The sequence below is a fragment of the Cetorhinus maximus genome, chromosome 5 (genome assembly GCF_964194155.1).
Source record: "Cetorhinus maximus chromosome 5, sCetMax3.hap1.1, whole genome shotgun sequence".
Classification (NCBI taxonomy): domain Eukaryota; kingdom Metazoa; phylum Chordata; class Chondrichthyes; order Lamniformes; family Cetorhinidae; genus Cetorhinus; species Cetorhinus maximus.
In genome coordinates this window covers 42204987-42277075 of record NC_135883.1, presented here as the reverse complement: position 1 = coordinate 42277075, position 72089 = coordinate 42204987, and positions in this window count along the sequence as shown.

Below are 72089 nucleotides of genomic sequence, written 5' to 3'. Positions count from 1 at the left end.
GAAAGTCAGAGCAGGGTTCAAAATGTCCAAGTCATACCAATTAGTGACTAGAAGGTTGAATGAAGTTGAGCATAATGCTCATTATCAGTTTTTTAGACACTTTTCTGACTCTCAATGTAGCAGTGAGTCAATTTATATTCAAAAGCTTTTCTCAAATAGCCATTTCACCTCATTATACCAATGCTGGAAATATAAAGCAGGGTTCTCTTCCAGCTTTTGGAAATGACAAAAAGGGAACTCACCTCAGGAACATCCTGTGCAGCATGCAAAGAACTTGACAGCCAATGAAGTGCTTTTGAACTGCAGTCACAGATTTTGAAATGGATTAGTTTAATGTATTAAATCACTTACGAGAAAAGCTGGATGAGAAAAGACCAAGGTCCATCCACCATCCTGGTAGAAAAATGATACAATTAAAAGGGAGTTAGTGACTAATCACAGTGAGTAACCTTTATCAATGAGTCCATAACAGACCCAGACATGAGGCAAGGGAACTCGCCCCCCCAAAATTAGTGGAGAGATTTGGAAACCAGAGGTCCAATTAATGCAGCTGTTCCTACCAAACACACCACATTACTACATGTCATGTCTCCAAATACTCATATTGTGTTATTCTCAAAAAGAAATCTATCTATCAGCACATAGCTTAATAAATTATTAGACAAAACACTGTGGGGGTACTTACCACCTAACCCATCCATCAGGAACCAGTTAGTTGCCCACTTTATGCCCGCCCTGATTTTATGCCCCACTGAAGTCAATGCCAAGGGCATAGGACACTGTGATTCACCTGTGACATTGATCTGAATCAGGAAATCTATAAATATCTACAGCAAAAAAGGATGAAAGAAATACCAACAGTCCTAACATAAACCATCAAGGCAGAAGTGAGAGGGATTGGGGGTGGAGAGGGGGAGCGGAGGTGCTGGGTAGAAGAAAGAGAAAACAGGAAGGGTCAGAAAGAGGAGAGCGGATGGTAATGTTTTGAGTGGTGAAAAACAACCAGAGTGTGAAAGGGATTTTTTTTCTCTAATAAATACTGGGTGCTTTGGAACAACTGAAGGACTAAGACTGAAGTTATACCACCACTTTTACATCAGCATGGAGTGATTCTGGGTGGATATCAATGCAAAATTGGAAATATAACTCCCAACACCGTGGCATACACTTGGTCTGAAAGGTATCGAACATCTCCCCCTTCTTGTAGACCATCTCCCATCGATCCTGATTTCATATAGAAAGAGTGTAATGAAGAGAAAAAGAACACTGAGATTCTGCAGATTGTAAGAGACACCTTGAATGGTGCTAAAATGCTTTATAATGGAGAGCAGATTGGAATAGAAAGGGTTCAGGGGTCGGATACACTTATTGATTTAAGTAAGTTACGTGATGGCTAGATCCAATATATGACTATATTAACTTCCTCAACTTCATGCTTAGTTAACGGAAAATTATAATTCATTTATCATTATCAACAAGACAACATATCGATAAAGCTCACCAAACATTTACAACTAGAAGATAAAAATGACCCAGGAGACCACCAAAGAGACTTTCCATTCCTTGCTACCTTTTCCTAAAAAGGGAGAATAGCATTAAAGTTAGAAGTGGGCCATTCAGGGGTGATGTCAGGAAGCACTTCTTCACACAAAGGCTGGTGGAAACCTGGAACTGTCTCCTCCAAAGAGCTGTTGAGGCTGAGGGTCAGTTGAAAATTTCAAAACCGAGGTTGATAGATTTTTAATATTAAGGGCAAAACACTGCAGATGCTGGAAATCTGAAATATAAACAGGAAGGGCTGGAAATACTCAGCAAGCCAGGCAGCATCGGTGGAGAGAGAAACAGAGACAACGGTCCAAACTGATAACCTTTTGTCAGAACTGGGAGAAGTCAGAGATTCAACACATTTTAAGAAAGTGCAGGGGCGAGGGGAGGGGAGACGGGAGGATGGAACAAAAGGATAGGGCAGAAGGTGGAACAGATTAAAAGATAAAAGGGGTGATGGTACAAGGCGAAAGGAGATGGCAATGGTACAAGTGGAGGAGGTATAAATGGCAACAGCAGAATCATTACCAGTAACTGTCATCTGAAAAAAATGGGATTGGTGATTATTACCTGAAATTGTTGAACTCAATGATGAGCCCAGAAGGCTGTAAAGTGACTAATCAAAAGAAGAGGCATTGTTCCTCAAGCTTCCATTGAGTTGCATTGGAGCAATGATGGAGACAAAGGAGAGAGAGGTCAGAGTGGCAGAGGGGCAGAGAATTAGAATGACAAGTGACTAGAAGCTCAGGGGCATGCTTACGGGCAGAACAGAGGGGTGCTTTCAGCAGAATATTTGTTAGGGAAGGGAAGCAGGTAGATGGAGTAATGATCTAATTGAATATCAGAGCAGGGCTGAGCAGCTGAAGGGCCTCCTCTGGCTCTTATTGACCCTCTCCTCCTTTCCAATGATTTATCGTTGGGCTACAGTTCCGTGGAAGCTGGAAACCCTCCACCAACCCAAGGACTGATCTTATTCTCAGCCCAACAGTCACACGTGTGAACTGCCAACAGGAGTCGCTGGGTAATTTCAACTTGCTCAGTTCACCCTTTTCCTAATTGATAATGCTGAGGCACATCTGGCACAGTTCTAACATGGCGCAGACTGAGCTTTGAGCTTGGGGAGATCCTCGTCTGTGTGACTCGGATTCACATTGCATGAACATGCTGAGTGGCAAGAAGGACTTTTCCTGAACATCCTTTTCAGCAGATAAACCTTTCAAGTACAAAATTTGATACGGTGGTCCCATAAATGATCTAGTCAGGACTGATTTGGTGAAGTGAACCTGTAGACCACATTATGGCATTCAGTCATATTTAGAGTGCAGTTATAACTGACTGCATTTCCTTTCTCCCTCACTCTCTTCTTTCTTTTCATTTGCTCCTTCTCCCCTAAAAGCATGTCGAAAATGAGGAAGAAAGGTGAAGGAAAGGCTTGCATTTTTATAGCATGATTCACAATGTCAAGACTCCCCAAGTGTGCTTTACTGACAATGAAGTACTTTTGAAACCTGATCACTGTTGTACTGTAGGAAATGTAGAGCTAACAGCTCTCCACCTAAGTGACACGTCCAGTATGAAGGCCAGAAAATGAGGGAGTGCTCCTGTGAAGTACTGTGGGATCTTTTATTACATTGAAAGTTCTACATAAATGCAAGCTTTTGTTGGTCACGCAATGAATAAATTCTGTCTTCATCTACATGAAGGAAAAATGGTACGTTCTTATAAACCTTTCACAATCTCAAAGTATTCATCTTAGGCCAAAGAAGTGCAGTTATTGCTGCAATGTAGCAAACATGGCAGCCAATTTGCACACAACAAGCCCCAACAATCTGTTTCAGAGTTGAATATTGGCTGGGACAAGGGGAGAACTCTCATTCTCTTCTTCATCAAGCACCTTTACATTCACTTCAGAGGCAGACAAAGTCTTGGTTTAACATCTCATCTGAAAGGTAGCTCCTCTGACAGTACTACACCGGGAGTATCGACCCGAATTATGTGCTCAAGTCACTGGAGTGGGACTTGAATCCAAAACCTTTGGATGCAGAGCTGCAAGCGTTACAACTGAGCCACAGCTCACACTGGTGTGCTGGGTCACAGTAAAACTCTCAACCTTTCCTTTGCCACTGGGACTCAGTACTGATATTTGTTCTGTCCACTCTGAAAGGCCCCTGAATTGGCCACTGGTTTACAACCATTAAAGGGAGCCTGTGGATGATAAATTGGCTTTCATCTTTAAATCCTTGCTCAAAGATTCCACTGACAAAAAAATGAAAGAGAATTGTAAATCAATCAAATCACCACCAGATTGATAGATTTAGTGGGGGAAGAAAAGCATGGAAAGAAATTTTTGACCTTTTAACTTTTGTGCATGATAATATGTCAAGCATATGTTATTGATGAACTGTGTACCTTCAAGAGATTCTATGTAAACAATTATTATAATAAAGCTAATGGAAAATACTGCAGATGCTGGAAATGTAAACAGAACATTTGAAAACACACAGCAGGTCTGAAGGCATCTGTGGAGAGAGAAACAGGGTCATATGAGTGGAATTTAATAGTCCCCCCCACAGTGGTGCTGAATTTGGAGGTGAGGGGCATTTAATTGGGCGAGAGGGTGTGGGAAGGCTCATCGATGGATGTACTTGAAGCATTAAATGGGCGACTAATGGCCACTTAAGTGGCTTAGTCCACCACCACTAGGATTTACCCAGCCCACTAGGATTTACCCAGCAGTGGCAGGCAGGGTAGTCGTTCCTTGGAGAGCCTGAGAAACAAACACTTGAGGGCTTCCAGGGGGCACAGCCCTCATTCAAAGGCACTCAGTGTCTGGTTGACATTGGGAAGGGCAGGCCAGCATTTAGTGCCCATCCCTAATTGCCCTTGTTCAGAGGGCATTTAAGAGTCAACCACATTGCTGTGGGTCTGGAGTCACATGTAGGTCAGACCAGGCAAGGACAGCAGATTTCCTTCCCTAAAGGGCATCAGTGAACCAGATGGGTTTTTACAACAATTGACAATGGTCATCATTAGACTTTTAATTCCAGATTTTTATCGAATTCAAATTTCACCATTTGCCATGGTGGGTTTTGAACCCAGGTCCTCAGAGCAATACCCTGGGTCTCTGGATAACTAGTCCAGTGACAATACCACTATGCTACTGCCTCCCCACTACCACTCTGGCATGCCATCCTCACCCTCCAGCCAGTGGGTGATACCATGTCATCAGCATTAAATCCCACCCGATGTTTGAGGTTGATAAGTCTTTGTCAGGACTCAGTTTTTTATGACATTTTGGGATGCCCTGAGGTTGGGAAATGGGCCATAGGACTGCAAGTTCTTTCTTTTTCTTCACTGACACTGCCCAAACTGCGAAATGTTTTCCAGCATTTATTGTTTATTATGCACCAAAGTCTTGTTTTATGTTGTAGCAAGTTAATTTCTATTATTCTTTTTACGTTGCTGTCACATGAAGTCCTTGCTCACTTGTTAGAAATGGTACATGCTGATTCTTTGTCCTGCCAGTTGCACATGGTCCTTCGAGATGGAAAACCAAAAGAAATTTCTGGATTTTCACAACCATCCCTCAAGAGGGAGATGCTGAAGCCCGGTTCAACTGGATGTAGATACAGGGAGCAGAACACCAGCAGCTACTGTAATAGGGGGGTGGTATGGGGGGAGGCAGTGGGTGGTGCTTGCAGGAAACATTTTTGGGTGAGAGGCAATTTTACTTCATAGAAAAATGCTGAAGGGATGGACTTTTTTTTATTCATTCACAGGATGTGGGATTCACTGGCTGGGCCAGCATTTATTGCCCATTCCTAATTGCCCTTGAGAAGGTGTTGATGAGCTGCCTTCTTGAACCGCTGCAGTCCATGTGGTGTAGGTACACCCATAGTCCCGTAAGGAAGAAAGTTCCAGGATTTTGACCCAGTGACAGTGAAGGAACGGTGATATATTTCCAAGTCTGGATGGTGAGTGGCTTGGAGAGGAACTTGCAGGTGAAGGTGTTCCATGTGTCTGCTGCCCTTGTCCTTCTAGATGGTAGTAGTCGTGGGTTTGGAAGGTGCTGTTGAAGGAGCCTTGGTGAATTCCTGCAGTGCATCTTCTAGATGGTACACACTGCTGTTACTGTTCATCGGTGGTGGAGGGAGTGAATGTTTGTGGATGTGGTGCCAATCAAGCAGGCTGTTTTGTCCTGGACGATGTCATGCTTCTTGAGTGTTGTGGGAGCTGCACTCATCAAGGCAAGTGGGGAGTATTCCATCACATTCCTAACTTGTACCTTGTAGATGGTGTGCAGACTTTGGGGAGTCAGGAGGTGAGTTACTCATGGCATGATTCCTAGCCTCTAACTTGCTCTTTAGCCACAGTATTTATATGGCTAGTCCAGTTCAGTTTCTGGTCAATGGTAACCCCCAGGATGTTGATAGTGGGGGATTCAGTGGTGATAATGCCATTGAACATCAAGGTGGCAGTGGTTAGATTCTCTCTTGTCGGAGATGGTCATCACCTGGCACTTGTGTGGGCGAATGTTACCTGTCACTTGTCAGCCCAAGCCTGGATATTGTCCAGGTCTTGTTGAATTGGAACATGGACTGCTTCAGTATCTGAGGAGTTGAGAATGGTGCCAGACACTGTGCAATCATCAGCGACCATCCCCACTTCTGACCTTATGATGGAAGGAAAGTCATTAAGCAGCTGGAGATGGTTGGGCTGAGGACACTACCCTGAGGAACTCCTGCAGTGATGTCCTGGAGCTGAGATGACTGACCTCCAACAACCACAACCATCTTCCTTTGTGCTAGGTATGACTATAACCAGTGCAGAGTTTTCCCCCTGATTCCCATTGATTCCAGTTTTGCTAGGGCTCCTTGATGCCACACTCGGTCAAATGCGGCCTTGATGTCAAGGACAATCTCTCTCATCTCACCTTGGGAGTTCTGCTCTTTTCACAGAATCACAGAATCACAGTGCAAAAGAGGCCTTTCGGCCCATTGAGTCTGCACCGGCACAAGAAACACCTGATCTACCTACCTAATCCCATTTACCAGCACTTGGCCCATAGCTTTGAATGTTATGACATGCCAAGTGCCCATTCAGTTACTTTTTAAAGGATGTGAGGCAACCTGCCTCCACTACCCTCCCAGGCAGCGCATTCCAGACCGTCACCACCCTCTGGGTAAAAATGTTTTTCCTCACATTGAAGGGTTCTCAAAATTCCCACATTTTTCATATCATCAACAAGGATATGACTTTTGGACTTTTACCTGAAACCAGACAACGAGAGGAGACAGAATACGCATTCTTCCCTTTAAAACAATCAACACGAAACTAAAGCCCATCAAAATCTTGCATAAATAATTGCTACTAACTATGGGGGCAGGAAGACCTCAATCAATGCAATTATGCGAACCCATCAATACTCCACACATACAATGGCTTTCAGTTCAAGACTAGTTACGGGGGCAGGAAGACAATGATAAACATCATGCGAGCCCATTAAAAACAATGAGACAACAATCACCTGGGGAAGCCCACCAAAATCAAACAAAGAACTAACCTTGATTTGGATTGAGATAAGAAATTCGAAAAAAAACTGTATAACTGGGCCAGGAAATCTGAGTGTGAGCAGTTTTGAAAGCTGATACAAGGCAGTAAGCAGTTGGGAGCGGTTTTGCAGAGTTTAAACAGGGAGCTGAGCCAAGCGGAGGAAGGAGATCTGGAGGTTTGCAGGCCCGCAGGCAACATCACGGCGAGGGGCATGGGGTGACAGGCTCAACCGAAGACAACAAGGCCGCAACCGCAGCCCTCCACGAAGATCGACCACCCACAACCGTGTCCTCCACCCAACTGAAGAACCTTTGCAGATTCCACAGACCAGGACCACGTGGGGACGGCAGGCCCCAGAGGACACAAAGAGCATACCCCAAAACTGCAACCGGCTTACCTGGCTGGATTTCGAACTGTCAAGGAACCCTGGTTGGTGAGCATGATCTCTGACCTCTCCTAGTTCAATTTAGTTAGGTTTTGGGGGTGGGTCAAGGGTGAGGGGATTAGTGGCGTGATTTTCCCTCGTTATGCCGTGTGTTACCCATTCTTAACTAAGTGTACTTTGTAAGTCTGTATAATATCAGTGTAATCCTAATGTTATAAGTTCATTTGTGACTTCAGTAAACTCAGTTTTTTTCTTGCACCAAAACCAGTTGTCTGCTGCACTTTGTCACAACCCCCAAATAAGTCCAAGGTCTAGAACCCAGGGAATGGGAGAGATTTGAACCACTCAGAAGTCAGAGGTGAAGCTGACACACACACCACCCCCTACATAATGGTGACCGCGGCAGGACCTTGGCAAAAGGGATGCGATGCAGTGGACACTGATTTGGAAGAGAGAACTGTAATGGAAGAGAGGATTTCAAATTATGTATTCAGTAAGGTGAATATGGGAAAAAATGGGTCACTAATCTGTTAAAGGCTGGTCGACTGGTAGATGTTGCAGCTAAATGGACAGAAGGGAAAGATCATAAAAAATCCATAGAATAGTCAGTCTGGCTGATGTGCTTCAAGAAACAGATCCAGCTTTTGGACAGGCTCGTTGAAGCACAGGCAGCTGAGATTCGGCAGTCAGCCCTGGAAGTCTAAACAAAGGCCCTAGCAGGGGAAATGTTACTGTTAGCATTGCAGGCTCTGAACCAGGAAAGGGTGCAGTTAGTGAGGGAGCATAAGACCCAGCAGGAATATTTACAGTGTCAGGTCACTGAGGCCAAGAACAATGAGCTGGGGTTGCGGGAAAAGAATGCCCGCCTAGCAAGACAAGTAAGAGAGCAGGAGGAGAAAGTAAAAGGCTTACAGGCAGACTATAAGATAGTGAGCGCAAAGGGTTTGCGGATGCAGGCCATGGCCCCTGCCAGAAGCATATAGAGAGTCTGAACCTTTCTCTAAGGACGGCAAAAGGCATGGTGTGCCTCATAAACCCTAGTGCAGCCCAGGTCAACTTCACAGGGAACCTGGGGAGGACGGTTCAGGCACCACAGGTAGTGCCAAGGGACTACCCGGGTTAGGAGCAGGAGGGCCCATGACCACCACCCGTAGCACTAAGCTTTAGTGAAATCTGGCAGGGGTGGGGGTGGGGGGTGGAATTAGGGGCAGAAGCTGAGGAGGAAAACCCCCAGCAAGAGAGGCTGGGGCTGGGGCCGATGTGCCCGGCCCGGCAGCAAAGTTTCGGCCCGCCTGCTGATAATGGGGATGAGGAACCCCCCCAAAACCAGTTTGTGGTTCCCCAAGGCACCCAACAGCTTAAGGCCATGGTAAGCCATTTAACTAAACTTACAGCAAATGGGGATCCCTCGGTCCACTTCAGGGAAGTGGAACAAGCTACAAGCATCAACGAGTGCAATGATGCTGAACAGGCCAAAATGCTGCTATTCTCCCTGGAGAGTAAGCTCTTCCAGTCCCTCTCTGACCAATGTAAGATGGGACAGTGTGGTTATGGGGAGCTCATGGAGGAAGTTCTTGTGGCCATGGGGATGAATGAGGGAAGTCCTTTCTCCCAGGTGGAAAAAACAGTGCAGCTCGTAGGAGAAGCCCCGTAGGCTTTTGCTGACAGGTTGTGGCCGGTGTGTAGGAGCGCATGCAGTGGGACGCCTAACCAGGCTAACCTGGACCAGGATCAGCGGGCCCACTGGCTCTGTTGCCTGGTGGAAAACAGCTTGCCACAGGTCAGGGCCGCGGCAGGAATGTGGTTTGACCCAAATAATCCCCTGACTACCGAACTCACAGTGATCAGACAATTGACCATAGCTTACCGTAATGGTAAAGGAACCGATGCACACCCACCTAAAGGGATAGGGCATGAAATGAAACCTGGCCTGGGTTGGAAGGAGTGGCATCAGGAAGGGAATAACCCTTCCAGCACAAAGCTCAACTGTTATGGGTGTGGGAAGAATGGACACTGGAGGAAGGAGAGTAAGAATCCTTGGAAAGATAACAATGGGAAGAATTCCTCAACCCCAGCCCAAAAGGCAGAGACAGGAATCCCTCCCGCTACGGTCGAATTATTTTTGGACGCCATGAGAACCCTATTGACTGGCCCAGGGAATGTAGCAGCCACCACCGGCGCGCTGACCCCATCAGCCCCATCTAACCCACAACCCTGACTAGAGCCAGCAGCAATGGGGGAGGAAGGGGAGGTTTTCATCCATAAGGTGAAAGCCCATTCCTCCGCAGAACCCCGGAGTGAGGGCAACCAGCAGGCCAACGTGCTGGCTAAGGAGGGTGCCCGCACAGGCATTTTCTGGGACCCATATGGGTCCCGTCCTATAGCAGCAGTCACGGGTAGGAATGGGAACCAATGTAAGTTGCTTAAATCCGAGAGAAGGGAACAGGCAGTTGGGGCAAAGTCTGAGGATAAAAATCCTCAGCCTGCAGCAGGAGCAAACTCACAGACTGCACAAGCAGGTGCAGTGGCTTGTTTTAAGGGAAGGGCCATCCCACCCACCGTTTGGGACACTCCCCTGCTCATCTGGGACTCAGACAAGGTGGGACCTGAGGGCAGAGAGTTACCTGCCCCTGACACAGGTTTAGAAGAGGTACAGCCTGAGGATAGAAATCCCCAGCCAGCGGCAGTGGAGATTCCACAGACCGTACAAGAGGGGACAGTGGCTCAGGTTGAAGACCCACCAGCCAGAAAACCCCCACCAGCCAGAGTCCCTAGAAGGTCCCCACGAACGCCACGGCCAAAGAAACCGTGGTCACTGGCTCCCCAGTCTAAAAGGGCAGCCCGTCAAGTCAGGGATCGATCTGAGGACAGAGGTCCCTAGCCAGCAGCTGAGGGACCAAAGGTACAGGACAGGGCGGCCACACCGAAGGGAGTAGTGTGCTGTAGCCCGAACAGGGATTAACCTGGCCACCCGGGGACGGGCGGCGGATGTACATAGCTTCTGTTATTTAATTTTGAGATTGTTAAGTTTGGGTGTTTTAGTTAAATTTTAAATAAGGTGGTTGGCAGTTTAAGTATTATTGTTTAAGAGTGTTTGTATTGAGTCAAGGTCGCAAGATTCGACTATGCTTTACCCAAGCCAGCGAATCTGTTCAGGATCTGGCTATATGCTCTTATGTCTCCCTATAGAAAGGATTTCGATAGGATGGGGGGCAAACTCCTACTCACCCTGATAGGAATGGCCGCTGGGAGGCGAGGTGACGTGGAGGACTCCCATATTTTTGGGTGCTCAGGGGAGAGAGCACCGGTTGTGACTGCGAGGGGCAGCAAAGGTAACGTGGAGGAGATCACTACCTATTCCCATGTGGGAAGATGGCCAGGGTGGCTGGGATCTAACTCCACCCGATACTCCAGCCAGACCGGATTCACCTACGGGGAGGCCTCCCTCCCCTGCCCCAGCATACAGGTTGTGGCCACACAGGTCGGGGTCACTGAGGGGAAATGCGTGTGCCTGACCTGCAGAGGACAGATTCCCCTGGGAAGGTGGTGGTGGCTCAGGAAGCTGAGCAGAGACATGGGGGACGGTACAGCTGACTGGGAGTGACTGGGGAACGACACCCATCGGACCATTACCAGGAACCATGGGGGGGGTGAACGTGTGCTGGGACAAGTGGTGGAAATCAGAACAGGGAATCTATGCCTGCATGTGGGGATCGCGGAAGACCTGCCCCACGGGCGTATCCATTATCTTTTCCGCAGCCTGGCTGGACAAGGGGAAAGGGGTGGAATGGGATTCCCACCTACACACTTGCATAACCCCATCCTCTCCAGCCTCAGTTAAGGCCACTGAACTCGTGGCACGTGCCCAAAAGCCCCTGCCCACGGCCCCGACAGTAAGGACACATATGGAGAAGTGCCCTGACACCACCAAGGGACCATGGAATGGGCTGGTACTAGTGCCGACCGAAAAGGTGCTATACCAGGGGGTACACTACACGGTAGCTTCCGTGATTCTAAACCTCACAGAGGTACACTTACCTGAGTGGTGCCCCAAGGAGACAGAACAGCTATACCAGGCCCTGTTAAGAGAAATGTTCAGGAAATTCTACGAGTTTGATTTTGCCAATGTAGACAAAACAGAACTGTACGCTACCCACACTGAGTACTTTAGCAATGCGGGGAGACAAAGAAGGGGAACCTGGGATGATGTTTTCGCAGCATATAATACAGGATCCTCTGTGATAAACAGTCTGGATGACACAGAATTGCAGACACAAATAAACTGTTCAAAAACACAATTACGAAAAATCTTAACAGAGGAGAACACAGTGATAGCCTCAGAGCTACATGAGGACCAGGCCATGACGGTCCATTTAAAGGAGATTATTGCTGAGTTGGAAAGGCACGCCAAAACAGTAAATGCACTCATTCGAGAGGATAAGAATGCATCAGACCAGGCTGCACAGAATGAGGTGTGCGTGCTGTAGGGGGCATGGTTGCTGGGCGAGGGCTGCAGCAACCCAGAGGATGTAAAGCAAGGTTTAGTCCCCTCCTGGATCAGCAACAAGCACCTCGCAGCCCTCCACCCATTTGAGAATTCACTAAGCCAGTGTTAGTTCCAAATAGCCTCTGAAGCCTACCCTGTCCCAGTAGATTGTGGGCGCTCCATCATGGGTATAGTAGAGAGGATGCCGGTCATGGGTGGAACAGCCCGACCTGCACCGGTATATAGGGTGGAGAACATTGGAGTCATTCAAGGGGGTGCACACGTCCGTTTCGCAGTGGTCCCACCTTACGTCATAAAGTGGGAGCACATGATGACAGGTACAGACCTCTCTGGGTGCCGGAGCTGGGGTGCACACGTAGTACTGTGTCCCCAGCACTTGAACGCCTATTCCAGACCACAGTGCGGGTTTAAAACTGCTGGTGCATGGCCTATAAACTGTACCATGGAGGTAATGGCACAAGGCCATGCTCCCCCACAGGTAGCATATATAGGGGGTGGGACATATTGTGTCACCACAAGTGCGCCCCATTACCAGCTTGGACAGCACTTCCGGTGTCCGGTAAGTGACAGCAGTTCTTGTTTTAAACCCGAGGCAGAAGTTCAAGTGGCCCAGGAACGGATTGTCCCCATTCCTGAACCCTGCACTGTTCACCTCACTGTTAGGGAAAACATTACCAACCTGCAGAGCTCTGTCACACATTTCGGTTACGAAATTCCCCCTCTACCAGAACATCTTACTAAACTATTAAAAGCTGTAGAGTTATCACAAAAGTATTTCTATACTTTGGAACAGAAAACACATGAGATAGAGGGAGAGATTCAAGGTATCACAGTCCCACCCTAGTGGGACATTTTGGAAAACATAGAGGTCCCTTCATGGGTCTGAATGGCTTCCCACATCCTGGTGGTTTGCCAACTGGGAATAGTGTTGTACCTGTTGTGCTCTCAGTACAAGGGAAAAGGCAAAATCCTGGAGTGCCAAAACGAAAGGATCTGGAAGAAGCATTATGTTAAGGTGGAGAGAAATACACCTGTTTGAACCTTTTTTTTTGTGTTCCTGAATAAAGATGGTTGTTTTTTTTGTGTTCGGTTATTTTTAAGAAAGACTTTTACGTGTGGTTTTCTTTTAATAAGGATGTATGTGCACCAAGTGGGGTGTTGGACCCCCTAAATGTTTGGATGTATGTAAATAACTGTATTTTGCCTATGCATGCTTACGTACACCACATTTTAAAGAATGGGGAATGTATGTGTCATGAAATCTTAGATAGGTAATTACAGGGGAAGATTGACTATGGCGGGTCGGGAATTTTGTTTTTTTTTCCAGTATGATACTTGAAGCAAGGTTTAAGTATCACGGGGGAGCTGAAGGGTTCTCAAAATTCCCACATTTTTCATATCATCAACAAGGATATGACTTTTGGACTTTTACCTGAAACCAGACAATGAGAGGAGACAGAACACGCATTCTTCCCTTTAAAACAATCAACACGAAACTAAAGCCCATCAAAATCTTGCATAAATAATCGCTACTAACTACGGGGGCAGGAAGACCACGATCAATGCAATTATGCAAACCCATCAATACTCCACACATACAATGGCTTTCAGTTCAAGACTAGTTACGGGGCAGGAAGACAATGATAAACATCATGTGAGCCCATTAAAAACAACGAGACTACAATCACCTGGGGAAGTCCGCCAAAATCAAACAAAGAACTAACATTGATTTGGATATGAAATTCGAAAAAAACAGTATAACTGGGCCAGGAGATCTGAAGTGAGCAGTTTTTGGGCAGTGAGGGGACACAGAAGGGTGAGCAGTTTTGAAAGCTGATACAAGGCAGTGAGCAGTTGGAAGCGGTTGGAGCAGTTTTAAGCAGGGAGCTGAGCCAAGCAGAGGAAGGCGATCTGGAGGTTTGCAGGCCCGCAGGCAACATCACGGCGAGGGGCACGGGGTGGCAGGCTCAACCGAAGACAACAAGGCCGCAACCACAGCCCTCCACGAAGATCGACCACCCACAACCGCATCCTCCACCCAACTGAAGAACCTTTGCAGATTCCACAGACCAGGACCACGTGGGGACGGCAGGCCCCAGAGGACACAAAGAGCGTACCCCAAAACTGCAGCCGGCTTACCTGGCTGGATTTTGAATTGTCAAGGAACCCTGGTTGGTGAGCATGATCCCTGACCTCTCCTAGTTCAGTTTAGTTAGGTTTTGGGGGTGGGACAAGGGTAAGGGGATTAGTAGCGTGATTTTCCCTCATTATGCCGTGTGTTCCCCATTCTTAACTAAGTGTACTTTGTAAGTCTGTATAATATCAGTGTAATCCTAATGTTATAAGTTCATTTGTGACTTCAATAAACTCAGTTTTTTTTCTTGCACCAAAACCAGTTGTCTGCTGCACTTTGTCACAACCCCCAAATAAGTCCAAGGTCTAGAACCCAGGGAATGGGAGTGATTCGAACCACTGAGAAGGCAGAGGTGAAGGTGACACACACACCACCACCCTTTACATAATCCTCCCTAAACCTCCTACCCCTCACCTTGAACTTATGTCCCCTCGTGACTGACCCTTCAACTTAGGGGAACACGTGCTCCCCATCCACCCTGTCCATGCCCCTCATAATCTTGCACACCTCGATCAGGTCGCCCCTCAGTATTCTCTGCTCCAACGTATACAATCCAAGTCTATCCAACCTCTCTTCATAACTTAAGTGTTTTATCCCAGGCAACATCCCAGAGGTGAATCTCCTCTGCACCCCCTCTAGTGCAATCACATCCTTCCTACAATGTGGTGACCAGAACTGCACACAGTACTCCAGCTGTGGCCTCACCAAGGTTCTATACAACTCCAACATGACCTCCCTACTTTTGCAATCTATGCCTCGATTGATAAAGGCAAGTGTCCCATATGCCTTTTTCACCACCCCACTAACATGCCCCTCCACCTTCAGAGATCTATGGACACACACGCCAAGGTCCCTTTGTTCCTCAGAAATTCCTAGTGTCATGCCGTTTATTGAATACTTCCTTGTCAAATTACTCCTTCCAAAGTATATCACCTCACACTTTTCAGGGTTAAATTCCATCTGCCACTTATCTGCCCATTTGACCATCCCGTTAATATCTTCCTGTAGCCCAAGACACTCAACCTCACTGTTAACCACCCAGCCAATCTTTATGTCATCCGCAAACTTACTAATCCTCCCCCCCACATAGTCATCTATGTAGTTTATATAAATGACGAATAATAGGGGACCCAGCACAGATCCCTCTGGTACACCACTGGACACTGACTTTCACTAAAGTATCCTTCTGTCATCACCCTCTGTCTCCTACAACTAAGCCAATTTTGAATCCATCTCATCAAAATACCCTGTATCCCATGTGCATTTGCCTTCTTTATAAGTCTCCCATGTGGGACCTTGTCAAAGGCTTTGCTGAAATCCATATAAACTACATCAACTGCACTACCCTCAGCTACACACCTCCTCAAAAAATTCAATCAAATTTGTTAGGCATGACAAAGCCATGCTGACTATCCCTGATCAAACCTTGCCTCTCCAAGTGGAGATAGATTCTCTCTTCAGAGTTTTCTCCAATAGTTTCCCTACCACTGACGTGAGACTCACTGGCCTGTAGTTCCCTGGCTTCTCTCTACACCCTTCTTAAATAGCGGAACCACATTAGCTGTTCTCCAGTCCTCTGGCACCTCCTCCGTGGTCAGAGAGGAATTAAAAATTTGGGTCAGAGCCCCTGCAATCTCCTCCCTTGCCTCCCTCAGCAGTCTGGGACACAAATCATCTGGACCTGGAGATTTATCCACTTTTAAGCCTGCCAACACCTCCAATACCTTGTCACTCCCTATATCAATTTGCTCAAGAACCTCGCAGTCGCTCTCCCCGAGTTCAATACCTTCATCCTCATTCTCTTGGTTTTGTCTATGTTTGAACCAAGGCTGTAATGAGGTCAGGAGCTGAGTGGCCCTGGTGGAACCCAAACTGAGCGTCAGTGAGCAGGTTACTGCTTAGCAAGTGCCACTTGATAGCACTGTTGCTGACCCCTTCCATCGCTTTACTGATGATCGAGAGTAGACTGATGGGGCAGTAATTGGCTGGGTTGGATTTGTCCTGCTTTTTGTGGACAGGGCATACCTGGGCAGTTTTCCACATAACCAGGTAGATGGCAGTGCTGTAGCTGTACTGGAACAGCTTGGCTAGGGATGAGGCAATTTCAGCAGCACAGGGCCCCTAGCCTTTGCACTATCCAGTGCCTTCAGCCATTTCTTGATATCATGTGGAGTGAATTCAATTGGCTGAAGACTGGCATCTGTCATGCTGTAGGAAGATGGATCATCCACTCCACACTTCTGGCTGAATATTGTAGCAAATGTTTTTATCTTTTGCACTGATGTGCTGGGCTCCTCCATCATTGAGGATGGGGATATTTGTGGAGCCTCCTCCTCCAGTGAGTTGTTTAATTGTCCAACACCATTCATGACTGGATGTGGCAGGACTGCAGAGTTTAGATCTGATCTGTTGATGTGGAATCGCTTATCCCTGTCTATCACTTGCTGCTTGTGCTGTTTGGCATGCAAGCAGTCCTGTGTTATAGCTTCATCAGTTGACACCTCATTTTTAGGTATGCCTGGTGCTGCTGCTGGCATGCCCTCCTGCACTCTTCATTGAGCCAGGGTTGATCCCCTGGCTTGGTGGTAATGATAAAGTGGGGGATATGCCGGGCCATGAGATCACAGATTGTGTTCGAATACAATTCTGCTGCTGCTGATGGCCCACAGTGTCTCATGGATACCCAGTCTTGAGTTGGTAGATCTGATCGAAATCTATCCCATTTAGCACGATGGTAGTGCCGCACAACACGATGGAGGATATCCTCAGTGTGAAGGTGGGACTTCATCTCCACGATGACTGTGTTATGATAATAGAGGGGGATAATAGTGGGGAGGTGGTGATCATGGACAGATGCAGCTGCGGCAGCAGGTTGGTTAGGATGAAGTCGAGTATTTTTTTCTCTCATGTTGGTTCCTTTACCACCTGTCGCAGTCCACTACCCTTTGTGTGAAGGTGTGCTTCCTTACATCACCCCTAAACGGCTCTAATTTTAAAATGATGCCCCCTTGTTTTGGATTCTCCCATCAGAGGAAATAGGCTCTCTCCATCTACCCTGTAAACTCCTTAAAAACTGTTCAATCACCCTTAATCTTCTACACTCAAGTCTATATAATCTGCATTTATAATCTACCCTTTTAACTCCAGTATCACTCTATTTTTGTTCTTTCATGGTGGGGTGGGGGGGGCATCACTAACAAAGCCAGCATTTGTTGCCCACCCCTAATTGCCCTTGAATTGAACTGAGGACAGTTAAGAGTCAACCACATTGCTGTGTGTCTAGAATCACATGTAGGCCAGACCGGGTAAGGATGGCAGATTTCCTTCCCTAAAGAGCATTAGATTGATGGAGTCTTTATAACAATCAATGATAGTTTCATGTTCACCATTTTTCTCTATTCCAGATGTATTCATTGAGTTTAAATTCTACCAGCTGCCATAGCTGGATTTGAATCCGTGCCTCCAGAGCATGTGTGGGCTTCCGGATTAATAGTTGAGTGACATTATCATGATGCCACTATCTCCCCACTATTACCCCCCTCTATTATCACAACATAGGCATTCATCATACCATATGAAAAACACTGCATATTTTAGGCAGACTGTGTCACATCACTTCCCTCTCTTATTCTGCCACTTGGATCCTCTCCCGTTTCATTGGATAAACAGGCTCTTTGAATGAGCTCCCATGCAGTGAAATAGCTCGACTAAAGTAGATTTTTAGTTGGACGCTTGATCCTTCAGTCTTCGCTCCCATTCCCATGGACCCTGCAATTAAAAAAATTCTGTTAATAGCATGCAGAATTCCGAGGTGCAGAGGGATCTAGGTGTTCTAGTACATGAGTCACAAAAAGTTAATGTGCAGGTACAGCATATAATCAAGAAGGCTAATGGAATGCTAGTCTTTATTATGAGAGGAATTGAACATAAAAGTATGAATGTTATGCTTCAGTTATACAGGTCATTAGTGAGACCACATCACGAATACTGTATGCAGTTTTGGTCTCCTTATTTGAGGAAGGATGTAAATGCATTGGAGGCAGTTCAGAGAAGGTTTATTAGATTGATACCTGGAATGAATGGATTGCCTTATGAGGATATATTGGACAGACTGGGTTTGTTTCCACTGGAGTTTAGAAGAGTGGGGGGTGACTTGATTGAAGTATATAAGAGCCTGAATGGTCTTGACAAGGTGGATGTGGAAAGGATGTTTCCTCTTGTGGGCGAGTCCAAGTCTAGGGGGCACTGTTTTAAAGTTAGGGGTCGCACTTATAGGACAGAAATGAGGAAAATTTTTTTGTCTCAGAGGGTTGTGCGACTTTGGAACTCTCTGCCTCAGAAGGCAGTGGAGGCGGGGTCACTGAATATTGTTAAGGCGAAGGTAAATAAATTCTTGCTAGGCAAGGGAATCAAAGGTTATCGGGGTAGATGGGAATGTTGAACTCGAAACACAAACATGGTCTTATTGAATGGCGCAGCAGGCTGGAGGGACCGAATGGCCTACTTCTGCTCTTATTTCGTATGTTCGTATGTGTGTTTGTATGTCAGCCAATGAGATGCACTGTTAACCAATGAGAAACATTGTGTCAGCCAATGGGATGCACTGTTAGCCAATGAGAAACATTGTGCCAGCCAATGGGATGCACTGTTAGTCAATGAGAAACATTGTGTCAGCCAATGGGATGCACTGTTAGCCAATGAGAAACATTGTGCCAGCCAATGGGATGCACTGTTAGCCAATGAGAAACATTGTGTCAGCCAATGGGCTGCACTGTTAGCCAATGAGAAACATTGGGCAGGATTCTGCCAAATCCATCCAGTTCCAGAAATTACCCAAAAATGCATGTGGGCAACATGTGCTGGTGGCACGTGGGGCATCATCTCGGCTAATTAAATAGCTGCTGCCAGGGTTGCCGCCAGGGTTGCCTTCCCGTTCAGGACAGCTGCCCACCCCCACCCCCACTAGAGCTGGCGGTCCAATCAGAGGGCTGGTAACTCTGGAGACACAGCAGCGCCCCCAGAAGGTTGGCGAAGAAAATGTAAAGAAGAACATAAATTACTAATGAGGGAAAACCCCTCCCAGGAAATGGCTGGGGCCATGTGTGCTACCTTCTCTGCCCAGGGCCCCCTCTTTTATAAAAAGGTAATCCACCCCTTGGGTTGCCATTGGGTGCTCACCTCCATTCAGTTGGCAGTCTCCTCACCCGACAGGGGTTCGATCCGCCATTGGCAAAATGCCGACAGCTTGGTAAAATGACCCTTAATAGTGTCTTTGCATAGTTAAACTGATGTCCTGCCACGGCTCCCGTGATTTTACTGCTCCCTCACCTGTTGAATTCTCCCCATTGTGTCAGCCAATCAGAAGCACTGTGTCACTCAATGAGATGTACTCTTCCTCTTCTTTTTAGGTAGTCACTTGGGAGCCAGGAGGACTTACTTCCACTCCGGTTTGATGGGTTCTGAGCTGGCTGATAAGTCCAATGTGCGATCTGCAGACTCTGCCACGTGCAGGGCAGGTGGCGATGGCAGGGTTGGGTAGATGGGCTGTTTGGCGCTTTGTGCACTCCCCCTGACACCTCGGCTTCGCCTCTGCACATTCCTGTCTAAGTCCCTCCGTGTGTTTGGTGCCTTCCCAAAGGAGCACTCTCCACTTTGGTTGGTCACAAGCCAGGGTCTCCTATGAGCCGGCAGGTGTCTTTGACCTTTTCAGGGATGCTTTGAGGACATCCCTAAAGCGTTTCCACCATCTTCCTTGGAGTCTCCTGCCACGACTGAGTTCTGAGTGGGGCAATTGCTTCAGGTGTTTGATGTCGGGCATATGAACGACATGTCCCACCCAGTGGAGCTGGTGTTGAGCGATTATCGCCTTGATGCTGGACGGGTTGGTTTGGGAGATGGCGCTGCTGTTGGACCACCTTTCTTGCCACCAGATTTGGAAGATCTTGCGAAGGCACCACAGGTGGTATTTCTCCAGTGCTTTGAGGTGCCTGCTGTCTGTTGTCCAAGTCTCTGAAGCATATAGGTGTGTGGAGATCATTGCTGCCCAGTAAACCATGACCTCAGTCTCAGGTTTGAGAATCCTGGTCCTCAAATACTCCTTTTCTCGGTCAACAGAAAGCTGAGCTGGCACATTGGAGGTGATGATGAATTTTCTCATCTATGTCTGTCTTTATTGAGAGTATGCTCCCAAGATACGGAAAATAGTTCACATTTTCCAGCATCTCGCCTTTGATCTTAATCAATGGGGGAGGTGTTTTGCTGTGGGAGCTGATTGGAAGAGGACCTTAGTTTTCTGGGTGTTTAGTGACAGGCCCATTTCCTCAAATGCTTCGGAGAAGGAGTCGACAATGACCTAGAGCTCAGTTTTTGAGTGAGCTCACACACAGGTGCCACCTGCATACTGAAGCTCAATGACTGAGATTGGAGTGGTTTGGATTTTGGATTGAAGACTCCATTGGTTGAACAGTTTCCTGCCAATTCTGTAGACCATCTCCACACCTGTGGGCAAATTGCTGGAGGTGAGATGCAGTATCCTAGCAAGGAAAATGGAGAAGAGAGTTGGTGCGATGACACAGCATTGTTTGACCCCAGTCTTCACTGAGATAGGACCTGAGGTGGTTCCGTTGGTGAGGATCATACTTTCATGTGATCGGGGAGTAGGCAAAGGATAGTGAAAAATTTCTGAGGGCAGCCAAATTTGAGGAGGATGCTCCATAAGCCTTCATGGTTGACAGAGTCAAAATCTTTTGTGAAGTTGAAAAAGGCCATGTACAGGAACTAATGCTGTTTCTTGCACTTTTCTTGAGTTTGCTGTACAGCAAACATCATGTCTATGGTGTGAAAACATTGTGTCAGCCAATGCAATGTTCTTTCACCAATGAGAAGCACTGTGTCAGCCAATACAATGTCATGCCAGCCAATGAGAAGCACTGTGTCAGCCAATACAATGTTGTGCTGGCCAATGAGAAGCACTGTGTCAGCCAATGATTTGGTAGTGGGGTGGGACTTATGGTAGGACTCAGGATAGTAGCAATCAGAGTCTATTTAAACAACGCACAAAAGCAAACAGCCTCTACAGACTACTGCTATAGAACGCATGACTAGGACAAAAGCAACATCTCTAATAAAAGCAGGATTATTTCTCCAGCAAATTACAGTGAGTGGAGGATAGTGACATAATACAAATTCTGTGTGTTAAAACCAATCTCAGTCCCCAAAAGCAATGCAGTCTCCAGGCATGATTGACAGGGGAAATGACCCAATCATTGTCATTCTGGTAGCGAATAGCAGTGTCACTACATGCACTCATGGTTTCCCCCCACCCCCCACCACCTGCCCCATCCAAGTTGCACCATTGAAGTCAGGATTGGAGAAATTACACACGTCGGCCTGTGTCCCAGTACAAGCAAGAATGGCCCCTAAGCAACAGAATGAGGGAGCTGTGAATCTTGATGAGAGAATGTGAAAATCAACAAATTTCATATCTAGAATGGTCTCACTATTTTCACAGCTATCACAGTCATAGTTTCCAATATAGTTGAACTGCCTTTTCCCTTGCAACTACCAACTATAGCATCCACCACCTACAGTGAACAAATTGCTTAAACACCTACATGCCCTCTGCGAATGGGAGGGACTGTATTTTCAATTATTTGGAAGATACCTTTCATTGTTATTGGATCCTGAGCATTAACTTTGAGCATTAATATCTTGAGAGGTTCATCAGCTATTTTCTTCCTGGTGACAGTAGAAAATGTATTTTCCATTTATTCAGCAATCCTAGCATACAATGTCCCTAAGAATTCAGTGTAGGTCAGTGCCCCTTGCGTCCCAGTTCCTCCTACTCTCACGCCAAGTGCTGAACCCACCACATTTCGAGGGATCGGTGGAAGGGCATCTCATATCTATGGGCCCAGTGAGTGCTACCAACACTACAGGTGCATCTTAAATGGCCCCCATATGTTTGGGAGCACTGGTACTAAGATCCACTCATCTCTAATAGAGGTACCAACCAACTGCTCAGCCCCCTGTTTTAAGATGTATAAGTTTAAAGCTTCAACAAAAGTCCTGCTCTCTTTGTGGGTCCAGAGGTTTGGTCCATGGCATGGAAAACAAGTTCTCACCATCCCCTTCCCCCAGAAAATCCTCCACTCCACAACCTCTGAAGGCTGCCATGGCCTACCTCAAAGGATGGACCAACCTCAGTCCTACAATGGCTGGGACAAAACAAAACTTCTCATGTAGAGGCAGAGGAGCGAGAAGCTGGGGGCCACAGGTGAGGGGCTGATCAGGTATTAAGCTTTACCCCGTATCTTGTCCAAAGTGCATGAGAGGTGCAGGTAGAACCTTCCCAGATATTACATTAAATGTATAGCACAGAAACAGACTACTTGGCTTGACTGTCCCATGCCAGTGTTAATGCTTCACACAAGCCTCCTCCCACCTTATTTCTGCTAATCCGGTCAGCATAACTTTCTATTCCTTTCTCCCTCATGTGCTTATGTAGCCTCTCCTTAAATGCATTAATGATATTCACTTCAACTATTCTTTGTGATAGCGCATTTTAAATTCTGACTACTGTCAGGGTAAGGAGATAAGAATCTAAGAAGTAAGAGCAGGAGTACACCATACAACCCCTTGAGCCTGCTTCGTCATTCAATACAATCATGGCTGATCTTCTGCCTCAATTCGATTTTCCCACCCCTTCCACATATCCTTTGATTCCCTGAGAGATCAAAAATTTATCAATCCCTGCCGTGAATATATTCAACAGCAGAGCATCCATAACCCTCTGGGGTAGTGAATTCCAAAGATTCACAATCCTCTGAGTGAAGAGATTTCTCCTCATCTCAGTCCTAAATAATCAATGCCTTATCCTGAGATGAGCCCCTGTGTTCTAGATTCCCCAGCCAGGTGAAATAACCCTCTCAGTGTCCATTGAGTAAGTTAAAAGAGCCTGGAATGAAAGCAGAGGGAGCTACCTACAAGTTTCATGCATTATTAATTGCCGAGAAAGTATATTTTGCTGGAAGAAGAGTTACTCAAATTGTGAAATATCATTTTTTTTAACCAAGTTTCCTGTTTTTTGCAGAAAGCTAACTAACTGCAGAGTACAAAACAAACTGATGGATGAATCCATTCATAATTAAAATCAAGCCATTAATTATTCATTCTCATTCATTAACTTATTTCTGCTGACAGGAAGAATTTAAAAGTGCAGTAATTTAAATAGTAACACAACACATTGGGTGATATTTATTCCGAACTTAGTGAATTTAATCCTTACTGAAAAGGTTAATTAAAAAGAAATTGCTCTATTAATTCCCGAAAAAGCCCATTCTTTTCTCAAAGACGGATTGTCATAAATAAGTAAGAACTTGCGGAAGCATCTTGTTCAGCTCTGTCACCCTGTCATGACAAAACCTCCTTAGAAACCATCCTACACCCCTGGATTCTGTTTGAAGCTTGATGGAATATGATTGCACATTGCAACTCATATGGGTTTGCTAATAAATAAATGGGTTTAAGCGACTCCTTCATGGTGGAAAATTTAAGACTCAACTTGAAATGACAAAGTGATAAATTCACTTGTACGCACTGACCTTTTCAAAGTTACTCTACTTTGAGCTTACTCTGTGTTTTTTGATGAGTTGTGATTGTTTCTGTTGGATATTATGTGACTATACAGACTACTGACTCATTGTCACTAGGTTTCAGACATTCTCTCCATCATTATGACAAATGATTCCAGTGTCTGGTGCTGCTTTATGTCAAGAATGTTCTTTATTCCATGCTCCTCTCCCCCCAGCCCCATATGCTTATAGCTATGCCCTTCTCCCCTGAAGGCTGTGACTCTTAATAGAATACCATCACTTTAGTTGGTATTCTAAAATGCTGATTGTCCACCAGCACCTCAGGTAATTGATCATTGTTCCTATACGGTCCTTAACAATGAATGCTACTGGGCTATCCCACCATGGTGAGTTCCACAGCCAAACTGGGTCTAGTGCTGACCCACATATCCAGCACTAGATGCCAAGTGCGACTATGGTCAGTTTTCCCTTGTCCTGTTCAAAGGTGATGAGGCCAATTGTAACGCTCCTGCTACAATCCAACACAGAGAAAGAACTGAAACTGGGCCCCCTACTTCTGGAAGACCCAGCTTCTCTTGTTCAGTGGTGGGAAATCCTACTGCATTAGTCTCTGCAATTTGATCAATGCATTACGGGTGTTAAGATTCAACTGTCAGTCAACCCTCTTCCCTCTGTGGCTCCCAATGTCAGAAGCAGACAAAGAGGGCAGAATTTTGTGTTTTGGGTCATGATCACAATGTCAAAGTCAAACAGGGGTCTTGACCCACAGAGAGGTTTATTGCTTGAGCTGACCAATTGGTGGTCCATTTGAATACAGCTGGTCAGCTTTCGAAGCTGGAGTGTTTTCCACCACTGATAGAATGGCAACCTGCCAGGTAAGGGAGATAGAGGGTGCCTCCACCTTCAGGTGCCCTCTCAGCTACTTTAACAAACTTGAAACAAAAAATGGCTACAACTGCAGTGGTGGAGGAGAAAGCCCTCCACAGGACAACCTGCGGCAGCAGCTGTGGCCAGGAAGGCAGCAGGGCCCTCAAAGGCAACATGGAACACCGCCTCATTGCTCCCCCTCCACCCTACCCCACACCGGTCTGCTGCTGGGAAGCCTTCCCCAGGCAGTTTGCTGTTTGCTGTTTGCCTGTTATCTGACAACGCTGGGCGGTGGGGCAACTTACGGCGATTGGCTAATTCCAGTCAGCCTCTGATCCATGGCCTTAATTGGACTTTGAATTAAATTACCTGCTGCTTGCGGGCAGGTTGCCATTTCAACCCTCACCCCCTCGACAAAGGATCTCCAGCTCACTGGCTCGGGAGCGGCTTCGTGCTGGCAAGCCAGCGCACTAGCTGGTGGCTTAAAATCACTCCCGTTCCACTCAGCCGCACTCTCATATCGAGGCGGAAATCCTGCCCAGAGAGTGCCTTTCAGTTTCTCTGTCATCCACACCCTCAAAAGCACTGTTGAAAAGCATGCTCCTTTAGACATCATATTTTACTGAGATCAAAGGTACATGTCACAGATAAGACCTCATGACATTTCTGTCTCTGAGTCTTTTGAAAACAGCTGAGTTACATAAACGCTTGTAGCTGTTTACCTCAAGGCTCTCTCAAACAAGTCTTCCTGCCGGAACTGTTAGATGTGGCATCTTTTGAATGAAATGTTAATCTGTGGCACTGTCAGGTCTCTCAGGTGGTAGTAAGAGATTCAAAAACATTGCGATGCTGAGCAGGGACTTCTCCTTGTGTCTTGGCCAGCATTTATACCTTAAAAAATATCATTAAAATAGATGATTTGATTGCTTATATGACTGCTGTTTGTGGGAGCTTGCTGTGCACAAATTGAATACTGCATTTCTTACATCACAACAGTGACTGTGCTTCAAAAAATGCTTTATTGCCTGTGGAGTGATTTGGGATGTTCTGAGATCACGAATGGCACATTTTTAAAAGCCTGTCCTTCTCTTTTTCCTGTGCCCAATTTAGACCTGAAGTCCTAATTCCTAACTCTTAGCTTCCCCGAGCTGGAAGTTGCGATGCCCATGCGCAAACTGGTGCCTCTAGCTCTCGAGCTGCTTCACACCAACCATCCTGGGGCCTGCTTAAGAAAAGGCCAAAACACGTGGAAAACTTTCAGTAAAGCCGGAAAAGAGCAGGCTTGCACCTTCTGGCTCCTGCAGCAACTGCAGACCACAACCTTCTCAGTTTTGTTGGGTTTCCTACCCCCCCACCGACCCATCCCGTCCACCTTCCAACCCCCTTGCCAGTGTTGCCAGCTCTGGTTAGAAATATTCCTGGAGGTGCCATCACACAGTCTATGTCCTCCAACTGCCTGGCCCCCACATTCCTGCCATTGGTGGCCCAACATGTCCGGCTTCCTGGCATCCCGCCTTCCTGCACCAACTGGAAAGAGAAAGGATGTGATCGGATGATCCTTGACTGTCAATCTAACAGTCCTTTTGTCCCCATCGCTGACATTTTATCACCAATAAACAGAAGTATTCAAAAAATATGAAAAAAAGCACACCTATTTTTACTGCTTCTATGATTTTTCTCCTGGGATTCAATTCCTGGTGATTCCAGGCTAATCCTAGAGAGTTGGCAACCAGGCCTCATGGCTGGACTCACCCACAGCTTTACCACAGGGTCTCGGTGTGGGCCTAAATAGGCAAGGCCCCAAAAGGTGAGCTGTGTTGGTGGCCCCACTTGTGCTGGTAATCTGTTTTGCATAATGGCTGTACTTTTCAGACGGGTACGTACCCCCTGCCTTTCCTCTTTTCTTTTGTCATCCTTAGTTTGTGAATACGACCCCTTGCGCTTACATTCTGTACCTGCTGGTGCAGGAGGGAGGGCTTCAGATACCTGGAGCACTGGGACTAAAGGGATCTGTTCAAACCAGATAGAAAATGTCTGAATAGGGCTGTGGTCAATGTCCTCACAAGGAGGTCAACTAGTGCTGTTGGGGAGGTTTGTGATGGCGATGGTGGGGGTTCATCAGTACATAGCAGCAAAGGTGAGAAAAAGGCTGCATAGCCAACCAGGAGGGAGAAGCAGCAACAATCACTGAGGCCAGGGTTTTCTGGTCCCGCCCGTGGTGGGAATCATCACTGGCAGGACAGAAAATTTGAAGGATCAGCCAAAGGTCCATCTCTGGTCACGCAGTGGGCGGGACAGGAAAATCCCAGCCTGGGTCAAATTCCTGGAACTCCCTCCCTAATAGCGCTGTGTGTGCACCTACCCCACATGGACTGCAGCGGTTCAAGAAGGCAGCTCATCACCACTTTCCCAAGGGCAATTAGGGATGGGCAATAAATACTGCCCTAGCCAGCGATGCCCACATCCCATAAATGAATAAAAAAAATCAAAGAATAATGGAGAAAGAGCAGGAATTAGACAGATAAAAATAACAACGCCAATGGATGGACATTAATTTCAGGAGTGTTACAATGAAGTTGATGAGCTACAGGCTCAAGGTGACACATGTGGAAGATATGAAAATTAGAAGCATTGTGAACTGTGAGGAACATAGCGTAGAACTTCAAAAGGTCAGAGACAAGTTGGGGGGATGGGCGGACAAGTAGCATTGAGATTCAATGTGGAAAAATGTGAAATGTTTCATTTTGGCAGGAAGAACATGAAGAGACAATATAAAATAAACGGTACAATTCTAAAGCGGATGCAGGAGGGATCTGGGTGCATATGTGCGTAACTCATTGAAGGTGGCAGGACAGGTGGAGAGAGCAGTTAATAAAACATACAGTATCCTGGGCTTTATTAATAGGGGCATAGAGTGCAAGAGCAAGGAGGTTATTTTGAATTTGTATAAATCACTAGTTTGGCCTCAACTGGGGTATTGCATCCAGTTCAGGAAGGATGTGAAGGCATTAAGAGACAGTGCCGAATAGTTTCACAAGAATGGTTTCAGCATTGAGGAACTTTGGTTAGGTAGATCGATTGGAAAAACTGGGACTGTTTTCCTTGGGGAAGGGAAGGTTGAGAGGAGGTCTAATAGAGGCATTCAAAATCATGAGGCAGCGGGATAGAGTAAATAGGGAAAAAGTATCCTCATTGATGGAAGGATCAAGAATGAGAGGGCACAGGTTTATTGGCAAAAGAAGCAATGGAGACATGAAGAGAAACTTTTTTGTGCAGCAAGTGGTTAAGATTTGAAATACACTGCCTGAGAGTGTGGTGGACGAAGGCTCAATTCAGGCATTCAAGAGAGAATTAGATGATTATCAGAAAAGGAAAAGTGTGCAGGACTATAGAGGGAAAGAAGACAGGGAATGGCATGGCTCATTGCTCACTCAACGAGCTGTTGCAGACATGACGGGCTGAATGGTTTCCTTCTGTGCTATAACAATTCCGTGATTCTGTGACTCGTGGTGTTTTATATTTTTAGTGGCCATCACACAGACCTGCCAGGAAGGCATGAAGCTTTATTCCTAAAATGTGTACAGGAGAACATCTTTACTCAGCATGGTGGTAATTTTCCCAGGATACTTTAAATGCAAGAGAGTCTCTGAAGTGGTTAAAATGTGACCTTATATTGCAACGTCTGTTTAGTCCACGTTCAGTGCAAGACGCCATCTTGTTAAATGAACTGAAGTTTTGCTAGGAATGGTTGCCTGGAGGATCATTAAGGAGCTGATTGACAATTGAATTCACTCCTAGTACTCATTAACAAGGCTACATAGTAATTTGGTGAGTAACACTTCATTTAACTTATTTCGCTTGGTAAACGAGGATGCATCCCATCAGGACTGGGTAACTTTTTTACTATGAGGGCAGCCAGTCTTTTAAGTGCCTCCACTTTATCTCTTTTTATCCTATCCAATGTTGGTACTGCCTCCTCCTTTACTGATGCATTAAAAGCATCCAGTTCTGTAGTGAATCCAGATATTAAGTGCTCATTACTTACCTCAGCCATGCCCTCTGCCTCCACACAAAGACCTTTTTATTCCACAATCAGCTCCAACCTTCCTTTGATCATTCTTTGACTATCATGTGCCTATCAAAGGCAGTTAGGGTCCCTTTTATGTGAGCTGCAAATCTATTCTCATACTCTCTCTTTGTCCCTCTAATTCCCATTTTTAGATCTCCTCTGTACCTTCTATTTCTAGCTTGGTCCTCTACTGTATTATGAACCTTACAGTTGGCAGAAGCTTCTGACTCCCGCCACATTTAACCTCCATATTTTTTGTTATTCAAGGAGCTCTAGCTTTGAATTCGCTTCCTTTTCCCTACATGGAACTGGGTCTATTCTGTATCGGAACCATTTCCTCTTTGAAGAACTCCCATTGCTCAATTACTCAATTCTGATGAACTGTTGACTCCAATCCACCTGGGCCAGATTCCTTTTCAACTCCCAGAAGTCACCTCCCCTCCACTGGAGGATTTTTATGCCTGATTGTCCCTTGTCCTTATCCAGGGCTATTCTAAACCTGATGACATTACGATTACTGTTGCTCAACTTGAAACATGCATCACTTGCCCCATTTCATTGCCCAGAATTAGATCCAGCACTGCTTCCTTCCTCACTGGACTGGAAATGCTCTCATCAAGAATGTTCTCTTGTACACATTTCAGAAATTCGATCCCCTGGCACTGTTACTATCACAGTCTATATCAAGATAATAAGTTGAGAATGATCTTGTAATTTACAGGGTTCCAGCAGGAATATAAACGTCTGAAAAGGATAGTATCCCATGCTGTCCCCTCTTTGATGATGACCTATGACTGATGTATGGAGTTTGAACTAAACCATGAGGACCATGAAAAGTTAGAAAATCTACCTTGACTCCTTGTCAAGCATGTTTTTTGTTAACAAATAGTGTTATTGTACTTCTCCAAGTTTCAGTTTTAGTAATTCCCACTGTCTTCCTGGGAAGATGTGAGAGTTAGTACAATTCTTAGAAACAAGCACAGCTGCTGCAGCCATGATGGGCTGAATGGCCCCCTTCTGCACTGTAGCATTTCTGTGATTTCTATGATTCTGAGAAGCGCAGATACTATCCTCTGACTATATGTGAATCCTGATGCTGGAAATCTTTAGTAGCTAAAGAGCAAATGTGATCTTGGTACTAGCACAAAATCGTGCATTCTGTAGCAGGGCTTTAATTTTGTTTTTCTTCATAACTCTTTTCTCTGTTATGTGCCTCTTCTCCTTCCACCATGGCAGGTGTTCATTCTCTTTCTGCCTTGCGAGTATAATTTACACTGAAGAGGACATTGATGAAATCACACTTCGAGTACTGTGCACAGCTGAGGACACAGAAGCATTGGAGAAGGTGCAAAAGAATTTACAAGGATGATACCAGAACTGAGAGATTATAACTATCAGGAAAGGTTGATCAGGCTAGGACTTTCATCCTCTAGAAAAAAAGAAGTATAAGAGATCGTTAAAATTATGAAAGGGTTTGAGAGGGTTTGTGTCGATAAGATGTTTCCAGTTGTGGACTGCTGCTAGTACCTAGTATCCAGACAGGAGGGATAAATTTCCCTGGACACCGACTCTCACTTCCTCTGAGGTTGCTTCATGAGGGCCTCCTATGTTAGCTGTACATTAGTTGCATTGAACTGTATGCAGGTGGTGGGAATTAACTGAGAAGTCGCTTGTGCCCTTATAAATGGACTCAGGGTCAAAGTAGACACAGACTGAAGCTACGGTTGTTGGGTTAGGACGTGGATGCTTGTAATGTGTAACTCTGAAAATAAATAAAAAGGCACAAATGAAACTCGAGATGGAGCATGATAAGGCAACTCTTTGTAGAAAGTCAGTGGATCTGCAGTAGCCAAGTCAGGACATTATTGTATCCCCTTAACAAAACTTGATGTTTCTTGTAAGAATTTGAGACAAGTATTAATGGCATCATGTGATGAGGATCAGAGTGGAAAAACATTCAATTGTCTTAAAGTTACCTGGGCAGTTTGCTCATCCTACTTGTCAAAATCCTGCTAAAAGATGCAGGTGTGTTTGATGGCGAGTATACGAGGCTAATAGAAAAGATTAGTGAGAAGTATGAAATCTATATTAAGTAACGTAGGATGCCTCCCCCACATCCTATTGCAAGCCTTCCATTGGCATGTGACTTTAACAAAGTAGTTGCCATGGATCTCAAGGTGTGGGACAAAGACAGATATACTTTCATTCTACATTTTGTAGATATGACAACCAGAATTAATCTTTCTACATTAATACTTAGTAAGGACAAAAGGGCTAAATAAGGCACCTTGTACCTTAAATGCTGATGCGCCTTGTGTGTAGATCTTGAGGAGCAGAATATGGTAGATTAAGGTCTGGATAGTGGTAATGTGAGTGAACATGACATATGTGACAGAGCTATCACATCCAAAAGCCAATTACCCAGAGTGGGAACTTGGCAAATCTGTACCTGGATGGGTCTAGTGAATGGAGGGATGCTGCAATTCTGGGACATACACGAAAAGCTACTGGAAGTTTAAATATTGGTTGAATGTTCAGGATGATGACCAAGAAATGGGGACCATGAACTGACAGAACGGGGTGCAAGAATGAAGAATAAGAAATTGTGAGTCCGGAAGTGACTCTTGTGTCAGAAAACAGCCACAAACTGGGGAAAGATCTTCGATGGCACAAGGGGGGAATGTTGCAGTAGGAGTCCAGACAGCATAAAAGTACAAGTAAAGGCCATAGCTTGTATAGATTAGACAATGAAATAAAGGCCACAGAGCAGCCTAGGAGCAGAATAGAGGCGGAGATTATCGTGATCATGAAGTTTTTGTGACTGCTAATAAATTTGAGGAACTAATAAGCGAGGCAAAGCAAAATGGCATTAGGTGTTTGGAGAGAGCTTGGTGTTTATTCTGAGGTACCAGATAAGGGCCATCCAGCTTTGTCACATGGATGGATTTGTACTGAAAGAAATCATATTGCAGCAAGCCAACATCTAGGAGTTTTGAAGAGCAGCTGGATGATACAGGTGTTAGCGTGGAATCTCCCATAGCTGCAAAAGTAATCTTGAAAGTAATTTTAGCTCCGTGTGCCAGGTATTCAACGAAGTGTAGATCAATCAACATAAAGGTCACATTTCTGCAGGATTGTACTTTTCAGGGAGAAATATTTCTGAAACCACCCCCAAAGAGGTAGCAGAGCTAGAAGGGAAACTATGGAAATTATATAAATGCTTCAATGGCTTGCTTCCGGAGTGTGATATTTTTCGGTGAGATCTGTTTTGCTGAAAATAGGTTGTGTTCATTTAAAAGCATATCCCACTATGTTTTGTTGGTGTCATGAAGGGAAACTTCCTGGAATCTTCATGATGCATGTGATTAATTCCTTATGGGATGGTATGGTAGAATTTGAGAAATATTATTAATAAGATTGGGGTAGAATTTAAATGTGGGAGTAAGGCCTGTGGGGGTTTTCAATATGTTGTTTTATATTAAGAAGGCCTGGAATAGCTTTAAATCAACAATCTATCTAGAGTGTTCTCAACCCGATTAATTCTACCAGGTCATCACTAAAAGATAATATTCTCTCTAAAGAAGAAACAGAGCAACTATGAAACTTGATTGCTCAGTGGAAATGGCTGTACACTGAGACTTGACCGGGTGCTGGTTTTGATATGTTGGTGTTAAGCACGATGATGAAACGTCCTAAAATTAATGGACACATAAAACACTAAAAAAATTAACAGAAAAATAAAATACTGCAGATGCTGGAAATCTGAAATAAAGACAGGAAACTCAGAAAGTGCTAGAAATATTCAGCAGGTCTGGCAACACCTGTGGGGAGAGAAACAGAGTTAATCTCTTGGGTCGATATTATGATCGAACGTTGGAGACCTGGAACGTTAACTGTTTCTTTCTCCATAGATGTTCTTTTTAAAATTTTTTCACAGGATGTGTGTGTCACTGGCCAGGCCAGCATTTGGTGCCCACCCCTAATTGCCCTTGAGAAGCTGGTGATGAGCCGCCTTTTTCAATTGTTGCAGTTCATATGGTATCGGTACACCCACAGTGTTGTTAGGTACACCCAAGGTGCTGTTAGATACACACACAGTGCTGTTAGGAAGGCAGTTCCAGATTTTGATCAAAGACATTGAAGGAACAGCGATATATTTCCAAGTCAGGATTATGTGTGACTTGGAGGGGAACTTCCAGGTGGTGGTGTTCCCATCTATCTGCTGCCCTTGCCCTTCTAGGTGGTGGAAGTTGAGGGTTAGAAGGTGCTGTCAAAGCAGCTTCGGTGAATTGCTGCAGTGCATCTTGTAGATGGTGCACACTACTGCTACTGTGCGTTGGTGGTGGGAGTGAATGTTTAACTTGGTGAATGGAGTGGTGATCAAGCGGGCTGCTTTGTCCTGGATGGTGTCGAGCTTGTTGAGTGTTGTGGGAGCTGCACCCATCCAGGAAAATGGAGAGTGTTCCAATACACTCCTGGCTTGTGCCTTGTAGATGGTGGACAGACTTTGGGGGATCAGGAGGTGAGTTACTCACCACAGGATTCCCAGCCTCTGACCTGCTCTTGTAGCCACAGTGTTTACATGGCTAGTCCAGTTCAGTTTCTGATCAATGGTAAACTCTGGGGTGTTGGCAGTGAGGGATTCAGCAATGGTAGTGCCATTGAATATAAAATGAATATGGTTGCATTCTGTCTTTTTGGAAATGGTCATTGCTTGGCACTTGTGTGGCATGAATGTTACTTGCCACTTATCAGTCCAAGTCATAATGTTGTCTAGGTCCTGCTGCATATTTTTGCAGATATTTGATCAACAAGAGAGTTATCGGTTATAGGGGACAGGGAGGAAAGATCAGCTATGTTCTTATCGAATGGCAGGGCAGGCTCGATGGGCTGAATAGCCTGCTTCAGCTCCTATTTCTTAAGATCCTATTATCATATTTTCATGGACTGCTTCTATATCCAAGGAGCTGCGAATGGTGCTGAATGTTGTGCAATTATCAAAAAACACCCCCACTTTTGTCCTTATAATGGAAGGAAGGTCATTGAAGAAGCAGCTGAAGATGGTTGGGCCGAGGGCACTACCCTGAGGAACTCCTGCAGCGATGTCCTGGAGCTGAGATTATTGACCTCCAGTCACCACAACCATTTTCCTTTGTGCTAAGTATGATTTCAACTAGTGGAGAGTTTTCCCCCTGATTCCCAGCTTCTCCAGTTTCACTAGGGTGCCTTGATGCCACACTCGGTCAAATGCTGCCTTGATATCAAGTATAGTAACTATTACTTCAGCTATTTTGTCCATTTTTGGACCAAGTTTGTTCTGAGGTCAGGACTCAAGTGGCCCTGGCAGAACTCAAACTGAGCATCAATGAGCAGGTTATTGCTGAGTAAGTGCTGCTTGATGGCACTGTCAACGACACCTTCCATCACTTTGGAAGATTGAGAGGTGGCTTTTGGGGTGGTTCAAAGACTCTCCACTGGTTGGAATCATACCTAGCATAAAGGAAGATGGTTGTCGGAGGTGTTATGACCACAGCTGATGTTATTTGCTGAGCAAGCCAAATCCCAGAGGGAACCTTGTCTTACTGATCGTAACTTTATATTTGCATTTTGAAAGTGAGGGAAGGACTACTTATCCCAGGAACATAGGGCGTTTCGTCCCAGATTTGGTGGTGGGTGGGAAAAGGGACGTTTCGCTCGTCGGCCGCAATGGCGATTTTCATGCTGTATTGTCCCAATCCCGCCTTATTAACCATGCATTCCAGGAAACACTGCTGTTTCGATGGCGGGGGGGCTCTCATTCACCTGTACGCCATAACCTCGCCACTGTGGAGGCCTGTCGCGATGTCCTCTACCCCTGGTCTGGCCGCAGGATAGACAGCAACATCACCAATCCAGCATGGGAGGCGGTGGCAGTGGTGGTCAGTGCCAACGCCCTGCAAAAGAGGACAGCCACCCAGTGCCGAAAAAGGATGAATGGTCTCCTCCCTTCTGCCAAAGTAAGTCACTCTTCTCATCTCTCTCAACTCACTCACCCACAAACCCATCACACATCCACAAAGCCCTCACTCGCTGCCAGTTCAAGGGACATCATTCACTCTCTCACACACACCTTCATTGTCCTCATCCCATCCATGGGACCACTCACCACCCACACAAGTCAGGCATACTTATCATCTGGCCCAGCAGGCGTCTTGATTCACTCTCCCCATCTGTCTTCATGCAGGACAAACTGGCACACAACAAAAGGGAGAAGTCGCAGACTGGTGGAGGAATGCCTGAAATTAAGGTCCTCATGTAATTTGAAAACAAAGCCATCCAAAGCTGGTGAGGATCTGGACCATTCTGGTGCTGATGGTGAGGTCGGTGCTGCTCTACCAAATGAGGATCCAGCAGTGCAACATCCATCAGATAACCATGCTGTGAGTGATGTGTCCTCTTTCACAGGCCACTGCCATACACTAATTATCTCCCCTTGCTTTCACAGACACATCTGGGAAACAGCTGACAGAGTCCCAGAGCCTCCAATCAGGCCCTGAAGAAATCTCTGGAGAGGAATCTGGAGGCACCCTCCCTGAAGTCCCATTACAGCGCTCACCTACACCCTCCACCAGCGCAGAGACACACATCTCAGTGGGACCAAGCTTTAGAGTAGCCTCCGGGGTCACAATCTGGTGAGCACATCGCACTGTCTGATCCACAGCAGGTGGCGTCAGGGGTTCCCCTGGTGTCTGGCACTCGGAGGACTGCTGGAGGCCAGAAATCTCTGGACTCAGTCATGTCACAGTTGCTGGAGCTGCAAAGGCAAGCTCAGGAACATAAGGAATGGATGTCCGCTGCACTCCTCAGATTGCAATGCACGATGGAGGAGTCTGTCCACCTTCAGTCTGAGGTGATAGTGCCGGCATGCCAACACACCGAGGTCAACACTGGTAGGATGGCGGCCGCCATGGAGACCCTGGTTCAGGATGTTGCTCCTGCACTGCTACGCGGGCTGAGCTCCATCACTGATGTCATAGCTAACCTCCAAAAGTGTGTTTGTGAGAGGGGTGCGGGGCAGCTCGATCTCACTCCAGCTACCCCTGCTCCTCAAGGTGTCAGCCAGGGGTCCTCGGGCACCCATAGGGAGGAGGATCAGCATGTGCACACTCCGGGGCCATCCACCCAGGTGACTCTGGGAGTGTCCAGCCCATCCAAATCCCCCCTTTCTGTGACCCCAGCAGCTCTGGCTCCACAGGCCAAGGAGGGTGCTACTGCCACACAGCAGGACCCTGAAAGCAGGCCAGGACCCTCCAGGTCTCGGCCCTCCAAAGGACAGCCACCAAGGTCATTACAGACAGGGCATCGCAGTCAGCAGGCTGCCTCCACCTCCACTGTGGATGTCCGGGGAGCACCAAGATGTAGCGGCAGTGTTAGGATGCTTAAGGTGTAGTTACGCAGCCTGAGCATGGGTGTTCATCACTTGTACATAGTGTTCGCTATTGTAAATAAACTCCCAAGAATGTCTCCCTGCCTATGGCTCCTTGTTCTGATGAGCAGTGTTCGTGTCACTCAGATGTGAAACCTTCATGCACAAGATAAAGGCAGGTGTTTCAGTCCAGGGCCTCTTCCCTGTGCTCTGTGCAATGTTCAGACCAAAGTGATGGTCCAGCCTCACACTCCCTGGACACATTACTGATGCCTGCACCTCGGCGGTGCTGGTCATTGCTGCCAGAATGTCATGGACAGGCACCACAGAGTTCTCTCATACCCTCTGTGTGCTCTCAGCACCTTTAAGATGGAGCTGGGCCCCATCTCATCAGCATCTGTGACCAGTGATGCTGTGCACCTGAAGGGGTCAGGCGCTGAAGGCTGACAAAGGATCAGGTGCTTTTAAAGTTACGTGTCTGTGTTTCCATGATATGACCCTGATCTCAGAGCTCAATCAAGCTGCCCTCAGCCAGACAGGAGTCAGACATTCACCGAGGCTATGAGAAGATCTATGGAGTGTCCTCACTGCATGTCATCAGCATTCTCCTGGAATCAAGGAACTATTAGAGCCTCCACTGCGTCTCCATGACAGGAACCTTATCACAGAGGGTATGTGCGCTCCCATCAGCCAGGCTGGAGTCAAACATTCATGGATGCAATTTGAGGATCTATGGGGTCTCCTCACTGCATGTTGTCATCATCCTTCACAAATCTAGCAGCTATGAGGGCCTCCCGAGCACATCTGTCTCATCCGGCCAGTGAGAGGGCCTCATCTCCATCATTGTCACCTCTGAGGACCTCCTCACCCTCATCCCCGCTGGCATCCTCCTCATTGGAGAAGACGTCCAGCTCCTCCATCTCCTCCTCAGCCAGCTCCTCTCCCCATTGCAACACTAGGTTGTAAAGGGTGCAGCAGACAACAACGATGCGTGATACCCTCTGTGGATTGTAATGCAGGATTCCACAGACCGGTCCAGGTCCCGGAACCTCATTTTCACCATCCTGATCGTCTGCTCCACTACGGTGCAAGCTGCAGCATGAGCCTCATTATCCCATCGCTCTGCTGCAGTCTGAGGCCGCTGCACAGGTATCATCAGCCACGGCCTCTGCGGGTAGCCCTTGTCCCCGAGGAGCCATCCCTGCAGCCTCTGTGGACCCTGGAAGACGTCAAGGATCTGTGACTGACTGAGAATGTAGGAGTCATGGACACTCCCTGGGAACTGTGTGCAGACCTGTAGGATGCGTTTGTGGTGGTCGCACACCAGCTGCACATTCAGCGAGTAGAATCTGTTGCGGTTGCGGAGATCTGAGCGCCACATGAGTGCAGTCAATGGCACCCTGCACCTGTGGGAGACCCGAGATCTGGGCAAATCCAATCGCTCTTGCATCCTGGCTTTCCTGGTCCCAGGCAAAATGCACAAAGTTGTGTGCCTTTGTGAAGATAGCACCTGTGACCTCATGGATGCATTTGTGGGTGGAGGCTTGTGATATCCCACAGAGGTCACCTGTGGAGCCCTGAAAGGAGACACTGGTGTAAAAATTGGGCCCTCCATGTCCCTGTGGTGCCAAATCCTGCTGCAGGTTGCAGATGTGACTGACCAGTTCTCTCGACATTCGCAGTCTTCAGCGACACTGGTTCTTGGCCATCTGCAGGAATGAAGGGCAGCATCTATAGACCCTCTATCTAGCTAGGCACTGTCCAGCGACAGCTCGCTGTGGCTTTTCAGCGTCCTGTGTGTGGGAGCCCCAGCTCTTACTTCCAGAGGGTGCTTCTCCTCCCTCTGTGCAGCCAGGCATTCTCGTCACTCTCTTCTCCATTGACTCCGCTCTCTGTACACCACGAGGCATCCAGCTAGTTCACCAGGCTCCAAGCTCCTGATGCACTCCTCTTGCAGGATGAAAGAGAGAAGATGTGTAGGCTACCTAGGCCCCTTAATGCATCCCAGAGAGTGCTGGCCACCACTCGGAAGGTCAGAGTTTAGTGCGCTGCATGGCTGCCCGAAACCTCATCTTCCTCCCCACCACTCCACCTGACCGACTGGCAGCAGCTTTGCCCATTGGACTGCATGCTGTGCTCTCAGCTCAGGCACAGGCATTATCCTAACCCGCACTGCAAGGCTGCACCGTTAGCTGGAACTAATGAGCATTTTCGTGGACTTCAGGACTGTTGGACAACTGCACATGTTGTACAATCTCCTTGCTAAAGCCAACCGTGGAGCAGTCACTGGTGGAGGCACTCACAGTCCCTTGCAATGGGAAACACTGGTCCAAACTGGGATGATGTCTTGCTCTTTATGTATTTAAAAAACCCCTTTGGATTTTCCTTTATTCTACTTACCAATGCTTTCTCATGCACTCTCTTGGCTTTCCTAATTTCCTTTTTAAGTTCCTCTCTGCACTTTTTATGCTCATCTATGGACTCTGCTGTACTAAGCCCTCGGTATCTGCCATAAGCTTCTCTTTTTTTCTTAATCCTAACCTTTATGTCCCTTGACATCCAGGGTTCTTCAGACTTGGCCCACCCCTTGTCTTTACAGGAACATATTTACCCTGTACTCTCGCTATTTCCTCCTTGAGTGCCTCCCAGTGCTCTGACACAGTTTTAGCTGTGTAGGGGGTGGTGGTGTGTGTGTCAGCTTCACCTCTGACTTCTGAGCAGTTCGAATCGCTCCCACTCCCTGGGTTCTGGACCTTGGACTTATTTGGGGGTTGTGACAAAGTGCAGCAGACAACTGGTTTTGGTGCAAGAAAAAAAAACTGAGTTTATTGAAGTCACAAATGAATTTATAACATTAGGATTACACTGATATTATACAGACTTACAAAGTACACTTAGTTAAGAATGGGGAACACACGGCATAACGAGGGAAAATCATGCTACTAATCCCCTTACCCTTGTCCCACCCCCAAAACCTAACTAAATTGAACTAGGAGAGGTCAGGGATCATGCTCACCAACCAGGGTTCCTTGACAGTTCGAAATCCAGTCAGGTAAGCCGGTTGCAGTTTTGGGGTACGCTCTTTGTGTCTTCAGGGGCCTGCCGTCCCCACGTGGTCCTGGTCTGTGGAATCTGCAAAGGTACTTCAGTTGGGTGGAGGACGCGGTTGTGGGTGGTCGATCTTCGTGGAGGGCTGTGGCTGAGGCCTTGTTGTCTTCGGTTGAGCCTGCCACCCCATGCCCCTCGCCGTGATGTTGCCTGTGGGCCTGCAAACCTCCAGATCGCCTTCCTCTGCTTGGCTCAGCTCCCTGCTTAAACTTGGCTTCAACCGCTCCCAACTGCTCACTGCCCTGTGTCAGCTTTCAAAACTGCTCACCCTTCTGTGTCCCTGCCCAAAACTGCCCACTTCAGATCTCCTGGCCCAGGTATACTGTTTTTTTTCGAATTTCATATCTCAATCCAAATCAAGGTTAGTTCTTTGTTTGATTTTGGTGGGCTTCCCCAGGTGATTGTTGTCTCATTGTTTTTGATGGGCTCACACGATGTTTATCATTGTCTTCCTGCCCCCGTAACAAGTCTTGAACTGAAAGCCATTGTATGTGTGGAGTATTGATGGGTGTGTATAATTGCATTGATTGAGGTCTTCCTGCCCCCGTAGTTAGTAACGATTATTTATGCAAGATTTTGATGGGCTTTAGTTTCGTGTCTTTCTCTGGATTGATTGTTTTAAAGGGAAGGATGCGTATTCTGTCTCCTCTCATTGTCTGGTTTCAGGTAAAAGTCCAAAAGTCATATCCTTGATGATATGAAAAATGTGGGAATTTTGAGAACCCTTTAGCTGCAAGTAGCTGATCCCAGTCCACTTGGGCCAAATTGCATCTCATCTTGGTAAAATTAGCCTTTCCCCAGTTTAGAACTTTTATTCCCAGGCCAACCTTATCCTTTTCCATAACTATTCTAAATCTAACTGAGCTATGGCCACTATCTCCAAAATGCTCCGCTACTGATACACCTTCCACCTGCTCGGGCTCATTTCCGAATATTAGGTCCAGAACTGACACCTCCCTTGTTGAGCTTTCTATGTACTGGCTAAAAAAGTTCTCCTAGATACAACTTAAGGATTTTGCTCCCTCCCTACTTTGCACACTAAAACTATCCCAGTTAATATTTGGGTAGTTAAAATTCCTTACCATTACTGCCCTATTATTCTTACACTTCTCTGAAATTTGATTACATATTTGATCCTCTATCTCTCCCTGACTGTTTGGGGGCCTATAGTACACACCCAACAGCATGTTTGCCCCTTTTGTGTTTTCTACTTCTGCCCATATGGCCTCATTTGATGATCCTTCCAAGATATCATCTTTCTCACTGCTACAATTGATTCCTTGATCAATATTGCAATCTCCCCTGCTCTTCTATCCCCCTCTCTATCTCATCTAAATACCTACCCTTTAACCATGAACATTGACCTGCCAATCCTGCTCTTCTTTTAGTCTAGTCTCGGTCATTGCTCTAATATCATACTCCCAGGGGCCTATCTGTGCCCTCAGCTTGTCTGCCTTATTCCTCAGACTCCTTGCATTAAAATATATTCCATTTAGCCTTGCTAAACTCACTTCTTTCTTATCTAGCTTACATTTCCTCTGCCTTCCAGGCTCATTTACTAGCCTTTTAATTTCTAATTCCATCTCAGCTTCTCTCCCCTCTAAACTACTTTTCAGGATTCCATCCCCCTGCCAATTTAGCTTAAATCCACCCCAACTGCATCAGCAAACCTCCCCGTGAGGATGTTGGTCCCGTTCCTGTTCAGATGTTACCCGTCCAACTTGTACAGGCCCCACCACCCCCAGAAACGGTCCCAGTGCGCCAGGACTGTAAAGCCCTCCCTCCTGCACCATCTCTCCAGCCATGCATTCATCTGCTCTATCCTTCTGTTGCTATAATCACTATTGCGTGGCACCGGGAGTAATCCAGAGATTACTACCTTTGAAGTCCTGTTTTTCAGCTTCCCACCTAACTCTCTAAAGTCTCCCTGCAGGACCTCATTTCTCTTCATTCCTTTGTCATTGGCCCCAACATGGACCACGACCTCTGGTTGTTCACCCTCCCCCTTCAGAATGACCTACAACTGTTCTGTAACATCCTTGACCCTGGCACCCAGGAGGCAAGATACCATCCTGGAGTCATGTATATGGCCGCAGAGGTGCCTGTCTACTCCCCTCACTAACGAATCCACTACCACTACTGCCCTTCCACACTTCTTCCTCCGGCCTTGAGCGTCTGGACCACCCACATTGCCAAGGCCTTTGCTCTGGTTGGCTCCACAGGGGAACCGTCACTCTTACTGTTTTCCAAGGCCAGAAAACGGTTTGCGAGTGAGATGCACTCAAGGGATTCCCTCACTATCTGCCTGGTCCCCTTGTTCTGTCTGGTGGTCACCAATTCCCTCTCTGCTTGCACTTGCTTAAACTGCGGGACGACCACATCCTGAAACGTGCTGTCCATGAAACTCTCAGCTTTGTGAAAGCACCATAGTGCCCCCAGCTGCAGCTCAAGCTCCAAAACCTGGAGCTTAAGTTGCTCCAGTCAGAGGCACCTCCTGCACACATGGTCATCCAGACCGCCAGGGGTGTCTAGGATTTCCCACATAGCGCAGGATGTGCAAATCATGGGACTGAGCTATCCACTGTGGTGGATAGATTGTTAATCTCCAAATCATAGGGAGGTGTTAGGGATGTCAGGTTTTGTAAATGGCTATACTTTAAACTGTCTATTTAATTCCAATATAGAATGAATTTGGGGGTCTAGAGGATAGATAATTAATATTTCTATCTGGATACAAGGCCTATGTGATTCCCGTTGCCATGTGATGGGCTTTGAGATAGGAGGAGTCCATTGTAGTATCGGGATACAGGGTTTTTCTTAAAGAAATCGCTGAACCTCTCAGACAGGTCAGTCTGCAAGTATCTGGGAGAGAGAAAGTGTGAGATAGAGGCAGTTGATCCTGGACGTCAAGCAGAGAAGATGCTGGCCCTTTTGGTTACCATGCAAAACCCGGGTTGGGAGTTCACACTCAGATTAAAGCCACTGAATGAATGAAAATTAAACATGATTGGAACTTTTGGAATGCTTGGCTAGAGGGGAGAATCTCCAATTTGTCCCTCAAAAAGTCAATTTATGGATTAGAAGTATTTCAGCTGGAAAAGGAAAAGGAAGCAATTTATAGGGAGCTGAGAATAGCTTTGGACTGGTTCCTGGGAGAATGAAGTGTCCACTTTTGTGACATAGTAAAGTGTCCTCATGGAGGGGGATTTTCTGTCACTTTAAAAGCTAAATGGGGGATCTATTCCTGCAGTTTAAAGTATAAGTTGCCCATTGGATAGTGTTTAGTCAATGTTGCTTTTAGTTTGTTTATTACAGTGAAAATCATAACATTTGAAACCTTATTGTGTGATCTTTCCAGTCAGCTACTGGAAATTCCAATATCTTTCTAACATTTATTGGTCTCTTGGGGGCACATACCAGTGGTTTAATTGTCCACCACCATTCATGGCTGAATGTGACAGCTCTGCAGAGCTTTGATCTGATTCGTTGTTTGTAGGATCAGTTAGCTTTATCTATTGTTGCCAGACATGATGAGTATTTCCAACATCTTCTGTCTTTCTTACTAAATCTGGAGAAAATCTCCCTTTAGTTCCTATCCTCAGATGATCCAAAGAACATGAAGCAAATCATTTTTTAGTGATGCTTCACGTGCTCTTCTGATGGGTATTCTAGTACAGCTGGTTTCATAATGTTTCTTCTGGGTTAAAATAGGAAATGTTGACCTATAGTTCAGATGCTTGGAAAATGAAATGGGTTGTTAAAAGTACTTTGGCTGCTGAAAACTGGCTTTTGTAGAGGCAGTGGATGTGAGATTCTACTTGTCAAAATTTCTAAGTGAGATTCTTGGGTAAACTGGATGTCATAGAAACATCAAATGTTATATAGGTGGTCATTCATTGCAGGGTTTTATACACTATGAAAAGCGTGAGTGAGAAAAATGGATTAACTATGGTAGCTTGAAACAAATGCTGGAGAGAACAGAAATCCATAAAACTAAATGGTGGATGGAGGCCATAAACTGTCTGATTGCTTTACGGAAAAAAATGCATGTACGATAAAGAGCCAAACCTCATTTTGTGTTTGCTTAATACCCATTTGCCTGCATATGTTCACACGTGCACACACCCTTGCACACACACACACATGCATGTGCACATATATGCATGCACACACGTGTACAAGGATTTCTATAGCACCTTTCATGACCACAGGACATCCCAAAGCATTTACAGCCAAAAAAGTACTTTAGTAATTTAATTACTATTGTAATGTGGGAAACACAGCAGCCAATTTGCACACAGCAAGCTCCTATGTACAGCAATGTGATAATAAGCAGTTAATCTATTTTTAATGGTGCTGGTTGAGGGACAAATCTTGGCAAGGGCACCAAAGATAGTTTCCCTGCTCTTCTTCAAATACAGCCTTGAGAGATTTTATATTCACCTTAAGCAATCAGGCAGGACCTTAGTTTAATGCTACAGCTGAAAGGCAGTACCTCCGACAGTGCAGCTCTTCCTCAGTACTGCACTGGCTTCCAGCCTAGATTTTTGTGGTAAAGCCTCTGGATTGGGACGTGAGCCCACAACCTTCTCAAACAAAGGTGAGAGTGTGCGCGTGTACACAAACACACTCACACACATATACACATACATTCATGTGCACACACATATACTTGTGAGCAGACACACACACAGACCCATGCATGCTCTTGCACACAAATTGTAGCCACCCAGGAACTGAAGCCACAAAATATGATTTGAATTTACCTGACCTCTGTGGAGCCATGCTTCTGAGACTGGTCTGTGGCTCGTTGTGACCTAGAATGGTAGTTGGCATTTAATTTAAGTCATACAACCCTGATTTCCATGTTGATAGGTGCCTCTTGCCTGAAACAGGTGAGTACTTTGGACACCTGATGGTAGGCCCCTTTCAAAATGGAGCCATCCCCACTTGATGTTCATGGGTTGGGAAGGCTACCCACTTCCATTTTGAAGCCATTAGTACCAGGGAAAGAAAATCTACTCATTTGAAGCTGCTGATTAATGCTCAGAGCAACCAATATTCTTTTCTTTATTCTTTCATGGGACATGGACATCATTGGCAAAGCTGGCATTTGTTGCCCATCCCTAATTGCCCTTGAACTGAATGGCTTGCTAGACCATTTGAGAGGGCAGTTAAGAGTCAAACACATTGCTGTGGGTCTGGAATCACATGTAGGCCAGACCTGGTAAGGACAGCAGATTTCCTTCCCTAAAGGATAATTCTGCTGTAAGAAAGACAAAACCCTCAAGCAGGCCAATACAAGGTTTTTTTGTCCAGACTAACAATTTTAGCACCTCAGCAAAAATAGCCTTGATTAAAGCGCTAATATTTCAGTGCAGTTTTACAATGATGCTAAATGAAGCACAAAGCCTGATATTGTCTTATTCATGTCATTAGCCTAGGGTTGTCAACTCTGGAGCAACATATCCTTAGTGGTTTCGTTACTTCACCTTCTGCCTCCAACCAACTTTCCCCTCATCTGTCCCGATTGGTTGCCCCACAAGTTGAATCTCAGTGTCCCACCTTCCCAAGGCCAAGTGGGATGAACTCATTCTTCATTACTTAATTGAATGATTATTGATTGTCAATCAAATTGCCTTCTTCCGATATCCAACATTTTCATAACTAACGGACTAACATAACTAACCATAGAAAATGAGAAGAAAACACGTCACAATTTTTAAAGACTATTTTTAAAGTTCTTTTTCCTAGGTTGCTCTTGACAATTAATCTTAATTCCTAGAGGCTCCAGGTGAACCCTGGAGGGTTGGCAACCCCTTGGTTAACCACAGGAAACAGAAGACCAAGGTGCAGATGCAGCAAAAAAGATTAAGAAGGACAAAAACTCAAGCCAAGCAAATCAATAAATCCTTTTGCGTTTGCTCCAGATTCTGTCAGAATAGCCAGCCAGAATCAATGTAACAATTGATTCCTTCAGCCAGCAGTGCTAAGCTGCAACCATTGGATGGAATGAAACCCAAATAATTGTTCCTTTTAAGCAGAAATTAATTTAGTTATTTATTCACAGTGTTGATCAAGAATGCGGAAAGGTGAAGCTTCATAGTGCAGTCCACCACAAAATAAAGGAAGACCGGCATTGCTAACCTGTCTTTTGTGTCTTCAGGACGTCACAAAATGCTCGACATACAATGAAATACTTCTGAAGCGCAGTCACTCTTGTAATGAAAGAAACACAGGAGCCAATTTGCGCATAGCAAACTCCCATAAACAGCAATGTGATTCTGACCAGATCATCTGTTTTAGTGGTGTTGGTTGATGGATGAATATTGGCCAGGACACTCCCCCGCTCTTCTTCAAAATAGTGCCTTACATCCATTTGAGAGGGCAGACAGGCTGAACATCTCACCTGAAATATGGCATGTCTGACAGTGCAGCACTCTGTACTGCGTTAGAGTGCCAGCTTGGATTTTGTACTCAAGTCTATGGAGTGGGACTTGAACCCACAACCTCTGATTCAGAGGGAGGAGTGCTATCCATTAAGCCACAGTTGGCAGCTTCACCTCCTTAAGATGAGTACCGAGACTGGAATTAAATAGAAACTTGACTTGAGGATAAATATTGCACAATTGATTGTGGACAGTGCAGAAAAGAAGTCTGCAAATCTTCTCTATGAAGTCCAATGTCCTATAGAGGCGGTGGAAAGAGACTAAACACAGGCTGGGTACAGAGCAGGAACAGATAAGAGCCGCAGATAAGGGAAAGTTTCACAGATACTTTGAAGGTGTTTCCAAAAGTCACCCATGAACAATGTGTGTGTGTATTTTCTCAACTGTGGAGTGTGAAATTCAATTTAAAATAACTCTGCAGCAAAGCATTTTTGCTTAAAAAAAAGAAAAGGTTATTTTATTTCACTCTATTGCTCTGGAAGTTACTTAAGCACACACACACAAAGTTTAGTTACAAATGGAGGTAAAGCGATGCTTATAAAAATTGAACTAGTTTAGTCCATATTCGGTGTAAGACTAATATTTATGATGTCAAGGTGTTGCGTTACCTGAAGTGAAGGTTTTGAAGTTGTACTATTGTCTCTGTAGCTGTGATGGCTCCCACTGTTGAATTACCAGAGTTTGCTTTAACTGGTGGGCTTAATAGATGGAATCAGGTTTAGATGGAGAAGAGAACATAAGAACATAAGAGCTAGGAGCAGGAGTAGGCAATTCAGCCCCTCGAGCCTGCCCCGCCATTCATTACAATCATGGCTGATCTCAATTTGGCCTTAACTCCAAATTCCCGCCCTCTCCCCATAACCTTTCAACCTGTTACTAATTAAAAATCTGTCTATCTCCTCCTCAAATTTATTCAGCGTCCGGCATCCACTGCACCCTGAGGTAGTGAATTCCACAGACTCACGACCCTTTGAGAAAAGTAATTCCTCCTCATCTCTGATTTAAATCTACCACCCCTTAGCCTAAACCTATGGCCTCTCATTCTAAAATGCCCCACAAGGGGAAACATCCGCTCCATGTCTATTTTGTCTATTCCCTTTAGCATCTTATATACCTCAATTAGATCTCCTTTCATCCTTCTAAACTCTAGCGAGTATAGGCCTAAACTGCTCAATCTCTCCTCATAAGACAAGCCCCGCATCTCTGGAATCAATTTAGTGAACCTCCTCTGAACCACCTCCAGTGCAACTACATCCTTCCTCAAGTAAGGGAACCAAAACTGTGCACAATACTCCAGGTGCGGTCTCACCAATGCCTTGTACAGTTGCAACAACACTTCCCTATTTTTATACTCTATTCCTTTAGCAATAAATGCCAAAATTCAATTTGCCTTCCTTATTACCTGCTGTACCTACATACTAGTTTTCAGAGATTCATGCACGAGAACACCCAGATCCCTCTGCACTGAAGCATTCTGAAGTTTCTCTCCATTTAAATAATAAGTCACCTTTTTATTCTTCCGACCAAAATGGATAACCTCACACTTATCAACGTTAAACTCCATCTGCCAAATTTTGGCCCATTCACCTAACCTGTTCATATCCATTTGTATATTTCTTATTTCTTCATTACAACTTACTTTCCCACCTATTTTGGTGTCATCTGCAAATTTAGCTATAGTACCTTCTATCCCTGAATCCAAGTCATTAATGTAGATTGTAAATAGTTGGTGCCCAAGGACCGAACCCTGTGGCACCCCACTAGTTACAGCTTACCATCCAGAAAAAGATCCATTTATCCTGACTCTCTGCTTTCTGTTGGTTAGCCAATCCTCTATCCAAGCTAATATATTACCCCTAACTCCGTGTGATCTTATCTTGTGTATTAATCTTTTGTGCGGCACCTTATCAAAGGCCTTCTGGAAGTCTAGATATACTACATCTACAGGATCCCCATTATCCACTTTGCTTGTCACATCTTCAAAGAACTCTAGCAAATTAGTCAAACATGATTTACTCTTCATAAAACCATGCTGACTCTGATGGATTGCATTTTGACTTTCCAAATGCCCCATTACAACTTCCTTAATAATGGATCCCAACAATTTCCCAACGACAGACGTTAAACTAACTGGTCTATAGTTTCTTACTTTCTGCCTCCCCCCTTTTTGAATAAGGGCGTTATATTAGCATTTTTCCAATCCACTGGAACCTTTCCAGAATCCAGGGAATTTTGGAATATTATAGCCAATGCATCCACTATCTCTGCTGCCACTTCCTTTAAGACCCTGGGATGTAGGCCATTAGGTCCTGGGGACTTGCCACCAGAAGCTTTCTTTCTTCTGATTCTGCAGGTGCGGCACTTTAAAACTACCTAGTTACTAATAGCAGAAGCCGTGGCTTTTTAAAATGCTTTTTCTCTGTCTCTCCCTCAGTTGAAGCTTTGTCATGATGGTTCTCTGTGGATCTGCTGGATTTCTGCCCTTTTCAATGCGTTTTGTAGGTAAACCAAGATGGCCACCATTATCATGTGACATGTACAATAATGCAGAGTCACTTTTCATACAAGGCAAGTGGTAATTCCATTATAGTTATTCAAAGTGTCTTTAACCCCTGTAGTGATCAAAAGGGTCAAGGTTGTTCGCACCGAAGTAACATTCGTGCCACATGAATACCAGTCAATGACCATCTCCAACAAGAAAAAATCTAACCATTGCCCCATGACATTCAATGGCATTACAATTGCTGAATCCCCCACTATCAACATCCTGGGGTTGCTGTTGACCAGAAACTGAACTGGACTAGCCATATAAATACTGTGGCTGCAAGAGCAGATCAGAGGTTAGGAATCCTGCGATGAGTAACTCACCTCCTGACTCCCCAAAGCCTGTCCACCATCTACAAGGCACAAGTCAGGAGTGTGATGGAATACTCTCCACTTGCCTGGATGAGTGCAGCTCCAACAACACTCAAGAAGCTTGACACCACCCAGGACAAAGCAGCCTGCTTGATTGGCATCCCATCCATGAACATTCACTCACTCCACCACTGACACACAGTAGCAGCAGTGTGTACCATCTACAAGATGCACTGCAGGAACTCTCCAAGCCTCCTTAGACAGCACCTTCCAAATCCACGACCACTACCATTTAGAAGGACAAGGGCAGCAGACACATGGGAACACCACCACCTGGAAGTTCCTCTCCAAGCCACACACCATCCTGAGTTGAAAATATATTGCCGTTCCTTCACTGTCATTGGTTCCAAATCGTGGAACTCCCTCCCTAGCAGCACTGTGGGCGTACCTGCACTACAGGGACTGCAGCAATTCAAGAAGGCACCACCTTCTCAAGGGCAATTAGGGATGGGCAATAAATGCTGGCCTAGCCAATGACACCCACATCCCATAAATGAATAAAAAAGTCCTTAGAGGCTTATCGGTTAGTGTCTTTGTGTTTGGAGTAAAAGCCATCAAGTCAATGAGTTTCTGTTTACTCTTTTAGAACACTCACTGAATCTTAAATGTATATGTCTGAGGATGTCTCCTCTTTATCTGTCTGAAGGGGATCCAGTCCAAATCCACAAAGAGAAATCCAGGTGACTGTTGGAGTCCATTTTGGAAACAGTCCCTAAACTCAGTCCAAGGTTTACCTTCAAAACAGTTCTTCTAAAAATTTGTAATATCGTAACTGTGCACTGCAACAGAAAATAAAACAGCAAAATTTGATTGTGCGGAGTATGCACTAGCTCTGCGCTTTCATGAAAAACTCACCCAAACTCCCACCATTGCAATGAATCATGATGTCTTGAGTGATAAGGCGGAGGCTTTTGCCCACCAGCTTGGCGTGTGGAGTGTAACTCCCCATCGTGGCATTTGGATAGCTCGCTCGCTTCAAGGGCTTGTGGTGTTGAGCTGTGTGTGAGGTGTAAACCTATCAGTTTTCTCTGCGGGAATATGATTCAGGCTGCATTTATAATGAGGATGAGGCTGCCTTGTCCTTTATGTGCCCTCCGGACAGAACCTACTGCAGCAAGAGGCAACATAAAGACTGCATTATCAATTCTCGTCATCGCCAATACGACTAGAAGGGAGAAGCTTTAGATTTTTGTAATAGGAAAGTCAGATTAAAGATTAAAGACACATCCACCAGTTGATGAAGAAGCCAGTGCCAAAGCATAATAATCTACAAGATGGGTACGAAAGCACAATTCAGTGATGACAATGCTTGGTCAGAAAGTAAAGTGCTCTCAGTCATTAGGTCACTCTCAGGATAATGGTCTGCCAGCCATTAAATTAGTTTCACTTCTTTCAAGTACTATGCCCTTGATCCAGTCAATGGATCAAAGGATTATTCAAAGTCTTAAGTATCATGGCTGATAGCATTTGGCTCATTAAAAGTTGGCAGTGATCAAAGTAAAGGGAGAATTTAGGGAAAACCTACTTAGGTGTGATGCATGACTTTAAAACAAAGGTAAAAGAGGAGACAATGCAAAATTGTTGCTAGGGTACTTTATGCTGAGAGCCACCAGATGATGACTGCTGGAGATTCATAGCTAAGGATAATGATCATGCCCTGTATGAATCTCAAGCCTTGCAAACAGAGTAGGTGGCATTAATATGGGTGCCAATGAGCAGTGCACTGCCGAGCTATCAGACAATGATAGTGCCCGCCTTGGTAAAGACAGTGACAGCCATAAAGCTGATGGGCCTGAAGAAAGCGATGAAGAGCTAATGTCTGATAAGTGAAATGCGAACAAAAAAACTGACACGTGAACATATACATGAAGTTCATTTCTCAATCAGAGCCAATGGAAGAAGTATTTAAATTGGTTATGTGAGCTGACATGAAAAGGACAAGCATTGCTCGTAAACAGACTAATCTTTATCCTGACTTTTTAAAAATATTAAGGAAAGTTTAAAGAAATATACAGTAATTTAGAAATCAGAAATTCCATGTTGGTTAATTTTACCTTTAGCTTGCTATATGCTATTGGATGGAAAGTGGTTACAGCTCATGTACCAGCACATAGTCAAATAGGAGACCTGAGGCTCACTGAGATGGAACCTCGAACCCTGTCTGTCCTACTGACACCTGTAACACTCATTCATTTGGCCTGCAGCAGTAAAGGTTAGGTCCCAGAATGCAGGAATTAGTGGTAGGGGGTGGGCGAAGATGTGGCATGGTGGAGTTGGGGGAGATCTCCTGTGTTTCTTGACTCCACAGAAAAATTTTTGGAATGACAAAGGAGCCTTTATTGTTGGCAGCTGAGGAACTGGGACTTACCGTTCAGCTTGACTTAACTCTGGAATACAAAGGATAGAAAAGAGCGATAGGTGGAGGGATGTATACAGTGGTGATTCCTAGGGGCCAGTAATAGGACCACTTCACTTGCTACACGCTAATGACCTAGACTTGGATATACAGGACACAATTTCAAAGTTTGCAAATGATACGGAACTCAGAAAAGTAGTAAACAACGAGGAAGATAGTAACAGACTTCAGGAGGACATAGACACACTGGATGGAATGTTATGTCAGCAGAATCTCACAGTCCCGCCGCAGTTGATGAACTTTCGAATGGCTCGCGGCATTTTCCAGTTCAGCCCCAAAGGGGCCTAAAATTCCGCCCACTGGTGCAATGGACCGACACGTGGCAGATGCAATTGAACCCAGAAAAGTGTGAAGTGATACATTTTGGTAGGAAGAATGAGGAGAGGCAACATAAATTAAATGGTACAATTTTAAATGGGTTTAGGAACAGACAGACCTGTCAGTGTATGTGCACAAATCTTTGAAGGTGACAGGACAAGTTAAGGCTGCTAACAAGGCATATGGGTCCTTGAATTTACCAATAGAGTCCTAGAGTACAAAAGCAAGGAAGTTACGCTAACCATTTACCGAACACTGGTTAGGTCTCAGCTGGAGTATTGTGTTCAGATCTGGGCACAACAATTTAGGAAGAATGCCAAGGCTTTGGGAGGGATTCAGAAGAGATTTACAAGAATGCTATCAGCAATCAGAAACTTCAGGTATGTGCAGTGACTGGAGAAGCTGGGTTTGTTCTCCTGTGCAAAAAGCTTGCAGTCTGCTCAAGAATCTGTGAACAGAGTTGGCCATACATTAAAATAGTATAAAATGCAGCAATGGGATACATCAGGTGGGAATTATTATAAATAATGGAGTGCAATCAATATGAATTGACACTACTGATGATTAAAGTGCACCATATGTGAATAAGGTATGTGATTCATGACTGGAGAACAGCTTTTGCTATAAATTGAACATCACAGTAGACATTTCAGACACAGAGGTTCACCTTTAAACCCTGCTCAGGAGCAGAACTCTCAACGTTGATGCATTTCTTTACCTGGGAAAGGTAGATCAAATGCAGAATGATATTAACAGCTCTTAGCAGTAAGGAGTAATGGTGAAAGTGTTGATTATTTTGTCTAAATTTACTGTGATAATGAATCTTATGGCTAGAAGTTTGAACAGGGAAATGGTTGAGTTAATCCTTTGGATTACAAATGGGGTAATTCTCAACCACGATGAATTGGTTAGTTTGCTTGACTCTTAATTTCACGCTGATCTGGCTCAGTGATCTGGTGTTGGGTCTCCTCATCAAGGGTGGTCTTTTCACAGCGGTGCCTGCCAAGGTATGGGAAGTGCTCAACATATTCCAAAGTCTCTCCTTCAACAAATATGGGAGGTGGAATATTTGGCTGACCAGGTGTGGGTTGATGTGAGTTTTATTTTGGCAACGTTCAAGGACAGGCTGAGCTTCATGTATGCAGAATTGAAGAGATCAAGAGTGGTTTGCAAACCTGGCGCAGAGTGAGCAACCTTACTGCATCATCCAGAAACTGTGCACCATGTATGTCTATGGTGGTTTGTTTAGTTTTTTCAAATCTCTAATGGTCAGCGTACCAGTGAAGGACAAAGAAAAGGCTTCAAAGACTGAAGCTCTCCTTAAATTCTGGCAACATTAGCATCAATGATCGGGAGGAGCTGGCTACCAATCGTTCGCAATGGCAACAACTTGTCCATCAAACTGCATCACGCTTTGATTCACAGCGTCTTAATGATGGGGCAGAGCGGTAGCAGGGAAGGGAAAAAAAAAGGAAGCAAATCCTGCACTCCGGATCCCACTACCTCATGGGACACCCTGCCCCAGGTGCCCAAAGATCTGTGGGTTGGGAATTGTCCTGTTCAATCACATGAAAACCCATGCCAGAAACCCACGACCCTGAGTAGACATTATCATTAAATCGAGGGACAGCCGAATGTGACAAACTCCTCGCACGCGATCAAACAGTGTAGAAGGAGGCCATTCTGCTCATTGAGCCTAGGCCAACTCTTTGAAAGAGCTAGCCAATGAATCCCACTCCCTTTCTCTCTTCCCATAGCTCATTCTTTAAATGGTCACTGCATTTGTTACTCAAACATCTCCTGAGGGATTCATCTCATGCACTAAAATAATTGTTGTCATCTAAATACTCCCGATTTGAAATTCAAATCAAATTTATTAAAACACTTCAAATGTGCTTCACAACAAATTAGTTATTATTTTGAAGTGCAGTCACTATTACCGTGTAGTAGCAGCCAATTTGCACACAGCAAGGTGCCGCAAACAGAAAATGAAATGTTAAGCTGTTTTTTTAAGAGTGTTGGGTGAGTGGAGAATGTTGGCTATTCATTGCTCTTATTCTAAGAGTGCCATTGGATTTTTTCCAACCTGCAGCACATCTGAAAGACAGGACCTCCAATTTATTCCAAAGGATCATCATTGCTTAAAAGGTAGAAATGATCACATCGTACAAACATACAGTCTAATGAAAGTGTCAGCTGACATGGAGTCGTACAGTCACTGTAAGATAAACGCCTCAAAAACACAGGATTGAAACAGTAGCCTTCATATTCCGTGAGAATCTTCTGCAATGCACAAGCTTTTAAATGTTTAATGTATCATCCCTTGGGTCAATCAGGACGAGAGATAAAAGTCTCTCCTGTCAATTTAAATGAGATGCATGGTAATAATGTCTTAAAATATGTATCCTGGTACAAAAAAATACTCCATGTTACAAAACAAACCTGTCATTTTACAGCAAAGCTTACCTTCTGGGATTGGTAAGTGGAGCACACCAGTTGGATCAATTATAACCACATGACAACGGTTCAATTTGGATAATTCACTTCTTTTGTATTCGGAAATATTGAATTATCCAATAAAGTGGATGGAGCAAAACAGATAAATTAAGGAAATAGAAATTTGATACTGAAAGTATTGAATGATCAGATTATTTGAATTGATTAATTCTGAATCTGGAGTAGATTGTAATAATGTTACTCAAATTAAGAGGAATAAATTGTAATCATACAGGGTTAAATGGACTGGACTGTAATAATATCCCTGAATTATGATTAGTAGACTGTAATATTGTCACTGATTTAAAAGGATTGTATCATAATGGTCTGACTGAATAGAAAAAAGTAGGTTGTAATAACTGTAATAATGAGCATTGCTGATTGCAGTCAAATTCTTGTTTTGTTGTTTGAGTTCCCAGAGTTTCATTCAAGTTTATGGATTTTTGATTTGTAATTTCAATTATGACTTAATGGGTAAACATTCTTGCCTCTCAATCAGAAGTTTGTGCACTCAAACTCCACTCCAGAGAACTGAGCTCATCATCAAGGCTGACGGTCCAGTGTTCTTCTTATTCATTTACAGGTTGTGAGCATTGCTGGCTAAGCCAGCATTTATCACCCATCCCTAGTTGCCCTTGAGAAAGTGGTGGTGAGCTGCCTCCTTGAACCTCTGCAGTCCATGTGGTGTAGGTACACCCACAGTGCTGTTAGGAAGTGAATTTCAGGATTTTGAACCAGTGACAGTGAATGGCGATACATTTCCAAGTCAAGATGATGAGTGGCCTGGAGGGGAGCTTGCAGGTGGTGGCATTCCCATGTGTCTGCTGCCCTTGTCCTTCTAGGTGGTAGCTGTTGTGGGTTTGGAAGGTGCTGTCTAAGGAGCCTAGGTGAGTTTTGGCAGTGTATCTTGTAGATGGTACACACTGCTGCGATTGTGCTTTGGTGGTGGAGGGAGTGAATGTTTGTGAATGTGGTACCAATCAACCGTGCTGCTTTGATCTGGATTGTGTCAAGCTTCTTGAATGCTGTGGGAGCTGCATTCATCCAGGCAAGTGGGGAGTATTCTATCACACTCCTGACTGGTGCCTCGTAGATGGTGGACAGGCTTTGGGGAGTCAGGAGGTGAGTTATGTGCTGCACGATTCCTAGTCTCTGACCTGCTCTTGTGGCCTCAGCATTTTTGTGGCTAGTGCAGTTCAGTTTCTGGTTCAATGGTAATCCCAGGATGTTGATAGTGTTGTACTAAGGGAGCATTGCACTGGTAGAGGCAGTTTCTTCTGAATGAGGTGCTCCATCTGCCCTCTCAGGTGGTCATAGGCGATCCTATGGCACTACTTTGAAGAAAAGCAGGAAGTTGCCCCCAGGGTCCTGGCCAATATTTATCCCTCAATCAATATCATTAAAAAGCAAATTATCTGTTCATGATCACATTGCTGTTTGTGGGAATGTGCTGTGCACAAATTGGCTGCTTTATTTCTCACATTACAATAGTGACTACACTTCACTTCATAAGTATTGTTGGCATTAATATACCTAGAGAACTGCCACCAGATGTTAGCGAACACTCAGATCCCCTAGATGATATCTAACACAGACGTAGAAGGAAAAGCCAGAAGGCACCAGGTGCTGAAATAATTCCTTCCTTAAGCCAGACCCCACCCCCAAAAGACATTTAATTATTATTTTGCCTCATCCAAAGAGGATGATGAGAAGATGTGAACTTAAACAGAGTAGAGCTATAAGACTGATAAATGAGCGTTTGAGTGCGTGTGTGTTTATGTTTTCCTTATACAATCTTCTAGTGAAATAGCCCTTCAGTTGCATCTCATTTGTGTGGTGTGGAAGTGTCACATAAACACGCTTTATGTCAAATAATGATTTTTATATCCATCGGCGGGACCCGAGTTGAAATTTTTAAAACAGAGGGCGGAATTTTCAGTGCCCGCTGGCATCGGGCATGTTCGACGTGAGCAGATAATATGGTGAGAAGGCCAAAAATTGGTTTCACGATATCATGATGTCAGTTCACGATCGTCTGCTCAGCCCATCAATGGCGGGCCCCGTTTCCTGCCATCGGATATCAGGTATGCCGGATTCATCATCTCGCTGGGTCGTCTGCCCATGTCGGTGTGAACGCAACAGCATATGTAAGGCGTGCTGCACTTTGAGGAGAATTCAGAGGTGAGTGCACAGTAACGTTACTCAGTGCTCGTGAGGGTTGCCTGTTGGACTTCAAAGTTGAGGCGACTTGGGGGGTGTGGGGGCTGCAAGGGCTGCCCTGCGGTTGAGGTGCATTGTGGGGGGAGGGGCACGGGCTGCCCTGTGTTTGATGGTAGTGCACAAGCACGTGTGGGGCAGTGGGGAGGGAAGCAGCCACACATTAGGGAAACCTTGTAAAAAGTGACCATTCCTCTGCAGCTGAGACAGTTCAGACGCAGCCACATTGACATACTTGGAGTCAGGTCTCTAGCTTATCTGCCCACTCAAGCAACACAGAGGCATGAAAGTGTCACCAAGTGCTCCAGAGCTTCTCACCCCTCGGGCACAGACTGCAAACTAATGAGCGTTTTAGTGCACCACAGAACAGTTGGATGCCTGCACACGTTGTACAATCTCCTTGCTAAAGCTAGCCATGGAGCAGTCACTGGTGGAGGTGCTCACAGCCCCTTGCAATGTCATCATCCCGGTTTGGACTAGTCTCCCCCATGGTCTAAGCTAACAGGGCAGCCTTGCAGTGTGGGTTAGGAGAATCTCTGTGCCTGAGCTGAGAGCACAGCATGCAGTCCAATGGGCAAAGCTGCTGCCAATTGGTCAGGTGGAGTGGGATGGAGGTGGGTGGGGTTTCGGGCAGCCATGCAGCCCACTAAACTCTGGCCATCCAAGTGGTGGCCAGCACTCTCTGGGATGCGTTAAGGGACTTTCAGACTTAACTAAGAGAGGTTCTTATACACCCATGCTAACCAATGCATCTCTCTCTCTTTCATCCTATAGACGGAGTACATCAGGAGCATGGAGCCTGGTGACCTAGCTGTATGCCTCATGGCTTACAGAGAGTGGAGATGAAGGAGAAGAGAGTGACGGAGGCACCTGGCTTGGCAGAGGGAGGAGCAGCACCCTCAGGAAGATGTGGTGTCTGTGGCTTATGCTGAAGAGCCCCAGTGAGTTGTCATTGGCTGGGTCTATAGGCACTGCCTTTCATTCCTACAGATGATCGAGAACCAGTGTCACCGAAGACTGCACATGTCTAGGGAACTGGTCAGTCACATCTGCCACCTGCTGCAGGATTTGGTGCCACAGGGACATGGAGGGCATCCACTGCCAGTGTCCGTGAAAGTGACCATGACGTTCAATTCTTATGCCAGTGGCTCCTTTCAGGGCTCCACAGGTGACCTCTGTGGGATATCATAAGCCTCCACCCACAAAGGCATCCATGAAGTCATAGATGCCACCTTCATGAGGGCACACAACATTGTGCATTTTGCCGGGGACCAGAGAGCCAGGATGCAAGAGCGATTGGATTTGCCCAGATCTTGGGTTTCCCACAGGTGCAGGCTGCCATCGACTGCACTCACGTAGCACTCAGATCTCCGTCACAACAAGGAGTCAACTATGTCAACTGTAAGGGCTTGAGTGTACTTAAGACCGAGATAGATAGGTTCTTGATTGGTAAGGGGATCAAAGGTTACGGGGAGAAGGCGGGAGAATGGAGTTGAGAAACTTATCAGCCATGATTGAATGTCGGAGCAGACTCGATGGGCCGAATGGCCTAATTTCGGCTCCTATGTCTTATGGTCTTATGGTCTTATGGCTTCCATTCGCTGAATGTGCAGCTGATGTGCGACCACCGCAAACGCATCCTACAGCTCTGTGCTCGGTTTCCAAGTAGCGTCCATGTGTCCTACATTTTCAGTTGGTCACAGATCCCTGAAGTCTTCCAGGGTCCACAGAAGCTGCAGGGATGGCTCCTTGGGGACATGGGCTACCCGCAGAGGCCGTGGCTGATGACACCCATGTGGCGGCCACAGACTGCAGCAGAGCGACGGTATATAAGGCTCATGCTGCAGCTTGCACCTTGGTGGAGCAAACCATTGGGATGGTGAAGATGAGGTTCCAGTGCCTGGACCAGTCTGGTGGAGCCCTGCAACATAACCCACAGAGGGAGTCACACAGCTTCGTCACCTGCTACGTGCTTTACAACCTGGCGTTGCAACGGGTAGTGGAGCTGGCCGAGGAAGAGATGGAGGAGCTGGAGGCCTCCTCTGATGAGGTCCCCGAAGGTGAGGATGATGGCATTGAGGCCATCGCACTGGTCAGATGAGGCAGGCATGCTCAGGAGGTCCTCATAGCTGCCAGATTTGTGGGTGATGATGACGACATGCAGTGAGGAGAGACCATAGATCCTCACATCGCATCTATGAACATTTGACTCCAGTCTGGCTCATGGAAGCACACATACCCTCTGTGAGAATGCTCCTGTCATGGAGACGCAATGGAGGCCCTAATAGCCTCTCAATTGCAGGAGGATGGTGATGACATGCAGCGAGGACACTCCATAGATCTTCACACAGCCTCTGAGAATGCCTGACTCCTGTCTGGCCGAGGGTAGCTCGCTTGCGCTCTGATCAGGGTCATATCATAGACAGGCAGCCATGAAACATTAGAAGCATCTGATCCTTTGTCTGCCTTCAGCACCTGACCCCTTCAGGAGCACAGCATCACTGGTCACAGATCCTTAAGAGATGGTGGCCAGCCCCACTTTAAAGGTGCTGAGAGCACACATAGAGAATGCGAGAACTCTGTGATTCCTGCCCACGACATCCTGGCAGCAATGACAAGCAGCATCGAGGTGCAGGCATCACTAATGTGTCCAGGGACTGTTAGGCTGGACCATCACTTTGGTCTGAAGGCTGCACAGAGCACAGGGAAGAGGCCCTGGACTGAGACACCTGCCTTTACCTTGTGCCGAAAGGTTTCACATCTGAGTGAAACACTGCTTATCAGAACAAGGAGCCATAGGCAAGGAGACATTGTTGGGAGCTTACCTACAATAGTGAACATTATGTACAAGTGATTAACACCCATGCCCAGGCTGTGCAACTAATTCGCCTTAACCGTCCTAATCCTGCCGCTACATCTTGGTGCTCCCTGGACTTCCACAGTGGAGGTGGAGGCAGCCTGCTGACTGTCACACCCTGTCTGTGATGACCTTGGCGGGCGTCCTCTTGTGGGCCCCGGCCTGCTTTCAGTATCCTGCTGTGTGGCAATGGCACCCTCCTCGGCCTGTGGAGCTGGAGCTGCTGGGGGTCACAGGAAGAGGGGATTCGAATGGGCCAGAGTCACCTGGGTGGATGATCCCAGGGGGTACACCTGCAGATCCTCCTCCCTATGGTGGTCTGGGGGTTCCAGGCTGACTCCTTGAGGAGCAGGGGCAACTGGAGTGAGATCGAGCTGCCCAGCACCCCTCTTGCTTACACACTGCTGGAGGCCAACTATGGCATCAGCGATGGAGTTCAGCCCACGCAGCAGTGCAGGAGCGACATCCTGGACCAAGGTCTCCATGGCAGCTGCCATCCTGCCAGTGTTGACCTCGGTGAGTTGCAATGCCGGCGCTGTCACCTCAGACTGAAAGTGGACGGACTCTTCCATCGTGCCTTACAATCTGAGGGGTGCAGTGGACATCCCTTCCTGATGTTTCCGAGCTTGCCTTTGCAGCTCCAGCAACTGTGACATGACTGAGCCCAGAGGCTCCTCATCTGACTTGGAATCAGCAAATCTTTGGCCTCTAGCAGTCCTCTGAGTGCTGGGGACCTGCAAGGTCCCTACCACCGACTGCTGCGGTTGAGACAGTGCAATGTGCTCACCAGATTGTGATCCCGAGGCTACTCCAAAGCTAGGTCACACCGAGGTGTGCGTCTCTGCACTGGTGAAGGGTGCGGGTGAGCGCTGTGACGGGACTTCAGGGAGGATGCCTCCAGATTCCTCTTCAGAGGTTTCTTTGGGGCTTGATTGGAGGCCCTGGGTCAAGGGCTCTGTTGACTGTTTGGCAGTTGTGCCTGCGAAAGCAAGGAGAGATAATTAGTGCATGGCAGTGGCCTGTGAAATAGGACACATCACTCACAGCATGGTTGTCTGATGGATGTTACACTGCTGGGCCCTCGCTTGTTTGAGCATCGCCGGCCTCACCATCAGCACAGGACCGGTCCAGATCCTCGCCGGCCAGCTGGATGGCTCTGTTTTCAAATTCTGTCAGAATCTTGATTGTAAGGCTCTTAACTTGGGGTTTCTCGCTACCCTCTAAGGTCCGCACCCCATACCTGGTATCAATGACACGAAACAAACAATGAATACAATTTCCACTTTATGTGGAAAACCTTTATTAACCCACCTAGCAATAGTATATACTTACAACACCAGTTGCTTAGTCAGACCTGGGTGCAGGAGCTCGTTCCCAGGTGGTCGGTGCACTGAATGAATTCCTCCACACGACTTTCTGTGATTGAGCAAATCACACTTCCCGCTTGCAGCTCCAAAGTCCTTGGGAGCTGTGGCTTTATACCCCTTTCTGACCCTGGTCTTGCAGCATGTAATGTAACGCCTTAAACCCAGTTGTCTGATTGGATTATCAATCCAACGCTGGCCGTGCAAAGGCAACCTGCACGTGGTCTCAGCAGGGGCTGTCTCCAGGTACCTGTCAGCAATGGATGTGATTTTTGTTTCTTTGTGTGACAGGAAGAAAACTATTCACACATAATCGAGAGACAATTGTCTAGGTCAGTTTCTGTAATCAGGGTGTCTGGTGGTCAGCCACCAGCCCAGTGTCCTGTCCTGATACGTCGGTGTACCCTTGTCCAGTCTTTGTTTTTAAAAAAGTTCCATATAAGCCTCAGAGTTGATGTCTTTGGTCAAAAATCTCCCTTCGTCCGATGTCCTCTGCACTCCATGTTCCTACCGCCCGGTTTGAGCTCAGGACATTGGTCCACCTCATAACAGGTTACATTTTGACACAAGTATAAAGATAGTACATATTAAAAAGAAACAAAGGGAGGCCTTACAGCATCACAGAAATACACAAAATATCAAAGTGCCTTACAGCATCCACCCTTAAGTGTATAATTTCACCTAAGAACATTACTACACTTGCGAATCTAATCCATTCACTTCATTCCGCCCCATCAATAACATCTTCACCTGCTGTTCTGCTCTCCTATGTTTGCATTAACGGCATAGATCATACAACAATAATCGACTGTGCAACAACCAGCATGTGAGATATAATTCATACCCAAGGATGTATTTCGAGGCTAACGCCAAGGCCCCACCAGTGGCCATCAGCACCAATGTCTGGTTTTTCTACAGAAAATGCTGGAAAAACTCAGCAGGTCTAATAGCATCTGTGGAGAGATAAACAGAGTTAATGTTTTGAGTCCGTATGACTCTCCTTCAGAGCATCAGAGTCACGTGGACTCGGGGACAGTTAACTCTGTTTATCTCTCCACAGATGCTGTTAGGCCTGCTGAGTTTTTCCAGCATTCTCTGTTTTTGTTTCAGATTTCCAGCATCCGCAGCATTTTGTTTTTATCTGGTATTTCTACCTTCATTTCCCTGTTCTTTTGCTGAAATGTATAAAAATGTTTGTTGGACGTGTTATTCCTCTGTAACAGTTCTATAAGATGTTCAGGCAACGGGGGTAAGTCATACCCAAAATGGGCAACATACTCAAAAGGAAAACAAAAATAAAAATACCTGGAAAAACTCAGCAGGTCTGACAGCATCTGCGGAGAGGAACACAGTTAACATTTCGAGTCCGTATGACTTTTCAACAGAACTAAGGAAAAATAGAAGAGAGGTGAAATATAAGCTGGTTTAAGTGGGGGGGTGGGTGTGGGACAAGCAACATATTCATGTGGCTGTCCTTTCACGGCATCCCGTACAGTAATATTCATCTGTCCATGAGCGTAAACATTCAATCATACCCGTGCACCCAGTCTAACAGGTTGAGCTGGGGTAAGTCCCATCCGGAATAGGACAGATCAGGTGTCCATACTGGTATTCCCGGTGTGTGGTTGTGACACAACATTCCCCCTATCCTTTATCTGCCACATGTGTAGCGAACTCTGCTCCCCGGGTCACCATGATCGTGGAGCTGGGCCCTTCCTGACCCCAAGTGAACCCGCAGGTTGGTGCTGCATTTTCAGTTATATTGTACAGGCAAACAAAAGTATCTCTTCTCCGAGCGCACCCAGACAAATCCGGGGCTACCCAAGTAAACCCCTCCACTTGTTCCTTATACCTAGGGTGTTGGTCAAACGTGACACATGGCCCTGACTTGCTACCCCAATGTTTTTGACTCTAAAATGAGGATTGAATTTCTCTCCTTCCTTTAGGGCAGGATAATACAAAGCCAGCCCTAACATACCAATGCTACTGTTCCCTCATCTGTCACCAGGTATACCTGCACAAGTCCCCTGATTTTACAGATATCAGTGGTAGGCTGATAAGTGGACATATGTTTATCAGAGATGCTTACCAGAGATCTGAGATGTTTATCTCAGGAAGGCGATCTCCCTTCCACAATCCTTTGGAGGTTTTCACGGGCCTGTTCCACCAGCCAAGAGCCATACGTTGTGCAAGCATCATTTTCCCCAGCTTCCACAGAGACATTTTTATCCTCTTTTAGAATTTCATTCATGCGGTGGGCATGTCTTTCTAATTCCCCCACCACATCTTGCAAATGAACAGTCTTCATTTGGTCCTCCTCTAATCATCCTGCTCCACATCATTCATTCCAATCAATATCTTCCTTAACCTATTTCTAACAGTTTTTACCGATTCATCTAAAGTGGCTAAATCTAAACTATTTACAAGCGATGTCCCAGTGTTAAATATGGTTGCTGCATCATTAATCAAGCTACGTCATACTGCCCATGTGAGTGAGATTTTGTTTGATTCCCTGAACCCTCATACAGACTAGTACGTCCATCCTCATCAATCGCAGTGCCAGTACGCTCCCAGAATTCCCTCAAAGCTTGGGGCAGCATTCGATTCTGCAAACCACGTGTTTGATGTTTGCACCATGGGGGTAGTCCCATGTCCGCCAAATTAATCATTATTGGCACTACCTCATGGTGCACATCGTGACATAGTACCATCCGTGTGGGAATGACAACCATTCTTTGGTCCTGGTGTATGGCGAGGGCATCCTACAGCCTTTTGGATTAATCGTGATCTTATTAGCAAAGGGAGTGATCCTCCTTGTGGCCTTTAATGTTACAACAGGAACATTTCCGCCTTTTTCTGGTGCACAGACCCAAGGGGTCCATGTCTCCTCCTTACCAGGGCAGTACCATGCAATGCCGAGTGGGTACTCTTCTCCCATCCCAATACTGACAAAGACACCCCTTTCATGGCTGCCATTTCCAAACCACCCTGACTGAAGCCGGGGCCCATCCTAGGCCTTACCTCCTACACACATATAGTCTCCCTCATCACGTACCCTCCACCACCGAGGCTAACACAACCTGACCTCCATTTGGGACCCTGACTGAGTAGAAGTGTGCAGATTCCAGGGGTCCCCTTCTGCACCCATCCATTTCCTTTTCTCTTCATAAACCAGACTGTGTTGTTTTCCCTCATCGTCCTTTTAGATAGATCATAAAGGTTGCACACCGCTTTCCCTTCTTGAGCCTCCCAAAGTGACCCCCCCTGAGGCATTGAGTTAACTATAAAATTACCGACCCACCTCAATGCCCAACAGGCCGAACTGGCTGCTGCTGTCTATGTGATTACCCACCCTCAGGAATTTCCTACCCACCTCTCTGCTCTCACTCAATGTTTACTTGCAATGCCCTGACTGAATTATTGAGGCCCAAAAAGGATCAGAGGGCTGGCACTGATTCAGGGCGGTTAAGCGCCTCTATGGTTTCCCATCTAGCCTGGTCTATGGCCCGTTCCCCTGGCCTGATTGTCAAGCCTAGAAATTCGACTTCCCTCTGTCCTATATGAGCCTTCTTGGGGTTTATTTTAAAACCTGCCTGTCTTAACAAACCCAGCAGTTATGCAAGGAGTTCCTTATAGTCCCCTTTGGCCTCAGTGAAGAGGAGTTAATCATTCACATATTGCAATAGGTGGCTCGGACGACTAAATCCTTTCAGGGCATCAACCATACACTGGTGGAAAATGGAGGGACTGTTATGGAAGCCCTGGGGCAAACATGTCCAGGTAAACTGCTGACCCTTAAAGGTGAAAGCGAATTTGTGCCGGTCCTCCTTCCTTACTGGGATGGACCAGAACCCATTTGATATGTCTAAGACAGTAAAGATCTGGTGTTTGATCGGGATAGCAGCTATCAAGTCTGCTGCCGTGGCAACCGTGGGTACACAAACTGGGATGTCCTTATTCAAGGCCCAATAGCCCATTGTCACCCTCCATGACCCATCCGGTTTCTTCACAGGCCAGATGAGGGAATTGATGTGGCTGGCTATCGCTCAAAGGACTCCCTGTTCCACTAGGGATCCCACTGGCTCTTTTGGGTAGGTGTATTGTTTCTGGGGCCGTACCATGTCTTCCCCATCTACCTTCACCTCCACCCTCCACCCTCCCGCAATCATGTTTATGGGTGGCGAATGAGTCCCTCTGTTTCCCAATTAAATCGTTATTATCAGAAGGTTTACACTGTCTTTAGGGTGTCGGGGTCATATGATCTCAATGAGGCGATGTACCATATATCCGGGCTCTCCCTGGGATGACCACAATCCCGCCTTCTCTTACTACCCCTACCTACAAGCAATTATTCGCCATATCTACCGTCACTTGGTGGTGGAGCATCCAATCTGCTCCCAAAACTTTTATTTCTGTGTCTGACCACTTGGCCAGAGTCCAGGCCCATTTAATGACCAGAGGTCCGACCCGGGCCTCTGACCTGGTTTGAATACCGCCCCAGCTGCTGAGTCACCTGTGAAAGTCTTTAGTGTCTAGGGGTCTCCACTGGACCATGGAGATTTTAGGGGGCAAGAAGAGTACGTGACTGTATGGAAAGCTGCTGTATCTACCAGGTCCCTACCTTCCTCCCTCCCCTACCCAAATGTCCACACAGGTCGCCTGTACTCGTTGTATTTGAGTGGACACAGGTACTCGGACTGGGCAGGGCCCCACCAATTCCGATCCCCTCAAGGATGACAGCATCATCTCTCACTGAGCACACCTTGCCCTCTAGCTGTCTCCTTTCTAGAGCTGCTAGTCACTTTTCCATGTCCTCCCAGGATGGAGCTGTGGACACTCTATCAGGAGCCTCCCCTGCCTGATCAGGTTTTGATCCTCCCTTGTCATGAGGGGGTTTCTTACATTGACATTTTAAGTGCCCCTTACCCCCACAGTTGTAACACTCGGAGGCTGACCTTTTCCTGCCTCCCTTTTGACGCCAGTATTTCTGGCTGTTCCCTTTTATCTCACTTATTTCCCCCCTTTCTTCAGGGATTTCCCCTTTGGTTGCCTTTTCTCTCTGTCTCCACTGAAATCTAAGGGTCATTTTCCTTAGAACTCCTGCCTCCATGTTATCAGCATCTGGGTCAAAGTCCTCAAAAGCTGCCTGCAGATAGAGTATGGAGTGGGCTACAAGGGTCTGCAGCCAGTGATTCAAGGTGCCAGCCTGTAAGTGTGCCCAGTTTTGAGCAGTGCTCCCATGGCCTGATTGTACACTGCCCAAAGTCTGTTGGCGAACATCGCCAGTGACTCTGTGGGCTTCTGGTGACAACTGTCTAACAACTGAATTGTGCCCCCTGTGGTCAGTCCCATGGCTGCTGTGACTCGGGTTTTCATCTGATCCCATGTCCCTCGTCCCGTCTTTGCTTCATTTGGCAGAGTTGTATAAACAGAGGGAGCCAAGGTAAAAAGGAGCAGTCAGCCTTTCTCCCCTTCATCAAGCCATGGAGCCTGGCCATCTGGTTAATTTCCAGGAAATGACCGTACGGTTCCTCCCCTGGCTGGCGTTTCTTTACGTTTCCGGCCATTTTTTGCAATTTCTCTGCTGAATAGGGAATAAAAAATTCACGATCGAGAGGCCCCCCCATTGCTGATCGGGACCAGGGGCTTGAAATCGCATCGGGTGCGTCAGCGTCATCCTTTCTGGCCTTCCTTCCGCATAACCGGAATGTTGCCCATCCATCATAGACGTAGCTTCTCCCCACTTGCCATCCTCAAACTCCTCTCTGTCTACAGCTTCTCCTCCCATTAGCACACAAATAATGCCCTGATGCTGCTGCAATTGTGTTTGCAGCACCTCAATGTGTTGATGGCAGTGTGTGTGGTCAGCAAGCCTGTTCCTGTCATGCTGCTGAACCCTGCAGGCTGCTTTGATATCATCTCTCTCCCTCACATCATGCTCCGCCCTCATTCTTTGTTCTGTCTCTTTCTCAGACCAGAGATTGCACTGCTGCTGATTATGGACACACTAACTCTCTAGGTATTCTGTCTTACTGGCCCAACTCTCCGCTTCTCTACCCCGAGCCCCTTTCTCTTTATCTCTCTCCTCCCTCTCCTGCCTTAACTGTTCCATGGTTTTGCTCACTACAGCTGACCTTTCATCTTTCTTTTTCTTCAGTTTAATCAATTCTGCCTCCATTTCACGGCGGTTTCTTTGATATGCCATCAACCAGACTACCTTTACTAGCGATCGTTTCCAGTGGATCCCTGTATCCACTCATTAGCTTCGACTAGGTGATGATCTGCTCCCAGAATCGCCCGAACCCGCCCCTCCTTCAGGGGCAGTCTCCCTGACACATATTTTGTGACGGACTCATCGATAGTCAGTTTTATAATTTCTCTACCTTTCAGGGTCCCAGCTCATGGTCACCAGATACACAAAATATCAAAATGCCTTCATGATTTCAGGCATTCCTCCACGGGTCTGTGACCTCTCCCTGTTGTTGTGTGCCAGCTTGTCCTGCATGAAGAGAGATTGAGAGAGTGTAAGCAGGACGCCTGCCAGGCCAGAGGATAAGTATGTCTGGCATGTGTGGGTGGTGAGTGGCCCCATGGACGGGATAAGGACAATGACGGTGTGTGCGAGAGAGTGAATGGTGATGTCCCTTGAACTGGCAGTGAGTGAGGGCCCTGTGGATATGTGATGGGTTTGTGAGTGTGAGAGTTGAGAGTGATGAGAAGGGTGGCAGAATGGAGGAGATCATTCACCCTCTTTCGGCACTGGGTGGCTGTCCTCTTTTGCAGGGTGTTGGCACTGATCACCACTGTCACTGCCGTCCAAGCCGATTGGTGATGTTGCTGCCCCTCCTGTGGCCAGAGCGGGGGTAGAGGACATCACAGCGAGCATCCACTGTGTCCAAAAGGCGCTCGAGGGACACGTCATTGAACCTGGGGGCTGTAGTCTTCTTGCCTTTTGGGGTCATGTCTTCTGTGCAGCAGTCCTGGTAGCAATGACTGAAAGGTGAGCGCGCGGCTGCACGTTAAATATGGCGCCCGACGTGAGGAAGTGGTGAGGTGATGATGGGCGGACGAATGAGAGCCTGCCCGCCATGGAAATGGCATGTTTCCCGGGAATCCATAATTAATGCGGTGGGTTTGGGACGTGCGTGAGAATACGGCGTGAGAAGCTGCCATTGTAGCCGATGGGTAAAACATCGTTTTTCCCACCCACTACTGCACTTAGTGTAAATCTGGGAAGATTCCGCACAGAGATTTTTTAAAACAGAGACTTTATGGTGGAAATGTCCCAGATTTGCACTAAGTGCGGTAGCGGGCATGAAAACATCGTTTCACCCACCGGCTGCAATGGCAGCTTCTCATACCGTATTGTCCCATTCCTGGCGCGTCTCACCTCATTGATAATGCATTCACGGGAAACACTCCAAATTGCTGGCCGGCGAGCATGGATCTCGCCATGACATCAGCGCTTCCTCCCCCTGGGCGCCATATTTAAAGCGCACCAGAGCACAGCCTACTTCATCTCTACAGACCAGGACTGCTCCAGGTGACATGGCCCCAAAAGGCAAGAAGACTACAGCCCCCAGGTTCAATGACGTGTCCCTCGAGCACCTTTTGGACACAGTGGATGCTCGCCGTGATGTCCTCTACCCCTGCTCTGACCACAGGAGGGGCAGCAACATCACTAAGCTGGCTTGGACGGCAGTGGCAGTGGTGGTCAGCGCCAATGGCCTGCAAAAGAGGACAGCCACCCAGTGCCAAAAGCGGGTGAATGATCTCCTCCATTCTGCCACCCTTCTCATCACTCTCAACTCACCATTGGCCATTGACAGGTCGACGGGTGGATAGCTGATTTCGCTGTCCGCCCGCCTTCCTAAAGATTTAAATGGACCTGGGTGACGTCGGGGGTTTCTCCCGCCGTCATCCCGTGTCATTTTCCCGTCGGCGAGCGGGCCCCGCCCCCAAATCGCTGATGGGAAAATTCAGGTCGTTGTCTTTCCACTTTACTGGCAGGCTGCACAAGTCCTCCCACTGCGTATCCCCAACAGCAATTCCGTTGTACACAGCAGGACCACGAGTGATTCTGGAGGGAAAAGTGTGTGTGTGGCAGGGCCTTTTGGAGCCTCATGCAAGCACTCTCCACCACACTCATCTCACTGTCCGGAGCATTTTCAATGCTGCCTGCTGGGCTCTCTTTCAGTTGTCCATCTGAGCTGACCTGCATCTCCGCCCACCCACTGCTCACACTCCCATGCAGCACCTGTTCTCACCCAACACGAGGATCGCTCACTTTCAATTTTGACGATTGTAGTTGTTAAGTTTCTGATCAGCTTCCCTGTCCTTTCCCCTCCCCCACTCACCCATGTCCTTTACCCCTTCATTGTCGACCCCCTGGCATCACCTTCCACCTCCCCACTGTCACCTACCAACCCGAACCCTTTTCTTTCCTGGATGTCCAGGTGAACATGCACTTTATCTTCCTGAGAATCCCACCCCCATCCACATTGACCTCCCTGACCTCCTCCTTCCCACCCTCCGTGGTCCATGTCTGGCTCCGAATCCCTACCAACCACCCTCACCCTCTCTTCTGCTGTTACCAATGCACGCCCACCCTCCAACCCTACTGGCTCCCTCTGCCCCCTCTCATATTCAGCATTCCCTCCTACCACGCCCACCCTCAGTTCGCTCCCCAGGAGGCAGCCATTGACTCCACAAATCCCTCCCTTGCACATTATCTGGACACCCCCCACCCCTAATTCCCTCCTCCACCCTTATTCCCTTCTGCCCCGTGTACACCTTCCCCCCTTTGAACTCTCTCCTCTCCCTGGACACCTTTCTGCCCCCGGACACATTCCTCCCCACGAACTCCTTCCCCCCTCCCAGCTTCCTTCCTTACATCTTCCTCCCCCCTTACACCTACCTCCCCACTTGTCTCACTTGCTGCATTCTCCCCCATGACACACTCCTCACTCCCCCCATACTTCCTTCTCCTCCCTCCCAACCTCACCCTCCTGACACCTTCATCCGTCCCTTCCAACCTTACCCCCCCGACACCTTCGTTCCCCCGCCCCAACCTCACTGGTCCCTCACCCCCAGTACACCTTCCTCTCCCACTCATAGCTAGACCTTCTGTTAGATTCATATCTCTCAAGACTGAATTTTTCTTGTACAAAATGGAAGGACATGGCATTATCTGCACATTTGGATGCTAACCTGGGATATTATTTAAAAGAAGGTCCTAAATTCACCTTGGAACTGTCAACAAACAGGTTCTTCCAAGAAATCACCTGACCTTTATGGTACTTGAGGAAGATCTGGTTGTTTGTTTTGACCTGCAATCGCTTTAATTGATGGGGAAGAAACTGAAAAGGCAAAGGTTGGTAACCTGCTGGAAACCACATGGGAGAAAGAAGAAAAACATACGTTGTGAACCAGCTTGTTTTCAAGGCAGTATTTTTGGGGTACAAGCTGAGGAAGGAAGGCTACCCTAACTGGCTCTCTCTCTCTCTCTACCTTGCCTGCAATTGTGTGTGGCTATCAACCTGTAGCCAGAGAACTCCCATCTGAGTGTAATCTGTCTGCATTTGGACCTGCGAAGCTGAGACCAGTCGATGAGAACTTCCAGACGTCCACGGGACTAGTGGCCCCTCTTCACACAAGGGAACTCTAGGGGTAGAATTTTCCCCCATCGGCGGGGTTGTGCGGGGGCGGGCGCAGACCCAATCGGCGCCCCTGATCGGATCCGCAGCACCATTTTACATGACGTGTGCCTAGAAGTGCTAAGCGCTCCCTGTGGGGGGGGGGGGGGGGCGCGTTCCCTGAGCCGGGGCCTGTGCTCTTTTGTGCATGTGCGCGAGAGAGTGCAGAAATTTCCCTGAGGCACAGAGTTGCCTCAGGGAGATTAATTTAAATTCCAAAAATTTTAATAAAGGGAAAAAAAATTTTGAGACATGTTCCCTCATGTGACAGTGTCTCATGAGCTGGGACATGTCAATGAACTTTATTGAAAAAATTTATTTAATTTATAAACCCTTCATGAAACCTCATCCCGCCCGTGGATGAGGTTCCATGAAAAATGGGAAGGCCGCCTGGGCTCTTTGCTTGCCCACCAACCTTAAGGTTGGATGGGTCAGCTTTCTCAATAACCTTAATTAGTTAGTGGCCTTAATAGGCCTTTGACAGTCCGGTGTGCGCGCAGCGTGAGCATCCGCCGAACTGAAAATCTAAATGACGCGCGGTGACGTTGGGCAGTAAGAGGAAAAGCAGCTGAAACACTGATGAAGTAAGACCTGAGCAGGGTTCCTGATCCCTCCCTCTCTATTCAACCCAACATACAAGCTTTTGAACCTTATTTGCTGACCCAGGGATGCCCCTGCAGCAGACAGAGACTTATTGAAGGAAATCAAGTCCGCACTACTGTCTTCAGGAGAACAGCCAAATCAGCCATTTGCATCTTTAAATCACCATGACACTGGAGGCAAAGGGACCACTGAGGGAAAGTTGAAAGACTACTGAATTCGGCCTGAAGCCATTCGAGTCACCAACACCCACAGACCAGATAACCTTTTTATTTCTCTGGGCTCTTAATTTGTTTAATCCATCCTTCCCCACTCTGTAATCTATTTGTCTGCTTATGTGTATGTGGATAGAGCATATTTTATTATTTTTACTTGGGTTGGGTTAATTTTAATAAAGCTAACCTCTTCCTTTGTTAAAACTCAAGAGAACCTGTCTGGTTCTTTTAAGATCACAGCACATAAACTGTTAAACACTCTCTGAATTGACAAGTATATCCCTTTTTCAAACAAACACCCATTGTGATCAAATGAGGAGTGGGGACAAGGTTTCACCCCCTCCTCAGTGACAGTGAGCCTTGCTGTACAACTGCTGTTGTCTGTGTGGTGAAGGTGCCCCCACAGGTTGGGAGTTCCAGGAATGTGACCCAGCAGCAATGAAGGAACACCAAAATATGTTGAAATCGGGATGGCGTGTGACATGGACAGGAGCTTGTAGGTGATGGTGTTCCCATGCCCCTGCTGCCCATGTCCTTCTAGATGGTCGAGGTCACGGGTTTGGGAGTGTAATTGATATTCAGAACTTTTGCAAGCTTCTCTTGCCTGCAGTAAAATACTTTAGCACTGCCACTGCTGAGCTGCTAATAATAATACAGACTATTAAAACAAACATAGTTAATATTTAAACACAACCATATGAATATTTTGTTATAGTACCCCAAAGGCCTCCTATACTTATTTCTAACTTGATTAGAAAATTCAAACCAGTAGCAGCACCAGAGGACATCATAGATTAGTGAAGGAGTAATTACAATCTCTCCTGAATTAATTTGTCTTGTATGGTGGAATTTTAAGATGGCTGTTAATTATATAGTTATTCAGAAAGAACACAGTACGAATTCAACTTTAGGTTAAAGAGGCTCTTTATAGATAACCATTCACACTATACCCATGTAGGAATTAAATAACAATGGTAAAGGCAGAAAGAACTTGCAGTTATACAGTGCCTTTCGTGACCTCCGAATATTCCAAAACATTTTACAACCAATGAAGCACTTTTGAAGTGTAGTCACTGTTGTAATGTAACAGTCAATTTCCACACAGCAAGATTCCACAAACAGCAATGACCAGATAACCTATCTTTTTGTTTTCCAAATGTGAGGTTTTGTAACTTGGTTATGTTTTAAACTGTCTCTTTAACTTAAGGTAAAATGGAATAATGAAGAGGGTCATGTAACCTGCAATGAGTTCTCCCCGACGATAAGCCTAGGTAGACAGGTCGGGGGATGAGTAGTTGGGTCGGGGGGCGTGGGTAGTCAAGTCGGGGGATGGTGGGTGGTCTGATCGGGTCAGTGGGTGTTGGGTTGGGTGGGGGTGTG